At 31.9% G+C, this 72089-nt stretch overlaps 3 protein-coding genes and 1 long non-coding RNA gene across 4 annotated transcripts; 1 reads left to right on the top strand and 3 right to left on the bottom strand.

Moving 5' to 3' along the window:
• Nucleotides 1-10516: 10516 nt before the first annotated feature.
• Nucleotides 10517-10888, top strand: LOC139500340 (uncharacterized). The gene has a single exon (XM_071289081.1). It carries the CDS (start codon nucleotides 10517-10519, stop codon nucleotides 10886-10888), a length of 372 nt encoding a protein of 123 aa, XP_071145182.1.
• A 2614-nt stretch (nucleotides 10889-13502) lies between these two features.
• Nucleotides 13503-20445, bottom strand: LOC139502141 (uncharacterized). Its single transcript, XM_071291517.1, has 4 exons — nucleotides 20328-20445; nucleotides 16409-16511; nucleotides 15782-15874; nucleotides 13503-13924 (listed from the first exon to the last, which is right to left on the bottom strand). The coding sequence occupies exons 2-4, from the start codon at nucleotides 16497-16499 to the stop codon at nucleotides 13731-13733; spliced, it is 378 nt and encodes a 125-aa protein (XP_071147618.1). The 5' UTR covers nucleotides 16500-16511; nucleotides 20328-20445; the 3' UTR covers nucleotides 13503-13730.
• Nucleotides 20446-40176: 19731 nt separating this feature from the next.
• LOC139502056 (peroxisomal acyl-coenzyme A oxidase 1-like) lies at nucleotides 40177-58445 on the bottom strand. Its single transcript, XM_071291377.1, has 14 exons — nucleotides 58284-58445; nucleotides 56046-56208; nucleotides 54918-55078; nucleotides 54447-54554; nucleotides 52412-52531; nucleotides 50804-50919; nucleotides 48657-48826; nucleotides 47638-47800; nucleotides 46964-47154; nucleotides 46569-46721; nucleotides 45415-45520; nucleotides 44546-44692; nucleotides 43665-43871; nucleotides 40177-42858 (listed from the first exon to the last, which is right to left on the bottom strand). Exons 1-14 carry the CDS (start codon nucleotides 58402-58404, stop codon nucleotides 42778-42780), a joined length of 2007 nt encoding a protein of 668 aa, XP_071147478.1. The 5' UTR covers nucleotides 58405-58445; the 3' UTR covers nucleotides 40177-42777.
• Nucleotides 58446-66914: 8469 nt separating this feature from the next.
• Nucleotides 66915-69347, bottom strand: LOC139501602 (uncharacterized). The gene is made up of 2 exons (XR_011658614.1): nucleotides 69188-69347; nucleotides 66915-67815 (listed from the first exon to the last, which is right to left on the bottom strand). It is a non-coding gene; the product is annotated as an uncharacterized lncRNA (long non-coding RNA).
• Between the last annotated feature and the right edge of the window lie 2742 nt (nucleotides 69348-72089).

Here is a 72089-nt window from a genome sequence, read left to right as displayed (position 1 = left end):
GCCATTATTGAACTTGACCTTTGTATAGTTGTCAGTAATAACATATTAAAATTTTAAAAGCTTTGGGTGAACGGTTCATGAGTTAATGCACAGACAACATTAGATTGCCGCCCGCCCGCCCGCCCGCCCGCCCGCCGTACATCCCCAAATCAATAACCGACATTTTTGTCACAAAAATCCGGTTAAAAATCTAAAAAAAATACCGAACTCAAGAGGAAAATTCAAAACAGAAAATTCCTTATCGAAATGGCAAAATCAAAAGCTCGAACACATCAAACGAATGGATAACGACTGTCATATTCCTGACATGGTACAAGCATTTTATTATGTAGAAAATGGTGGATTAAACCTTGTTTTATAGCTAGCTTAACCACCTCTCATTAGTAAGACAGACGCATAAAATTCCATTATTATAGACAACGATATATGAACAAAACAAACAGACATAATAGGTCAAAGTGTCAAAATAGGGGTACAACAGTCAACATTGTGTTATAATCTTAAAGACTATAAAAACAAACAAACATGTTACAAAGAAACACTTAAGGGCATAAAAACAAAAGCACATAAGCAAAAATGAAAGACAAAAATTCAAAAATTTACCATAGCACAATGACGGGATGTACAAGTATCGACGAGTCACGTCAAAAGGATATTACATGTCAGAAATACACTAAACAGTAAAATAAATATTCAAAAGTACAAACAAAAAACTATAATTAAGACAATAAACAATGTCAGTACCCGGAATCTATATTTCAAGAAGATCGTGTATTATATTTGACGTAAAGGAGAGGTGCACAGTTCGTTCCAATAGGAATTGCCAACAATGTGTTGAAAAAGTGTACCTGAAAGATATTTCAAAGTTAGCACTTATATAATGTTCAAAGTCTCAGTTCAAAACCAGTTCAGTTCAGTTTCTTGTATATTCCTCCATTAAATGTGGAGCACTACCCAAAGGGTATAGTTTGAGCAACTATTTACACCTTAAAACATAGGGAAACAATTAATTAAATTATATACAGATGACTGAATTTGGTTATAATGATCACTAAATAATAGATATCATAATTAATTCATAGGATTGTCATCATAAAGTTTTTAAAAAATATATAATAATTTATATGTGCTAGGGTGTAGGAAAGTGTTAAAAAACAACAACTGCATATACATGTATTTACAAGAATTAAAATGGTCAAAAGTTAAAAATTACTTATAATCATAGCTGAGTGTGCTATACATATATCAGGAATAATAATGAAAATTTCCTGTAAGACTTATGTAAAGTGGTTGGGGTTTGGACAAAATGTAAGGTATAATATATACAAAAATTTTCTTTACAGTTTAATTTCTATATGGAGATCTTGTCATTACTCTTTTTAAATTATAACTGATATCTTACAATTTTAAAGTGAGGATTTATTTTTAAAAACTTATAAGCCGTAAAATAGTTGGATGGTATACTATTTGTAAGTAACAATTTTAAGAAGTTTACTTATACTGTACTTGTGATCAGGTTTTTTATCCTTTTTGTGCGCAGCAAGTGCATCTCATAACACATATTTCTAGCAAGAGTTTCAATGTTTTCATACACAGTTGGGTAACAGTTTATGTCCTTGCTAGTACAGTCTATTATGAGCTGCAGTAAATTCCCTTGTTGTTTGATCTTCTTGTATGTTGACGTATCAATTTCATCCATTGTCTGTTCGATTTTTGAGCAGTATTTAGATCTTATTTGCTCTAGTTCTTTGCAGTGTAGAATAAAATGTTCTAGATCTTCATTTTCCTGTTCGCAAATTGTACACATAGGGTTAACTTTTGGATCGAACTTAGCTCTTTTGGCTTGGAATATGTACGTTTGAGTACTTATTCTTGCTTTTATTTCTCCTGCCTTTACATCTTTACTATTGTTTTTTACACTTTTCCATATATTGTGAGCTTCATTTAATGGATTGTTCTGTATCTCTATGTATTTAAGTGATGTTTTTTCCATTTTTTCATTATGACATTCATTTTTCCAGTATTCCTTGATCTTTATTCCTACTAGTCTTTTCCATTCCTTTTTATTTAGTGGATTTTCTATGTAGTAGCTACTGGATTTCAAATTGTATTTTTCTACTCTGTTGATAAAGTCTTTTCCTCTTTGGTCTGAGAATACTATTTGTCGGCGCAGAATTTCACATTCTATGGTTCCTGGATTTCGAACAATATTCATGAAGAAGGTAAGTACATTTTTGTCTAATGTGATGGCAATAGGTTCTGCTCCTACCAGGGTATATACAGCCATATTTGCTGTATTATTTGGAAGTCCTTGAATTTGTCGGAGGATTTTTCTCTCTGCCAGTTCTAGCATATCCTTTTCTTTTGCAAGTAAGTTCATCACCTCAAGTCCGTATATGCTTCTTGGTACTGCATATGTTCTCCATAGCTTGTATGCAACCATGGGTGAGAATCCCCTTCTGACATGTAACCCAGCTCCAAGAAGGCTGTATATTGTTGCCCTTCCGGTTCTTATTCTTTCTGAGATATTTGCACGGTTTTGCTCGTTTCTTTTGATACCTAGATGTTTGGTTTCATTGGTTATATTGATTTCATTGTCTTCAAATTTCAACGTTGATATGTTTGAGCCTTTTGCATTGTATAGAACCGCTTCAGATTTAGTTAGATTGATTTTGACTAGATCTCTGCTCGTATGGTGTTGTACGATGTCTAATATTCCTTGTGCATCTGCAGTACTATTTGCCAGGACAGCAATGTCATCGGCACATGTTGGTGCAGGGACTTGTATATCACCAATACATGCTCCAAGTCTACTTTTTAATATGCTATCAAGTATGACGTTGTTGTAGCATTTATATAGCGTTGTAGATAGTTTAGCACCTTGTTGAATTCCTTGTAGAACCGTGACATCTTCTGTACATTGCCCTTCCCATTTAACCTTGATGCTCATTCCTTTATACAAGTTTCTCAGTAATATCCAGAGTTTTCCTTTTATTCCATAATGGTACAGTTTGTTGAATAGTATTTCATGGTTTAGCTTGTCAAATGCCTTTTCTGCGTCAAGAGTTACTAAGATCAGCAGTATCTTTAATTTCTTACTTTCTTCGATTGCTTCTGATGTGAGGAATGCTGCACATAGTGATGATACTCTTTCTGTAAAGCCTCTTTGCAGGGAGTTTTGTATGTTGTTAAATACAGAGTCAACTCTATCCTTCAATATACTTTGTAATATTTTTGCAAAGGTTTTAGTTACAGTTATTCCTCTATAGCTAGATGGTAATGTTTTGTCTTTTTCTTTCTTTAAGATTGGTGTTAGAATCCCTGTCTTTAGGAAGATTGGTACATCCAAATAGGTTAAGATTAAATTTAGCAAATGTACTATAAAGGGAGTTAACTCTTCCATCCCATGTTTGTAGTGTTCTACCGAAATTCCATCTTCATCGGGTGCTTTTCCTGCTTTAAGTTTTTCTATAGCTTTATTTACTTCCTTTACATTAACAAGATCTATGCCTTGACCTTTTTCCCTTTCTATGGATTCTATTATATTGTTTTGTATCTCTACTAGCTCTAGTTTTTCAGTGTCAAAATTTTCCTCTATTGTTGGAGTAGCTAGTTGTTGGAAATGTTCTTGCCAGATGTTCATTATGCTTGGTCCATCTTCTGCAGTCTTTTCGTTTAGTTTCAGTATCTTGGTATTAATAAGTGGTGTTTTTCTTTGCATGTTGATAAGCTTGTAAAAAAGTTTTGTATCTGAGTTTGAAGCTTTCATAATTTTTCCCGCTGTTGATTCTCTCTGCGAGGCATAAGCTTGTCTTTGTGCTTTTCGAAGTATTCTCTTTGCAGCTGTCATTTTGATTTTGAGCTCATTACTTCTTTCTTGAGGTGCTCCATGTTGCCTCCAAACTTTAAATGCATTTTTTGATTGCTTTGATGCCTTATCTATTTGTTCATTCCATATCGCCTTTCCCTTTGATTTGATTTTGATTTTTCTTCTATACTTTGGGATTGCTGCTTCTCCGGCTTTATGTAGCAGTTTTTCTAGATTTTTTATATCTTTCTCAATAATTCCTTTTGATTTTTGCATGAGTTTTGGAAGTTCTTTATTGATGACTTCCTTATAAATTTGATGGTCGCAGTCAGTCCATTTAGGTTTTGCTATGATAGTTGTTGCTTTTTCCCTGACTTTTTTCAGTTGGCTGTTCAGTGTCAAGATAACAGGTACATGGTCCGAGGTATTCTCTGGGTCAGTATCAAGGACATCAATTTGTCTGATTTTGTTAATGATTTCTGAGTTACTTTTGAAGAGGAAGTAATCAATTTGTCCTTTCGACATACCATTCTGGTGATAAAATGTCTCTTTTACTGGGCATTTCTCAGTATTTCCTATACATTTTTCCTTGCAGAAAGTCTTTAGGATTTTATCATGAGGTGTCGAGCTTCTATCCAGGGACCCGTTCATGTCTCCACATACTATAATTTCGTGTGTGTCTTTATATTTCTCTATCATTTCATCAATTTGAGCCAATGTGTCTTTGTATTCGATGTCTGCATTTTTGCTATCTGATGGCATATATACATTTATAAGACATATTGGTTTGTCTCCTTGTTGAATATGTATGGCTTGTATTCTATTTCCACCGTCTATCAGTTCCTTTATATTTTCATTAATTTCTTTTTTCCAGATTATGGCTACTCCACCATATCCCCTTTTCATTGATATGTTGAAATCAGGATCATCATTATCATCAACACTTTTAGCTATGTATCCGCTATTTTCAGTAATTTCAGCTATGATTTTCTTTTCCGCATTGAAAAGCCAGTGTTCTTGAATGCATAGCACATGTACATCCCTTAACAAGTTTTTGATATAGAGGGCATTTGATTTCACATTTTGTACATTGAGTGTACCTATAATGATATCCTCCCTTTTATCTTGTTTGATCGGCCACTGCCTAAAAAATGGTTTGGTTTCTTTCTATTCCCATCTTCTTTTGCTTCTAGATTGTCAGCCTGAACTTGTCCCTTTAGATGCTTAGGACCACCAACATTGGCCCCCCTTTGAGAGGGGAACTTCTGATGGCAGTCCGCTTCCAGCGGGGCGTCCCCGCTAGAAGCCGTTGTTATAAGACCAGTTCTGGGCATGACATCTACTTGATGGCTTACTTCTGTATGTGCTTTGGCTTCATTATTTTTGGCGGCAGCTGAATTTGTCAGATTGATGGTCATTCTAGCTTCTTTTGTTGGTTCTTTGTCTATTTGGTTAGTATTATCATCCTGATTTGTTAGTTGTTGCAATTGTTTTTGTCTTTCAAGTTCTTCTGCATGACTTTGTTTAGCTATTACTGGCATGCTTGTTCTTTGGTCATAAACTCTTTTATTGATGTTTCTTTGACTTTGTTCCTTTCTGTTTGTCTGTTGCTGACTATATCCTTGGTGTTGATCTATATTTTGTGGTATAGGTTGTGGAGTCATCCTATATTGCTGTCTGTATAAATGTGCATTTTGTATCATGTTAGTGTTGATACTGCCAGTTGGTACATGTATACTTCTATAGCCAGGATAATGGTGGCTACTTTGGCTATTTACAGGTATAGCCTGTATTCTGTTATTGTAGTACATTGGCGCTTGAATATGGCCAGGATTTATTCTGCTCTGCTCTGTTGGTATTTGGCTATAGTGTGGAGGTGCCATAGGTGTCATGAATAGTGGATTGGCTTGGTTAGGAATCCTGGATTGCTGATTTATAAGCTGCGCACCAGAGTGCTGATCACTCATTTGATGTTGGTTTGAGTTCCTAGTATTGTCAATATTCTGATTATAAGGATAATATTCATGACTTCCTGGTCTTTGCCACATTCCTACTTCTTTCTGTAATTCCATTATTTGCAGTTTGTTTCTTAATTCGTTCATCTCCATTTGATGTTTTATTCTTAGGTCTCTATTTTCCATTTCTAACCTGAAGTTGTTCAGCATCATATCGACTTTGTTTATAGTCTGTTCCTGCAAGTTGTTGCTACAGTCACACTTTGGCTGGTAGGTATTTAAGTTACTTTTGTCAATAGTGCTTTCTTCTGATTGCATCCTAAGTAGATTGATTGTGTTTCTATAGTCTCTATTGGTATCTTCCATTATGACTATTCTTGCTCTGCATTGTGCTAATTGATCTTCAAGCTGCTGGTTAGTTTCATTTACATTTTTGCACTTATATTGCCTTTTCGGTTTTGCCTTGATGTTTTTTGGCTCATCTACATTTTCTATTTGTTCATTCCTGCTGTGCTGAACCATTTGGCTTTGCTGTTTGTATGAAGCCGTTTTGTTCATTTCTACCATGTCTGGTACTTCTGTGTTAGAATTTCTTGTTTCTTCCTTCGTGATCTGCGTTCTAGTTGGACTGTCTTTAGATGTATATTCTGGCATATTTTTAACTATATGGCCTATTTCGCTATAATCCTCTGTCACGCTTTGTTCATCTAGAAGTAACTTTGGTATTGTTTCTTCTGTATCTATAATTGAGTTATTGCTTCTTGTTGATATATTTACCACGTCCATGTCCATGATAGAGCAACTCCTACATGAATATTGTTCTTCTTCAGTTTGGCTTATTCTTGCAGGATCAATGTTTTCACATGCATAGTGAAACAGTTGACTGCATGCAATACAATCTATGGATGTTTCTGGTTGTGCTGTCTGATTGCATATGGCACAGTAGTTATGTATAGTAGACATGTTGACTGTACTTGTGTCCTGACTGGGTGTTGTTTCATCTTCTGACCATTCAATGGCTCTATTCCAGTTACTTAATAATTCTGTGTCTGTATTTTGTATACATTCTGTCCCTTTGGATACTTGTATTCTATTTATGTGGTTGATTTTAGGTTGATTATTTGTTGTGAATGATTCGTTCACTGTTCCTCTTATTTCTATATCAACTTCATTTCTCTTGATTATGTTTATCTGTTCCTCTATCTGTTTGTTGTAAATCTTATAGTTCCCTCTTGATTTCATTCTTTCTTTTATATCTTCAATGTGTGTCAAGAAGAGTTCCATACCTTGGCCATTAACCTCTACCTTTGATGTAGTATGGAATAGATTGATGCGATAGAGTTGTCTGTTATTACTTCTATTTCTGACCGAATGTGAAGTTCTGATGCATAGCCCTTGATTATCATGCTGGTGTTTGGGCAAGAGCTTGTATGTAGAGTGTTGTTCGAAGTATATGTCTATTTCCCCCTTTAAGACTTCATAAGCAGCTGCTGATAGCTCTAGGATGTAGTTTTGATGTTTCTGCTCAATTTTTATGTCCATTGCTCTATTACATGCTTCTAGTTTTTTGTCCAGGGCCCTGGTTTTATTGATACTAAAGTTTTCATATTTAGCTGGTGTATAGGGCTGAGGTTTGCTCTTGGTTCTTGCTGATGTTCTAGTCTGGATACTCATTTTTCACTTTATATATATTGCTGTTTTCTTTTAACGAAGAAGTTCTATGTAAGTTAATGTGCAATCAGCGGGGCGTCCCCACTGAAAGCTAGCTTAGATTAGAATTTTCCAGTTAACTTTTATATCTTCCGATATCCGGGTTTAATGAGTATGTAGATATATATCTCTATATTTGCAGGTTATACAATATAGACTGGTGTTATATAAAAGCTGCTTATATTTCTATATATGAATGTTATTGTATATGGAATGGATAAATATGGTTGATATGAAGTTGATATATGTATAGTGTTCTATTCTACTCTATCTATAACATTGATGGAGAATTTTGGTTGCTATTCTTCTCATCCAAAGCTTTGCTAGTAATGAATTTGGATATACGCCGTCAGTTCTGTATAGATTAAAGTTGTAGTATTCGTCAGTACCGCCTTTTCTTTTAGATGTTTTTCGAATGTCAAGATCAAATTTAGGTGATTTTTCTGTAGATTGATTTATTTCTTGGATGAAGGTATTTAAGAGATATAACTGGTTTTGAAGTGTTTGGTCGTCGTCACTGAAAATGTCCGGGTTTTTGTGGCCTTGAGATCTGTTCCAACGTTGAATAGAGTATGGCGGAATTTCTAAGAAGATGATTTTTGAATTTGGTTTTATTTTGGTGATGAGTTCCTTAAGTTCGATGAATTTTCTTCTTAGATATCTGACGTTTGAATCGTTTTGGTTCACAAGAGAGATGTATCTGGTAGTTCTGTTAAGTTCGGTTAAATTACAAGTTCCTAGCCAAATATAAAAAGTGATGTTTTTGTGTTGATGGCAGATTGATGGTAATTCTTTTTCAGCCCAATCAATAGCTTGCTGTACTTTTTGTCCTTTTTTTGTGATGAATTTGATGTTTAGGAAATCTTCAGTTGTTATAGCTCTTTTTATGTAGTTTCCTTTACTATCCGATATAATAATGGGTTGGCTTTGGGCTGTTTTATCCTGAATATCTCTCTTATTTACTCTGAAGTATCTGCTTGACTTTATAATTTTATTCTCAGACATGTATCAATCTTTTGAGGAACAGAATACTAGGTTTTCTATCAGCTCAAAACAGGATATTAGTTGGAACACAAGTACAGTGTGTTTAAGAAAAATTTAATTTTAACTATTTTAAGTATTTATCTATGCAGTACAAAAAATTTAAAGATAAAAGGGGGAGGGGTCTAAAACAAAAGACTTTATTTGCGAAATTTAAGGTAGAGAATGGAAAGCAAAAAATTTATTTAAATAATCGAAATGATTATCCAAAAGTATGAGCAATTTATTTAGAAAATAAAAGGAGGAGGGGTCAAAGTTGTCAAATATGGAATGGAAAAGTTTATTTAAATAATCAAGATGATTGTACAAAAGTATGAATTTATTTAATCTATTTATTTATAAGTCACGGAAATAATTTGACTTGCTGTATGACAAAATAAAATTTATTTCTCAAAATTCAGAATTCAAAAATGGCGCTGAAAATTTTGATGGCCGTCCAGCAAGGCCAGCAAAATAAATTAGTTCAAAAACACCGTGCAATATACAAAAATGTCTGAAATAATTATCTAAACTAGGTATAGTGACCTATAAGATTTAAATGTGAGGAACCAAGTGCAAATAAAGACTTATAAACTCTCCGTATTTGGATCTGTGATCTGTGCAAAAACTTCGTGCTGCTATCGTTGCTGTATATTATCTTTGTGAACCAAAATCAAACATAAATATTGTTTATGCATATGTGCGAGTCTTAATTATACTAATATATTGTAGGGAACATTGCTGATAAGTAAATTTTCGAAAGATATTGTATAATTTAGAACTACAGATTAAATTTGTTGGTCCACCTGACTATTTGAAATTGGTAGTATCTCCAACAGTTGAAAAAGTACGAAGCAAAACCTAGTTTATCTGACCCTCTTTCGTTTTATTGCAGTATTTTAATATTTGTTTCTTTAATTTCGTTCCGAGTCGAGGGAGAACAAAAGGGAAATTGAAACATTAGTCTCCGGAACACATCAACGTAACAAGTTTCAAAAGTAGAAAACATTCAGAACTTTATATTCCTATTGATGTAATTATATAAGACCTTGGGCATAAAGGTGCTTTGAATTCCTATTTGCCCTAACTTTAAATGTTTTTCAATTTTCAGAATTATTAAGCATTGTCGTTTGTGGCTATATGGTGAAGCAAATGACAATAAATGAATTGATTTAAGAATTATATGACTCAATCGTAGCCATTTGACAAATACATGAGGAGATCCGCTTGCAACAATTCCTGGCAAAATATGATCCAAACAAGTTTACTGACGAACACACGGTAGTTCTAGGTACCCGCTAACTTGTGCAACAGGAAATTATACTGTCATATATTGGAAGTAAATATTAATCTAATGAAGTTTGCATTCACTATTTCAATGTCAACTGATGAAGAATATTTGCTTTTTACTTGACCCACAAGCTGAGTCTTAGTTTTGAAGCACTATGCAATGTAAAAAGTAAAATCACAAAAATACTGAACTTAGAGGAGAATCCAATCGGAAAGTCCATAATCACATGGCAAAGTCAAATGACAAAACACTCAAAACCTGATGGACAAGAACTGTCATATTCCTGACTTGGTACAGGCCTTTTTCAAATGTAGAAAATGGTGGATTAAACCTGGTTTCAAAGCACTAAACCTCTCACTTTGATGACAGTCTCATAAAATTCCGTTATATTGACAATGATGCGTGAACTAAACAGACATAATAAATAAAATAGTCAAAATACGGGTACAGCAGTCATCATCGTGTAACAATTTTAAAAGGAACAACTTAACAGAACACAAAACACATCTATCTACGAACACATTCATTAATTCGCGTGTCTGAGGCAGAAAATTGTATACGTCACATAAATTTGTCGTTCAATGTATATACAAACAATTTAAAAATTTCACATGTGCAATGTTAGCATACAGGGTTAAAAATTCAAAGTATGTAAGAATTAATTTCAGAAATAGACCGAGATTTAAAATAGTCCAAAAGTTATATAGAATTTATAAGATTCCACAAATCGAGATGGTACAACGAAGAGCTGCCCGATTTGTAACATCAACCTATTCTCGGGAACCAGGAACTGTAACCAACATCCTACAGACACTTGGCTGGCCAACATTAGCAACACGCAGACAAGGAGCCAGGCTCATACTCCTTTATAAGATCCTACATGGTGAAGCATCAGTCATTATTCCAGATTACATCAGAAGACCAACTGTAACAACCCGACAATACCACAGAGACAGGTTTTCCAGAGTCAGCACTTCAACGGATGCCTATAAATACAGTTTCATCCCAAGAACAATTGTTGACTGGAACCAACTACCTGAATGTGCCATCCAAGCTCCCACAACAGTCGCCTTCCGGGTCTGTGTGTGGCAGTTCCTGGCGTAAATATTGATACCTGATTTTAACCCTGTACAGTTGTTGCAAACATCACATAATTTTATCTGTTTTTGTTCCTGTAAATACACAAAGTTTGTTATTTTTAACTTGGCGTGTACTGGTTGACACACGCGCACAGTATATTTGCGTTATGGAATTTCCGACTGCAGATTAACCACATAGAAGTAGAAGTAGAAGTTCATTCCACTACGCGATTGAATAATTTTGACGTTTGTGGTTCAACGTATTTTCTAATTCATAATAGAAATATATCATAATGACATATAATAAAACAATATTATATTGACGGGATTTTTTAAAGTACAGAGTCACGTTATAAGAACCAAAGAAACACAAAAAGTCGCATATTTATACGCATTATGAAAGATAATACAAACACAATGACGGGATGTTTAAGTACCGAGCCACGTTGAATGGATATCACATAAAACAATCCAACAGTAAAAGCAATATTATAATAATAGAACAAAGAAATGTAGATCAATTTAGGTGAAACTTGTCTCAACATCATACTCTTACCACTTCCTTAATTTCCAATCCTATAGAAACTTAATTTCTGATATTTCAACAGTAAGGTCATTAATCATGTCAATGAAATTGATCAATGGAGAAATTGACTAGATAAATAGATGTTTTCTCAGGACTGTACACTTTGATCTTATATAGATACCTCTCTTAAATATATTTTAATTTTAATATCCTTCAATTGTATATTGGATCATGTCTCAAGAAAATCTAGAAGATATCTATCTTTTAAAATAAGAGTGAATCAATCATTCTGACATTTCAATAACTTAAGGGCATCTTTGAATCAAATAATCACCTACATTTTATGCTGAAATGTTCACAGGTTTTCCAATACACAGTGAATATAAAGACAGTCCCCAGGACCAAGCCACCAAATGATCACATACAATTTATGTAGAAATGCTCAATTCTCTATCGTCTTCCATTTACACTGTGACTTTGAAAATAGTCCTGAGGATAAAGCTACCAAACAATCACCTACATTTTATGCTAAAATCTTCACTTAGTCTTTCATGTAATATACCGTGACTTTGAAAATAGTCCTGAGGATAAAGCTACCAAACAATCACCTACATTTTATGCTAAAATCTTCACTTAGTCTTTCATGTAAATACCGTGACTTTCAAAATAGTCCTGAGGATAAAGCTACCAAACAATCACATACATTTTATGCTAAAATCTTCACTTAGTCTTTCGTGTAATATACCGTGACTTTGAAAATAGTCCTGAGGATAAAGCTACCAAACAATCACCTACATTTTATGCTAAAATCTTCACTTAGTCTTTCATGTAATATACTGTGACTATGAAAACAGTCCGCAGGATAAAGCTACCAAACAATCACCTACATTTTATGCTAAAATCTTCACTTAGTCTTTCATGTAATATACTGTGACTATGAAAACAGTCCGCAGGATAAAGCTACCAAACAATCACCTACATTTTATTCTAAAATCTTCACTAAGTCTTTCATGTAAATACCGTGACTTTGAAAATAGTCCTGAGGATAAAGCTACCAAACAATCACCTACATTTTATGCTAAAATCTTCACTTAGTCTTTCGTGTAATATACCGTGACTTTGAAAATAGTCCTGAGGATAAAGCTACCAAACAATCACCTACATTTTATGCTAAAATCTTCACTTAGTCTTTCATGTAATATACTGTGACTATGAAAACAGTCCGCAGGATAAAGCTACCAAACAATCACCTACATTTTATTCTAAAATCTTCACTAAGTCTTTCATGTAAATACCGTGACTTTGAAAATAGTCCTGAGGATAAAGCTACCAAACAATCACCTACATTTTATGCTAAAATCTTCACTTAGTCTTTCGTGTAATATACCGTGACTTTGAAAATAGTCCTGAGGATAAAGCTACCAAACAATCACCTAAATTTTATGCTAAAATCTTCACTTAGTCTTTCATGTAATATACCGTGACTTTGAAAATAGTCCTGATGATAAAGCTACCAAACAATCACCTACATTTTATGCTAAAATCTTCACTTAGTCTTTCATGTAATATACCGTGACTTTCAAAATAGTCCTGAGGATAAAGCTACCAAACAATCACCTACATTTTATGCTAAAATCTTCACTTAGTCTTTCATGTAATATACTGTGACTATGAAAACAGTCCGCAGGATAAAGCTACCAAACAATCACCTACATTTTATTCTAAAATCTTCACTAAGTCTTTCATGTAAATACCGTGACTTTGAAAATAGTCCTGAGGATAAAGCTACCAAACAATCACCTAAATTTTATGCTAAAATCTTCACTTAGTCTTTCATGTAATATACCGTGACTTTGAAAATAGTCCTGATGATAAAGCTACCAAACAATCACCTACATTTTATGCTAAAATCTTCACTTAGTCTTTCATGTAATATACAGTGACTTTGAAAATAGTCCTGAGGATAAAGCTACAAAACAATCACCTACATTTTATGCTAAAATCTTCACTTAGTCTTTCATGTAATATACTGTGACTTTGAAAATAGTCCTGAGGATAAAGCTACAAAATGATAAACAACATACAGTGATAGTATGCGTTAAATAATAATGTGTTTTTTTAATTTTTTTAGTTTTAATGATCTTTACAAGAATTGACAGGTTAATGGTCTACAATCAAGTTATAATGGGTCTTATAATAACCAATCAAGTTATAATGGGTCTTACAATAACCAATCATTATATTATGTATGGTTGCTTTTGATTCACCATCACCTCATTTATACAATGGGAACCTGCATTTATCTATATACATAAGATAAAAGAACACACTATCATAGTAGTCAAGGCTGTAGTGATTCTGCAACCTCCAGAAACCCTGTCTCTCTGAGAAGCTGTGCTAATTTGCATATTTGAGCAAGTCCATTTTCTTGTTGTCTTCTCCACTTCAGTAAACATGTGTAAAACACTTCTCCTTTTAATGCTCGATCTCTGTCTTCTAAATATTCTAATTTCTGTCTTCCATATATTGTTTCCACTGTAAAAATAAATTAATGATGTTAATATTGGTTTCACTATAAAAGATGGATAACTTTTAAAAAAAAAATTATGTTTACATCTAGATGTGTTTTATTGTTGTGCTTTTGGGATTCTGAACATATCTAATTAGTGCATATACATGTGCAGAACATCTCCATTATATTACCATGGCTCTCAATAAATTGACTAGGTTAATCACTGACTCACATAATATTACTGGCAAAGTTTAACATCAAATAGTAAGTCCACAATATACAATTCTCAAAAAGATAATAACTGCAGAGAAAAGGGAACAAATGTGTATAATCTATATAACTTGCAGCCATATTTGCTTGAAAGCATCAACAGATACAACTCTTATGAATGATTCAGACAAAATTTTATTCAAAAGGTCCCAGTGGTTTCAAACATATGGATTTAAAAAAAAGTTAATGGACAACTGATGTCAAGAGATTGTTATCTGGAAAAAGTTCAAATGAAATAATATTCCAATTTAATTAATTCCAAATTTCATTTTAGTTTTCTCAATACATTTAAAACATGGGTCATGCTAAAAGGCAAACAACTACTATGATTACAATCAATATGAGGCAAAGGGAGTGTAACTGCATTCATTTACTAAATACACAGTATTCTTAAAGCTATGAAACGTGGAACTTGATGAAGTAATATCATCACATAGCTTGATATTAAATTGATAGTAAAATATGAAGGCAAAAATGGCTTGAAATGCAAAAGAAGTATAGCAAATATTACTTTAATGGCCTTTTAAATAATTTACATTATTGCAGTATTAAACATATTTTTCTAAATGTTTTGGCCATTGGCCTTCTTCAGTTTCCTTATTTTTCTTCCCATGTCAGCTATGTAGTTGTGAAGAAATGTCAGCCATGTAGTTATAAAGAAAAATGAAGAAACTGAAGAAGGCCAATGGCCAAAACGTCTTAAAAAATTGGTTAAATACTACAATAATGTAAAGTATGTTCCCTATTGGAATTTTTAAAACAAGTAAATAATTCAAGTCAGTACTTCACCATGTGAACATATTTGGAAACTTTTGCATTAAGAATATATATAAAGAATTATTATATGACTATAAATTTTCTGTTCTCTCTTTGGCTACAAGCATAGGAGATCTATTTTAATTAAACGTTATATTCACCATGGCAAAAATTAAGAGAGGTTAATAAAAGATGTTGAACAGCGTTCATGTACCCAAATATAGATTTTTCAAGGCAACATCAATGACGTAGGTTAATGATGTCAAGTAATTTCCTGCTTTTTGTCTATTTTTCTTCTTGTTTTTTCGTGTATTTTTTCTGTTCTTCTTGTATTTGATATATTTAATTTGTTTTTAGTAAACTTTTTTGAACATTTTTAATTTAAGATCATGAGATATTTAGTATAAAACAGGCAGCAGTTTTAACAGTTTCTTAAGAAAAAACTTGAAAATTAAAGACGATAAAAAATCATATACATGTAATAAAACAATTGTTGATTTTTGATTTCAGTTGATACAATGAATATCAACACCAGAGGTTTGCTCAACCTTATCAAAAGTCAATAATTGTATAATGTCCCCTAAATACTTAAATTCAGCTTGAAAAAAGTTTGTACACATATTACGACTTGATATTGTATTCTCTAATTTTTAGTTTCATAGGGGACCGGTAAAATTAAAATAAATATGACATGTATAATGCACTATTATTCTCTGTTCAGTAAACTCCATCCAGATTCTCTTTTATGACTCTTGTGTAATGGTAGAACCTCTTCAGGGTTCTGATTTAAATTTATAAAAAAATATAAATTCTACCAACATATATTTTCAAATGAATGGTGATGTATGACTTACTCTGTTGTCTAATTCTCCATTGGTTTTTAGGTTGTTCTGCTATTTTTTCTGATACATAGGCTAATTCCCAATTCTGTACCTGTCTTGTAGATTCTGAAGAATAAAATTCAAATTTTGATGGGAGAATTCATCAGTTGTTTCCCATGATGAAATTATCAACTATCTTATCTACATGTACATGTATTTATAACAGGAACATTCTGAGGATTGCCTGCATGATAACCTCTTGATACTCATTATCATGATCATGAACATTGTTTGGTTACTGTGAAATTAAAATTTACAAAATATCTTCTTTGAATTATATTAAATGAATAGATGTCATGCTTAGGATTAGTAAATAAAAAAAAAACATTAATAGTATGAATTCAGAGATCTTGAAAAAACAATACTGGATTTTAAACGCTTTATCTGAGAGACCCAGAGTCAAACTTTGAATGCAAAGGATTGTTTGAATATTTTAGGAGTTTTATGAACAAATAGGGACATAAAACATGTAAAAGGAAAAGCTAAATCAATCTAATATTTGTCTACGGTCAATATTGTGTGATGGAGTTGACCCTCAGTTTCTCAATCATTCTAAATTCATCAATGAATAATAGCTTGTTTAATCATGTATATCCTTACCCCAAACAACTATATTAGGTACTTGGATATCTTGTGGTCTGAACGAATCTGCAGATCTCCCATCTCCCAATGTTGTTGTCTCTTTTACCATTTTTATTTCTTACTGAAATTATACAAAATACTATAAATCACTTTTTGCCAAAATTTTACCTACAAAACAACCAGTTGGTATATATATATTTGGCTGTTACATTTGATAGAAAGAAATGAACTAACTTAAACTAAAGTGAATCATCATACCAGAAGAAAAGACTACAGAACTTGTGTAAAAACAAATTGAGACGACTAAATTGTACAACATTGAAAAATCAGTTGTTTCTCAAAAATAATGGAACAAACCAATCACATTCAGTAATTTGAAGATATTCCAATCATAAAGAAGTAATCGGTTAGCGGTAAGGGCTTTGCTCATTGTTGAAGGCTGTACATTGACCTATAGTTGTTAATGTCTGTGTCATTTTGGTCTTTTGTGGATAGTTGTCTCATTGGCAATCATACCACATCTTCTTTAATATAGGTTGAATTAAGTAATCAAATAATGTATGCATGTTTTGAGCAGAAAGAAGTAATAGGTTAGGTTGAATTAAGAAATCTAATAATGTATGCATGTTTTGAGCAGTTTGCCAATTTTGTCTTCTTTTGTTATCTTTCTGAAAACATAGAAAATGACATGTTAATAAATTTTTACAACGTCCATCTTTCAAATTATTACATGTGATATCACTGAAAGAGGAGTAACTCCAAAGCAAATGTAATATCTATATTCATTCATAAATTGTCAAATAATTTTTGTTACAATTGACAGTGCTTATACATGATCTGCATTGTACTGCATTTAATAAAAAGAGTCGAGAAAAAAACTATTGAGTTTATGGCAAAACAATAAATATCTATAATTAAAATCGTCACAGATGAAAAGAAAAGTAAGACCTTTAATGTTTAAGATTGGCTTTTCAATTATGAATATATAAAAACTATGTAAATTAATTTCGATCTAATACTATTTTTAATGATCTTCTCTTGACTTGAAATTATTTTCTAACTACAGGTCTTATGAAAACCATGGTAATGCTTTAAATTATTCAAAGAGATTGATGTTGCATATTAAGAGGATTATGAAGGAGGTAGAGCATTATTTCATAAAAAAAAACTTATATTCATCATTATTCTGAAATCTGACTTGTTAAATGCACAAAAATCATCCAAATTTTTTTAAAACAGGTGTTTTCTCTCTTAACATGTTGGAAAACCACACAAAATGAGAGCCTTATATAAGAGACAATAACATACTTTTTTGTTCAAACTCTGTTATAGATTTGAATAAGATTGGGGAATGCTGAATTTTCTTTAAATTGAACATTAGAAAACACACCTATGGGGACATGAGGACATATTATGTTTAGTGAGTTTTGCAGATGGACTGGCAACAAATTGTCAGAAAGTATTGATTATAAAAACCAATTTTAGCTAGAGTTTCACTAGTCTTTTCATTGCTTGGTTGTTTCATAGGTTTCTACATGTAGATCAGCTCATTACTGAGAATTTTCATAATCCGACTGTGTAAATAATAAATGGTTAAAATAAACTGTAGCTTCTTCAGGTTCTTGAATAATTGTTGAAAAAAAACAAAATGAAAAACGTAATTGCTGAAAAAAATAATCATACAGTAATAAAATATTAAAAACATTTTGATAATTTATAGATAAAATTTAATGAATAATTGATATGGACAGTGATATTTCATAATTTTAAATCTCCTAGTGTCTACCCTGATTCTGTAAATAAAATATTATAGAGTCATAGATAAGTTATTATTCTTTTATTAAAGGCAGACAAGGCAAATACTGATAAGTACAAATACTAGAGGCTCTAAAGAGCCTGTGTCGCTCACCTTGGTCTATTTGCATATTAAACTGAAGGACACAGATGGTTTCATAACAAAATTTTGTTTTGGTGATGATGATGTATTTGTAGATCAAACTTTACTGAACAATCTTGCTGCTTGCCTCTTTTTAAAATGAACTTGGCCCAGTAGTTACAGTTGAAAATATTTTGTAAAAATTGCTAAAAAAATTACTGTAATTTGTAAAGGGCAATGACTCCTTAAGGAGTCAATTGACCATTTTAGTCATGTTGACTAATTTTTAGGTCTTAAATGTACCTAAAGTAATTTTTAGGTCTTACTTTGCTGTACATTATTGCTGTTTACATTTTATCTCTATCTATAATAATATTCAAGATAAACACCAAAAAGCTGCCAAATTTTCTTAAAATTACCAATTCGGGGGCAGCAACCCAACAACTGGTTGCCTGAATGGTCTGTACATTTCAGGGCAGATCTAATGAACATTTTACTCCATGTCAGATTTGCTCTAAATGCTTTGGTTTTAGAGATATGAGCCAAAAACTGCATTTTACCCTATGTACTATTTTTAGCTATGTATGCCATCTTGGTTTGCGGGCAGGGTCATCAGACACAATTTTAAAACTAGATACCCTAATGGTGATTATGGACAAGTTTGGTTAAATTTGTTTTAGTAGTTCATTTTGTAGTTTCAGAGGAGATGATTTTTGTAAAAGATTACAAAATTTCTGAAAAAATTGTTAAAAATTGACTATCAAGGGATATAACTGATCATTTTGGTCATGTTGACATCTTACATGTACTTTGCTAAACATTATTGCTGTTTACAAAAAAATGTACATGTATACATTTGTATTATCTCTTTCTATAATCATGATAATAATATTCAAGATAACAACCAAAAACGGCAAAATTTCCATAAAATTACAAATTCAGGGGCAGCAACCTAACAACAGGTCCAATTGATCTGAACATTTCAGGGCAAATAGATGTTGACCTGATTAACAATTTAACCCAATGTCAGATTTGCTCTAAATGCTTTGGTTTCTGAGATATAAGCCAAAATCTACATTTTACCCCTACATGTATGTTCTATTTTTAGCCATGGCAGCCATCTTGGTTGATTGGCCGGGTCATGGGACATATTTTTTTTAACTAGATACCCCAATGATGATTGTGGCCAAGTTGGGTTAAATTTGGCCCAGCAGTTTCAGAGGAGAAGATTTTTGTTAAAGTTAATGACGGCAGACGGCGGACGACAGGCCACAGATGATGGACGCCAAGTAGTGAGAAAATTAAAGCTCACTTGGCCCTTAAACTTTGAACTCCTCAACCTCAATTACATTTTGTAGGCAATCACGGGACCCTCTATTTTTGGCCTTGGTGAGTTCAAGAGTGTGAAGACGAAATGCCAAATGCCGTCTAATTTATTCTTTAAGTTACTATGACAGAATAGACATGATAGAGCAAGGCAATAAAATAAAATTTAGATTATTTTCTAAAAATTGCTATAAAAGGATGTTACATTTTGGCTAATTCGGTCCAACCTTTAATCATTGTTAATTGTCTTGATGTGTCTTTTGACTCACTGTATTGAAAATGACAAGGATTTGTATAGTAAGACATATTTTTATTAAGTCCAGGACTAGTGGACTCGCCTAAGGGAGAATTTAATTATGAGTGTCACTTGAAATCTACCCATTACACTTTGTATAACTTGAATATCAAAGGATAAATGTTAGTCCAAATAATTATGACGTCTGGCAAGGCTATTTTTTTTTTCTGGGATGCCTTTGTACGACGGAATGTGATTAATGTGTTTAATCTAACTATAACATGTATACATTGTATACACAAGTTCCGGGAAGTTTTACACTCATACCTAGGAGTCTACTCCTGTATTCGGAAGAAGAAAAAAAAATACTTGATTTGTTCAACATGTTCAAAACTGAAAATACAACTCATTTGCTACACCACAGGCAAAGGGAAACCAAACCCAAAACACAATTTTCAAAAGAAGTCTCCTTATCAATTCGTTGTTTTGTTCTTTCTTACCTGTTTATCGTTTGTAAAATATCAATATTTTTAACATTTATAACTGCTTTCTGATTTCTTTTTTATGGGTTTTTCCCTTTTCCCAAAATAATCTGAGTTATCTCCCTTTGAAATAAAGTAAAACAAGCACAAGTACCGAAATATTTCTAAATAAATTCCGGAATATACTGTACAGTATGAAATGATATATCAATTTTGGAAATTCGGCGTGATCATGCATTACATTTATTTGTAACAACTTATAAGAAATCCAATCTTGAATCAGTCACACAATTTATTGAAATTTGTTCATAGGTGGTGTAAAATATTTGTTTGAGCATTAAAGATTTATAAAAATTACGACCAGCACTGACCTTAAGACACCACATTATCATTATGTTAAGTTTTTATACGCCCGTCAAAATTTTGACGGGACGTATTATGTTATACAAATGTCCAGTGTCCGTCCGTCTGTCCGTCCGTCTGTCTGTCCGTCCGTCTGTCTGTCCAGCGTAAACATGTCGGACCGTAACTTGAGAACGACTAATCCAAATTTCATGAAACTTAACATAGTTGTTTCTTATGATGGTCAAATGATCTGTATACTTTTTGGTGAAAATAAGATTTAAACTTGAGTTACGACACTTTTTAACTAAAACAGGTGTGTGTTTTTTCACATGTCGCACTGTATCTCAAAAACGATTCTTGATTATGGCTTAAAACTTTAAACACTTTTTAGTTATATTAATCTCAATATCTGTATACTTTTTGTTGATGATTCAAAATTTCATTTTTGAGTTATTGAGTATTTTGTAAAAAAAAAAGGGGGAGGGGAGTTTTACATGTCGCGTCATATCTCAAAAACGATTTATGATTATTGCATAAAACTTTACACATGTCTTTGTTATATTAATCTAAAGATCTGTATACTTTTTGGTGATGATTCAAAATTTCATTTTTGAGTTATTAGTATTTTGTAAAAAAAAAGGGGAGGGATGGTTTTTTTTACTTGTTGTGCCGTATCTCAAATCGATTTATGATTATTGCTTAAAACTTTACACACTTCTTTGTTATATTAATCTAAAGATCTGTATACTTTTTGGTTTTGATTCAAAATTTTATTTTTGTGATATTTATTTTTTTGTAAATAAAAACAGGGTGGGGGGTTTCACATGTCCCGCCGTGTCTCAAAAACAATATATGGTTATAATTGCTTAAAACTTTCTCAGAAACTATTTATGATTATTGCATAAAACCTCCACACAAGACGTCGGGCGTATCATGCGCTCATGGCGCAGCTGTTTATTAACAATCTGTGCATAAGTTTAACGAAATATTAGACCACTGATATCTTAATTAGATTGAGTTTTTGTTCTCTCATTCTAACACCAAAATTAGGTTTTTCCCTCCTGTATTGCTTTACTTTGACATTTTGTTATTGGTACACCAAGAATGACTTGATGTTGGTGCAATAAAGCTGTAACGTGGAAACACAAAGAACTGTGTTGTGATACATGATGATATACATGTCAGGTATGAAATATAAATTGCCAAAGAATAAACTCTGGCATGTATTTTTATTGTATTTTTCGGATCTTGAAAACCACCTTCAATTTTTGATTGCTCTTATACAAAATGAGGAAAGAAAGATTGATAATTGATAATTATTCATAATTTAAATTACAGAAGTACTAGAATCTCCTGTCTACCCTGATTCTGTAAAAAATTTTATTATAGAGTCATGATAATAATCAAATGAGACAAACTCATACCACCAGACAGATTTTCAAGAAATACTTACGTTTATACTTTTCAAATACCATCATGCAAGACCACCATTAGGGATGAGTCCTTCTATTATAAGAGATTGCAACACCTTACTGGCCTCTATGACCGCTGAGGAAAGTCTTGACTCATTCAAGAGACTACTGCATGTACATTAGATTTCAAGTGCCATATTTTTATTGGCATATGTATAAAATTTATGTACAGCATAACATTTTCAATACTTATATAAATACATTTTTGAACTTGTTATATTTTGAAGTGCATACCAAACAGTATAAGCATAGTCACCGAAATGACGGGGGTCAGTTAGTGGTAGAAGTAGAAGTGGAAGTATGGACTCATAAACATTTCTTGGGATTGTATCCAATGTGGAATGAAAAATTTCTCATCATCTATATTTCATATGACTTTTTTGTCTTTGCGAATTTTCATTCATGAGCACTAAGGAACCAAAAGAACCACTAGCCCTAAAAGAAAAGCTATAAACAAGCTACAGCAACACCATCAGCACTGGCGTGCACCACTTAGTGTGAGTAACATAAATTTTCATTCCAAAAAAAAATCTCTTCTTAATGTTGTACTCTTTTACCCTTTATATTTGTTATTTTGATATTTGAAAATGAAACTTAGCTAGATAAAGAAACATCCTCCTATGATTTATTTTCAATATCAGAGAAATGAAAAGACATTTGATGAAATCTCACTAAATACAAACAAACTGTGAGAATGCTTGGTCTGAGGTGAACATAGCCAACTCCAGAACATTAATTATTGGTTGTTACTATCGATCATCTTTCATCACAAAAGTTCATCTTTTGAAGAATTAAATGCATCACCAAATTGCGCAAATGGGTATTTAAAAGCTAATATAATTGTAAATGGAAGATTTTAACCTTGGCAAATAATAAATCACTTGAATCCCAGATAATAGATAACAGACAGTACTTATTATATATAATAAATGACAGCTGTATAGATCAAATAGTATATATATAGACAAACCAACAAAAGTTTTAAGAATAATCAATCTCGAACTGTTGCATTAACTATAAACAATAAACTCGAGTTACTATGCTCACAGCCTAACAGACACTTATCTTTGAATTGTCCATCCTACATACTTTAATAACACGTTGTATTAAAGTATATATGATTTTTTTTATCATGAAGATAAAAAAAAATCGGGTCTGAGACCTTGATATGCCTGTGGTTACAACACCTATTGGGAATGCAGATTATGGCATTGTTTGCACTGCAAGTACAATGTCATTGAAAAGAGAGAAAAAGAAGCATCAGAAAACCTGCAATTCCATTAAGCAAACCGGAAAAATATGAAAGATGGCATAAATCTACAACAGAAAGGATAGAATAATTTATGACAAAAGAAAATTACATGAACTATTTTTTACCTTCAAAGATGCCTTTATAAAAACCTTCACTTCTAATAAACCACACAAAAAAATAACACACAAAATGAAATTGTCTAGAATCACTGAACCACCATAAAAAAAAAATCGCAAGAAAAACCAATAACTGCATTCTGGGGGTGATCTTATGTGCTCCGGAAGGGTAAGCAGTTCCTGCTCCACATATGCATACCCGTCGTGTTGCTCTTGCTGTAACATTTTGTGTTATAACGTCACTTTTAAGCACCGCTCTCGGGCTATTTCGTGGCAGAACATTTTGATTGTTGGAGAAAGCCGGATCGGAGTGCCCAGAGAAAATCACGACCTTCGATAGGAAAAATTACAATCCAAGTCAATTAAGATTAGAATCGATTGCACCCGCACGAGCGGGTTTTTAACTCAAAAACTCGGTGTTGACTGGCTAGTGAGCACAGTTAGAAACTACTTAGACCACTTGGTCACCAATGATTTCTGGTAAATATTCTAATTCGGTAGTTCACATTCGTGAAAAGGGAACGGGATAGTAGTTACGACATAAGGAACCACATCCCGTTTCATCGGTGAAACAGATATTCAGTAACGGTCAACCATCTCGTGATGACATCCGTGAAATTTACGAAGGGATGAATTCAACTACACCTCTGGGAACTCTTGTTTTAATAGCTTCCGTGAGCAACAACTCTCTATCAAGGAAATCATGATAGGAAATACAAGCCCGGGAATAACGTATAAATTGGGAGTTATATACTCCGTATGCAGGCGCTGCTGGAATGTTGTGAGTCGTATAAAACATAAATTCTCGTAAATTGATCTCTCCATGTTTTAGATTGACTTTTTGAAAATTGAGATTTTAAGTAAGTGATAATTAGGATAAAGAAAAATCATTAAAAAAAATGTTTAACCTGAATGACTAACTTTTACTATAAAACACGTATACATATACTTTCTTATAATCGAAAATTCTTCATTCAATCTCAAATCTCCAAAAATGTACTAACATAGAGATACTGTCTTCGCGTACTCTAATTCGGCGACATCTTTTCCTATGAAGGATACAGTTAACAAACGTTGAAAGAAGATACTATCAATCGATTATTAAATTTAAATATACCAAATTATTTAACAACTTGTATAACAAAGCTAAATTAACCAATCTGAACTCATGAGCAATATCAAAACAAAAAAATAAAATCGCTTACTCATCTCACTTATTTTTCACGTGCTCCGTGATTATGTGACTTTACCAAAGTCAAAATTAATAAACTTCGACTAAAATAAAAAGATATGAAATATGAAGTCATTGTTTTCGATCAACAACCAATAAAAAATATATTTTTAGTCGTTTATAGATAATACGTTACGAATTCGTTATAATTAAAAAAAAAACGTACTTAAAATTCGTTCAGTGTGAGTTCACTTGTGTTAATATGTCTTTTGATTGAATTAAGCCATTTCAATGGATATTTTTATAGTGTGTATTTCTATGTTGTGATGTTACACTATTGTTTCAGATAAGGTTGAAGGGTTGGAACCATTAAAAAGTTTAAACCCGCTGCAATTGTTTGCACATGTCTTAGGTCAGGAATCTAATGTTCAGTAGTTGTCGTTTGTTGGTGTATCATATGATTCATAAGTGTTTCTCATTTCTCGTTCTTTATATAGATTAGACCGTTGGTTTTCCCGTTTAAGCCAAGGCTGCGTGTTGAAGACCGTACTTTGACCTATAACCATATGGTTTATTTTTATTAATTATGATTTGGATGATGAGTTGTCTCATTTGCATTCATGCCACATCTTCTTATATCTAATCAGTCTTGCATTTTGCATGCATTGGTTGGATCCTTGCCTTTACACTGAACAAAGGAAACTCGTTCCGTGTGTCGTTATGGTCAATTTGCATCGTACTAATCTGTGTTCAGAGAATTAAAGTCGAACGAAAATAGGGACAGACCACAATAATTGACGAATAATGCTTGTAATGCATATACCAAAATAATGCTGCTGGTGCCGTCGTTATCATGTCGTATGTTTATTTTATTGTACTATTTGAATTGACACTCAACTATGCATAAATTCACAACAGACAATGATAAAACAATACACAACATAACTAAAATCAAATGAATATTGTTATTGTTATGCAACTTGTCAATGGCCACGAACTATTGAATTAGTCCTCTAGTAAGTTATTTAGCGAAATTGAATATAATCGTTGCTTGTTCAACTCACAAATGACATCATTTTGGTTGTAAACCATCATTCGGCTAGAAATCAAGATATTGCAAACGAGTTCAACCGTCCTCGGTTATGTTATAAGTGCAATATTTATCTTAGTTGTTTGGTTCAACTTTTAAGACACTTGTACTTCATGTTGCTAAACCGTTCTTTTTCAAGAAACCAGATAATAAATGCGATATAGGAAATCACAGATTAAACGCCCCTCTTCGTTTTGTAAATATCACTTTCTTCAGAGCAACTTTGAATTTTGAATTACAAAAGGAATAGATGAACGGATTAATAATGCAGTAAATAAAATATAAATGAAATACAAAATCATTAAAAGGTATAAATCTGTACTTCATTAACCAGGCTGGCAAGAAGGACGCTGTAAACACAAAAGCAACTGATGCAAGCATAATTGCCGTTCTGATATTTTGTCTTCTCATTTTCTCCCTCTTTGAAACAAACGTCATCCGTATAACATTTTCTGAGCCTGCGCTTCCCTGATAGGATTTCATTTCGATGTCTTCACGACTCGGACCTTTTGATACACTTGATGGCTGAGATCTAAGGAGGACATTCGGATGGTATCGGTTAACACTTTGCCTTCGGTGACTGGCAACGAAATAATAGATTTTGCCATAGATGCATATTGTTAACAGACAGCAAAATGCATACACTGAGGAGTATATTTTACCATATGCGTCAATAAAGTCTGCACTGAAGTAATCATAACTTTGTTGGCAGATTGCCACATCGAAATCATTTAAAAAGTCTTCCAAGCTTGATAACACGTCGGAACTTACTTCTTTGGCATCTTCTATGCTTATGCTAAGATTGAATTTCTGAATTCCTGTATCAAATGATTCATATTCGGTACTGAATGGAAAATTATTGCAAGCATTGAAAAACTGGTTCGTTACTGAAAAGTTGCCATCAACTTTTGGAAATGTTGGATGTATTTTTTCGACACCATATCCAAAAGCACACAAACAACCTAGTAAAAGAGCAAAAAGTACAATGACACAAACTGTTACTATGATTGCACGTGTTGAAACAAATAAGGAATTGTTATAACAAATATGGACATAGCGATCAATTGCTATGACAACCATTAAAATGGCTGAAAGCGGAACAGTCGTTGTTACTAGCAAATGGTAGCTTCTGCATAGTATATTGCTGTCGGTTTCAAACTCTAAAATCTCCATGACAATACATAGAGGTATTGTAACAGCACAAGTGCATATATCGACGGAGGACAAAACTAGTATGTATGTCGTTGAGGAATGATTATTTCTAAATCTGGAGAAAACAGCAAGGACAAAACCATTGAATAGCGTTCCCAGGCAACTAAAGACGATTAAAATACAAACTGTAGCGGTGACAGTTGGTTCCATGGCTTCTGAAGAAAAAAAGTAAAATACAATATAAATTGCTGGAGTTTTATTACAAATCCCATTACTATAGTATCAAAGTTATAATTCGTTCATGTATTACATGGATGTCTTTTCACATTTCGGATTGCAAAAAAACGCTCCCACTTTAGTAAACATTTTTTTTTGTACAAATATGCAGTTTATACCTAAATGAAGAAATTTTAAAATTGTTTTTAAACGATATAGAAAAATATTTAGTTCTATCAAATTTCTATACATTTTTATGTTTAAGTGTAATCTCATTTTTGCTCAAACTATAATATTACCAGACAATTTTTCCTGTTGTGTATTGTTGACAGTTGTTTGTGTTTTCGTCGCTGATCTCTTTTTTTGCTATGGTGTTGGCAGTTCGTATTTGGCTTATGAATATGCATATCCCTATGGTATCTGCCGCCTTTCTTTGTAAACCTAAGTGGACTACATCAGTTCGTCTTGTTGTCCTTAACTTTGATATTTATTAACTTATTTTAACGTTTTTACCACATCTGCAGCACTAGTTATAAAATCGTGATTAGAAAATAAACAATTGATTTACATGTTTAGTTTTTAACGTGATTAGGATTTTGTTTGATATCTAAACACATTTTTAATTTAACACATTCGATGTTCATATGTCTTGAATATAAAAAAAAATAATATGTGTACGAATTTATTTAATATGATCAAAACACTGTTTCTAAGTTGAACACGATCTGAAATACATAATCAAACTAAACATATTTAGAACTGAGACATGTTTTATGTACAAAAAAAGTGTACAAAAACTGTATTTATGATTTAGACACCATTTTAACAGCGTGAGAATAATATTATGTCAAGTATGGATGTCTAATGTTTTAAAGTGTCTGTTTTCTGTAAGTCTACATGTATCATTATTTATAACATCATTTTTAATTTGTTAAATACTAAGTAGTCATTGCAGTTTTCTAGCAGTTATTTGTGATCATTGATTCCAACTCGCTCTGGAAACTATTCAAAGTAGCTTAGCATTTACACTGACTTTCCATTTGTCAAGTTTAAATCGAAGGTCAAATATGTCACGGCAACTGTCACATTTTCGGCGAACTGACGTCATGTGCCGTAACATAAATTTCAAATATAAACATGTCAAGATGTCAAATGCAGGAAAATGTTATTCTAAATTGTCTTACTTAATTGTACTGAAGTTTAATGCATTTAGGTTAATGATAGAGTTTATATTTAGAGTGAATAACAATCTGATTAAAGTACTGTTAACAGATCCTGAACCTGACCACGGCCGTGCTTATCATACTACGTTTTTCTTTTTTGTTTTGGTGATTGCACAAACCAATGAAAATACATCCTTAAAATTTTGCAGGTGTGTTTTAATCCGACAAAACCAGAGGATCCCGAAAGGTCTAAAAACAGAAAGCAATGTATCCTTGTTGAGGGTGGTAATGGAGGTACCACCATGACGAATAACGATAAAAGTTGTTGCAATTTTTGTTGCATGTGACGATAAAATGTACGTTTTCTTTTAGACGATAAAAAAAATTGACTGATTTTGACGAGTCACGTTAACTTTTTTCCAAAAATGACGGTAACGATAATTATTTGAGACCTCTGACGAATCACGAAATGGATGTTTTGACGAATCACGTTAAAATTTTAACCAATTTGACGCTAACGGTAGCTGAAAATGACGGTTTGACGCCTGACGGTAAAGGACATTACCAACCTCCTTGCTCACTGCTCACAAACTTGATTACGTCTTATTGACAGGATTCCAGGCTTACAAAATAAACAGAAAGTAGAATTAAACGCTTTATATCATTGTAAGCAAGGCTAGAACACAGAATCTGTATTCATTATCAGACTGGTTTGAAAAGGTGACCAGTTTCGATGTTTGAATCGTGTGCTCCATCTATTAAAGTTTTCCAAAAAATACATTTAGGCAGAGACGTTATATAGTTATTTAAAAACAAACTATTGTGTTATTGCAATTAACTTAACGAGGAGTAGTCTGATATTTCAAGTTAAATACAAGGGGGGAAAAGAAAATTGTTTAACAGCTGCTGTTCGTCTACCGTTGAAGGGCAACAAAGAAGTCATCTGATAAATAATGTAGTTAAAATAAAAGGTATTAACCCAAGTCAAGTGCACTGTTGCATTAAAGAAATGCATGACAGTTTGGGGATATTTGCTTATGTTGCGACTGCATTTTAATTTATATATAATTATAATTATGGTCATGAATTAAATGATGGTCGATAACAGGACACTGCCAACAAATCTATTAATATCAACTATGAAAAATTTCATATGAATGTACATTTTCATTTTGTTTTAGGCAACGATATCGTAATTTTTATTCGGTTATTGCATTGTTAGACAGACTAGAATTACGTAATTTTAATTCGGTCAATGCATTGTTAGACAGACTGGAATAACTTATTACCAATAAGTTTATTCAATTATTTCATTGCTAAACTTGCTTAAAAAGTTACAGTATACGAATGCAATGCGGTATGGTTTTTTCTCCATTTCTAAGCAATATTCCACCCCATAACTATCCACTGACATTAACCTACGCCGTACGGTGTTTGCTACAGCTCCCACTGTGACCAACTTAAAAAGATTCCGCTCTTAAAACTTATCAATAATGACCACGATAATTATATAATAGTTAAGCTGGAATCACACATTCACGATTTTTACTTCCGTCCTTGACAGGACCATTCACGATTAAAATTTGTCAAAAGTCTGATCAAGATCCTGTGAATCGTGGATGGAAATTCAAACTTAAATTAAAATTTGTAAAACAAATAATTTAATCACGACAACAATCAGATATTGTTCAGGAAGCGTCGGTATTCAACCGTTTCCAAGCAAATTTATCCCGATAATCCCGTTCTCAATCCGCTTCTAATCCAATTTGTATCTTTCGCCTGGTAAAATTCGACCGAGTCTGTCACGACTGCGTCCCGATTCTAACAAATGTAATCCAACAGAGATCAGACAGTGACCAGACAGTGAACCGATGCTGACGGAAGTTATCCGTTCGAAAACGTCCGAAAACTGTCGGCATACTCGGGATGATCAGGTACTGTCGGAACGTAATCCTATCACGGTCCGCTCTATCGCATTGCAAACGGCTTTGTCTGGTCTCAGTCGTATTGTATTCTGTAATTGTCGGGACTCTGACGTGGGTATCATTGACGAATTTTGTATTAATATTTTAAACGTCAGATATTGCTACCATTTAGTGTAACAGACAAATGACGTTAAATTGGAAACGAGCACTATCTAATTCTTCCTGCTTTCCTTTTTGGGTAAATGCAAAGTATAACACACAAGTATAAATGCCGTGAGAATCCAATCCAATATGATTTTATAATTAACACAGGATATTCAATTTAACTGCTACTTGTATAGTAATTTTGTGTTTTTGGAGGAATAGTGCTGCATTATATATTCAACCTGAGTATGATTTTATTCAACCAGTGACATACAATAGCTTATAGTTATGATACTGAGGTTTTCTTACTTTTTGATCATGTTATAGATGTGTATTTTTGTAAATTAATGTGTGCATCATTTCGTTTTGTTGAAAGCAGGACATTTATATTTAGTGGAGGAAGAAACACGCGAATGCGCTTGTGACGACGTCAAATTATGATAACGGACAAACTTGCAAGACATTTTCATTAATCCGTATTTTTTATAGATAACCCAGTAATCTTAATGCTATTTGGTGTAATAACTTCAACTTTAAAAGTACTTTTTATTGGTATAGTTATCAAAGCCGAAAAATAATCTCCACGAAATCAAATCTCTTTTTTTTTTGGCCGTAAAAGTTTTGTGAAAGCATGAAAGTTTAACTCGGACATCTCCGCAAGACATTGCAAATCTATTGTTTTGAATTGAATATGTAGCTCAATTTATTTTTCAATTCGAATTTTGGGAGCTTACACTTAGAACAAAACGGTCGTGCTTGCAATTTAATGAATTATCTGTCAAAATTTTATTTTTGAACTGAAATGTTTCAAGTTTCCAATTTAAATTTCCGACGGGACATTTCCGTACATCATATTCTTTTGAAAATATGTATGCTAATTTTAAATGGAGATGGCCATGTTAACCAATACTGAAATATATCACGTCATAGAATGTTCATGCACAATTTCGAAGAGTTGCATGACCATTTCGCGAATTAATTTTTATTGTTCGAGTTTCATCTTTCGAGTTTGTTACATGGGACAACGCTAAATAAACGTTTTTTTCTGATAATCTGTGTCTTCCTAAGCCTATTAATTAATAATAATATTATACCTTTATTCTTTCTCTATCATAATGTGAAAATTTAAGAATCAATCTTTATTTTCATGTATAATTTGAAATATTTATTTCAGCATTTCTATAAAAAATTTCCGTCAAATATTTACTTAATGCTATTTTTTGTGGTAGTAGCACCTAACACTACAGGGAGAAAACTCTGTAAAGTCAGCTTAACGTTTTTTACGTTGTGTTGTAAAGGGAATATAATAATATTAAGCTGCTCAATGATCAAAATTGGTGTTTGTCAAACTGCTATATAACCAGTGTAATTTTTCTGACAAAACGGTTGGTTCAAAATTTTTGAAATTTTTATATTTTTGTTAATTTACTTTGACAAAATTTTATGAAAATTAAACGAGCCAAATTAATTATTATAGTGAAAGTGTTGGGTACCTTGTTGGGTACCTTAATTAATATCGGGACTGTTCCGGAACGGTTTCGGCAAAAAAATCGTAATCGACAAGATCTGGATGCAATCTGGACTAAATCGGCAGAAAAGCAGCAATGAAAAATTTCTCCAGATCATTCCCGTTCCACGGGTAATCGTTCAGAATACACAGAATATTGTTAGGATTTTGATCCGATACAGCAGAATCTGTCACGACATAGGCACGATTGTAATCCGACTAAATAAAATCGGCTGAGTGTCCACGAATGTTACGGGACGCACCTAACTGTCGGGATGCTTCGCCGATCTATTCCGACCCTTCCCGACCCTTAGGAATCTGTTACGAACTTAAACGACTGCGTTAAGACAATTATATGACATTCCAGATAATTGAGGATAGTAATCCGACTTTTTCACTTTTCGTGTCATATCGCTGTCTGATCTCAACAGGAGCAATAATCGGCAATGTGTTAACCCCGCATTACTAGATTAATTATGTGAAATTGCACCTTGATAAACTATTTATATGTTTTAAAGTCAAAATCATAGATTTTTTAAAATCATTAATCAGTTCAATGATTATACCAAAAACTATGAAATTTCATAAAAACCCTGATTTCGCAAATTCCCTGTAACATATATACCTTCATATGATTCGAGACAAGTGCTTAGCGGTGTCTTTGATGTAGCCTTCGGTTAATGTTGCTACAATGCATATTACACTTTGAATTCATATTTTTATTAATATTGAATTAAAATGAAATATTTTCCAAAGAAATTTAGATAATGGGAAAAAAATAACCAAGAAATCCCACAAATATTTCAAAATATATTATACCAATATGAGAATATATAATTCAAAACTTACCAAATGGCATGAAGCTAACTTCCTTAAAGTATCCGGTAGATGATGATATATATTACAAATCTGGGATGACAGTAGATCATCGACTCTATTTAATTATACCTATTATTCTATAGTATACTTTATTGCGAATTTAGATTACATTGATTAGAAGTCATAGGAAATGTACATATCAGATCGTCCTCTGATATTAATGAAACCTTACATATAGCATTGGTATGGAATGGACAAGAAAAACATATTAATCATTCATTTCTGTCAGTATCAATATTTGTCTTCTGATAAATTAACGTCTTCTCGTTTGATATACATGGTGGTCATAAGGTTTTACTTTTTCCTACTGCAATGTTGATATGTGTCCAGAAATGAGAATAGCCAACTTGATGTTATTCGATCAAAAGAAATAAAGCAAGGATCGTATTTGGATTTTTTAAAATGGAAAAAAAAGGTTGTTTCCAGTTTTGGAGAAAAAATAGTTTGTTTTGAATTCTGAAAAAAAAAATTGTTTGTTACATCCTCAGCTGCCACTATATGTAATGCTAAAATTGAAAGAAAAAAAAATTGTTTTCGACTTGTCGCGAAAAAAATAGTTTGTACAGAAAAAAAAAACATAGCACACCCCCCTCCCCACCCCACCCCCCAGAAAATCAAATGGTTGCTGTTTAATGTTTTAATTTTTAGAGTTGTATTGTTATGTCCAGAAATGAGATCAACTTAGTTATTCGATCGAAAGAGGTGGATCATACTAGGAAACTTTTAAACAGTGTTTTCTCAGTGGCACTCATACCACATCTTCTTACCGTGACTCTTGTTTCAGATAAGGCTGAAGGTTTGGTACCATTAAAACGCTAAAACCCGCTGCAATTGTCTAATGAAAAGAAAAAACAATGTTTCACCGTCATAATCAGGAAATCGACTGTTCGTATTATATTTTTTCCCGTCTTTTTAACGAGGCAACGTTGTTCTTGATATTTCAGTATCATTTTAATATATGGATTTGACTATTCCCATAATAGACCAGAGTTTACAGTCCCTATCTCATTTTTTTTCAGAATTGCTTATGTAAATTATCTGGATGTCTACCCGTGCACACCCCACCCCCCAAAAAAAATCAACATTAGAAAATTCATAGGAGGTGCGGCAGATATGCGCAAATCTTAAAATTGAAAAAAAATATATGAATATTTTCCATATTTTTTTTTAGTACAGACATTAATTAAAACGATTCGACTATGCTTTGCCCATATACAATGAAATTAGATACACGCATCTAGCAAAAAAAATAAAATGGCAAATTGTTAAATATTAACCGAGTGTTCTTTCATTACCAAAGCATCTGACAAACGCAGTTACCGTGTACTCGGCTCTAGCGCAGGAGGTCGTGTGTTCGATTCTCGGCTAATCAAAGACATAGGAACTATTAATATTCGCAGCTTTTCTGCCTTTTCTGTTCGTAATGAGGCATTTAAGAGTAAGCGCAAATACTTGTCGGCTTGGAGTCATAATAACTCGGAGTGTGAAATATATTTTCCTGTGGAATGTTCTGTTTTTGAAACGAAATTGAAATCCAACCCAGCATCTCGCTCTATTGCAAAGATGCAATTATTCATGTCTCATTAACTTATTTTTTTATTTCCCTGCCTATGTTCGTGTTATACTTCCCATTGAGGTTAAGGCCTGAATTTAAGTAGTATATCGGTAAAACAGTTGAAAGGTGATTTTCAAATACAAATATATATATATATAGAAAACAAGAGTGGACACGCTAAAATGTCTCGCCTGTTTGCTGACCATTGATTTTATGTTGACAGTTAAAGGTTTTGCTATAAGTATTACATAAGTAACATTTCTACAGACCCAGAACACTATATGGTAAAGGTAAAAAAAATCCTGTAAGACATACATGCATATGTTGATCTTATAATATCTCAAAGAAAATTGACCTCATTGAAAAAAAAGCCCACATAACAGTTACACAATACGTTATGCTGATTGGCTACGCTGTAATCTCGCGTTATTCCTTAATTTATCGTCCATGATGACACGTGGTCTCACAATAAAGTGCACAGGTAAATTAAATAAAAATGTGAAAAAATCGTGTTTTCATGATCCTAGCTAAGAAATGTAATTATAAGTATTGAATGCTTCTTTTTGTAACTTCATATGGTTGTAAAAGCGTTGACCGTGCGCACATCAAATGTACTTCGGTCAACGCTTTTACACCCCATTGAAGTTACAAAAAGAAGCATTCAATTCTCAAATGGAACGTACCAGACAGACCTTACAATCATGCCCTACAGCGAATATAGGTGATCTACTGCTGAAAGTACTAGTATTTGAAAAAAACTGACCATAACACAAACACTTTGCATTGACTAATCAACCATGAAAATGAGGTCAAAGTTAGATGAAACCGCCTAGACTGTTATGCACCCCTTACAATCATTCCATACGCCACACTTATAGTATCTGAGAAAGGAATTTAACCTTGATCACTGATCCAAATAATGCGGTCAAGGTCAGGTGAAATCTTTCTGTCAAACTGGTAGATGTTAAAAGGAACCTGATACCAAATATTGTTATCCTATTCATCATAATAAGTGAAATATTCACATGACAAAAAAAAAATCTTAAGTTTAGTATTTATTTTCCTTTTATGTTAAAAGATGGTTTATTGGATCGCAACGTATGAAATTCTTGTATGATTGATCATATCAAATACAAATCCTACTTTTGTTCTTCCTCTTGTCGTACGGTGCATTGGTCGTATTACAGCCGATTTAACTGAGTGGGTAGGCAAAGGTAATTTCGTTGGTTAGCTTGCGTGCTAGCTGAACCGTGAAGTCATTATTCGGTCAGGGAAACTTCCCTCCTTCAAGAGTAGACTAGTCTGTAAGACTCTAGGCTACTTCGAAAGGCGGGTAGTATACCTTACCTAATAATGACTTCACGGTTCAGCTAGCAAGCAAGCTAACCATATAAGTTACCTTTGCCTACAAACTCAATGAAATCGGCTGTAAACATATTTTAACATCAACATGATCAAGGCCAATGCTGTATTATTGTATATACACTAGGTCCTGTGACAAATATTTGCTTTCCTTTACATTCATTCGTACGTGAATGACATTACTGTTTGAAGAATAACAAATATAAGCTGAAGGACATTGGTAATATAATTTATACGAAGCGCTAACAATTTTTAATCATTTATGAACTAGATAACACTATTATACAGTATGGTTTTGGTAAATATTAAAGCCCGTGCGGCGACATATATTGGCTTATTGACATAAATTCGTCTCTGGTGGATAGTTGTATAATGTTTAGTAATCAGTCCACATCTCCCTACAAAGACATATAATTCAATATTTGTATTATATATATGATGTTTTCAAGTAACTTATAAATTTTAAATATTTATACAATTTTATCGACCTTAAGGTGAGTAATATTGTCAAGCATATAAACACAACCTACAAATGAACTAGAAAAGTAATCGTAATATTCTGACTATAAATCTTGATTTATTCAAGAAAACAGAGAACAGTGGGGGGGGGGGGGGGGGGGGGGGGGGGGGGGGGGGGGGGAGGATACCTTCTTTGAACCCCTATTGACGGAATAAGCAAAAGGCAAAATTTATTTTCCAGTACGGCAGATGCAATAGGTCACGCAGATCAAAACATGTTATACACTAAATTGATGTAAATTGCACTGTCTTAAGCAAAAAACAGACAAAATTTGTTATACACGACCGTCAAACTGTTGACTTAATGGTAATCGGTAATACAGATCTATAGGGATTTTTAGTCTGCTTCCAGCAACTATTTAGAATTAAATTTTTCTGTTCTCTTCAAAATTGCACTTCAGACATATAGTGGGATCAGTGCCTCCGTTCTCTAGAAGACGTAAGTCAAGACAGTTCAGTTTCAAAATTTGTGTTTATGCTCTTGTTTGGCAGCAACCATTTGATTTTCGGGGGGGGGGGGGGGGGGGTGGGGGGCTATGGTTTTTTTTTTCTGGACAAATTTTTTTTTTCGCCTGCGGCAAAATACAAATTATTTTTTCTCTAAAAACTTGAAACAAACTTTTTTTTCCAAAAAAAACCATAGCCCCCCCCCCCCCCCCCCAGAAAATCAAATGGTTGCTGCCTTAGTGAAGAGAATTCGTTATGAAAATTTAAATACGTTGTTGTTTCACATTTGGCTTCTTGAAGTCCTCGATACTATTTGTTGAAATTGTCCTAGAATTTCTTTTTTGCTATTTAGTTTTATTGATAACTGCAAATTAATATAAGCTTAAACTCAAACAATATCTAAAGGCTGCCATATCTAAATGTGAATGTCGAAATGTCAATTATAGAAAACTACAGAAGCATGAAAACAAATGCATGAAGACTGCGAAGAACATGTCAAAAATTTAGTTTTTGTACAAAAGTTTAAGCATCACTGAACCATGCAAATAAGGTCAAGGACAATGGACAGACGGTAGCTTCGTAACATGTGGTATCAGCACATATTTGTTAAGCATCCAGTTCTTCAACCTTCTACCAAAGGCAAAACAAAAATAAACAACAATCGCCCAGGATTTCTAAGTTTTTTTTTTTTATTATTTAATACTACGTACAGGAGCAATGATAAAAGCGAACATCAAATAAAAAAAACAACAACCAAAAAACACGAGCATGCCAACATCTATCTAGACTACACTGAAATTAACAATCTGTTGAAGATCTTCACGAGAAAGCAATGCTAAGTAGAACATTTAGTTATATATATATATATATTCACAATGTAGTTTCAAAAGTGTCCAAGATTTTTTTCGTAACAAACTGTTAACAGAGAGATATGGCTTGCGTTTTTGTTCTTTCTATAGAAAAATGCAAATGATACCATTAGCAATACCTTTAAAACATATAAGTTAGGCAGACTGATATTCAAAGGTAAATGTACCATGACAGAAGGTACAGGGCGAAACAATCTCCTCAGAAAAGAGATGTGCCAATACTGAGGCGAAACAATCTCCTCAGAAAAGAGATGTGCCAATACTTGTATGTAATTATTCAACTGCATACCAAATAGCATTGACCTACCACTAGTAGTTCGTAATAAACTGAACTAAAAAAAATAATTATAAACTAACACATTGTTGATGCCGCCGGTCAGTTAAATATATAGGTCAGTATTTCGGTGTGAGGAAGACCACAATTACCAAAGAGTAAGTTATATCTTGAAAATGATAAAAGAGTCATCTTGGCTGCCTACACTGACTAAAGTTGAACTGTCAGCTACATGTATGATAAATTGCACACTTATAATAATTGTCATAAGTATTCAGTTAACAGGAAGTTGTAAAAACAAATCACAAAGTAAGACATACTAACATGAATCTTTCACTAAATTTGAGGAAGATCTGATTCATATATAGTTACAGGGGAAAAAATGCTTCGTCTTGTCCTTTGATCTCTGTTTAATAGATGTCTCATTGATATTATACCATATCTCCTCATTTCTTTATGAAGAAAGTTTCCAGCATGACCATTATGAGTAAAATAAATTAGTATTAGTTTGAAATTGCATCTCAGTAAAGCATTCTCAAAATGCTCACATGAAGTTTAATGCAAAATATCACACAGTATAGCATGCTTACAGGAAGATTTCTCCCAAAGAGTAAGCTTCAATGTTTGCAAGATATGGCCTTGAATTTCAATTTTATCATGCAATATTATAAAGGCCAAACTTTGGTTTTCATACAGATCTATTTCAAAAACCTTAAGCTAAGTTAAACAAATCTCTTCATACGAGTTTATCATATACACAAAGTCATGCTGGTCATATTGTCAGACCTTGATGATTTGTGCATTTTTTTACATAAAAGCTTCACGAATGCCTTGCCCTGTATCGACTAACAAAACAGTTCTGGTATAAACAAGAATGTGTCTATAGTACACGGATGTCCCACTTGCACTATCATTTTCCATGTTCCATGGACCGTGAAATTGGGTAAAAAATCTAAATTGGCATTAAAATTAGAAAGATCTTACCATAGGAAACATGTGTACTAAGTTTCTAGTTGATTTGACTTCACAACTTCATCAAACACTACCTTGTCCAAAAAATTTAACCTGACAATCACACTTTCATCTTCTATGAAATTGGGGTCAAAAGTCTAATTTGGCTTTAAAATTAGAAGGATCATAGCATAGGAAACATGTGTACTTAGTTTCAAGTTGATTGGCTTCATCAAAACATACTTTGATCAAAAACTTTAACTTGAAGCGGGACAGACGGCACGACGGACGAATGAATGGACAGACGGATGCACAGATCAGAAAACATAATGACCTTCTTACTATTGTAGGTAGGGCATTAAAAGTTTAAGGTTCATAATTGAATCCCTATAAACAAAAATATTCTTGATGAGTGGTTAGGGCTAAAATTATCTATGGTTACGTAATAAATTCAGAAAATTTGGATCAAATTGAATGTTTTAACATGATTAAAGCTTAGTAAAGGGGTCATTAATTCATAGTTTATAATGTCTTTTTTTTTTTAACTTACTAGTGTTATCAAATTATATCTATGTAAAGTTTTAGCAATTTGACCAGATAGAAAGAATCTCAAATATTAGAAACAATTTAAACCTCTCAGAAAGCTGATTTGCAGTGACTTAAAAATGTGACAAAACATCGTTTAAGAGACAGAGGGACTATAAAAATAAGAAGATGTTGTATGATTGCCAATTCAATAAAATAACTCTCCACTAGAGACCTAATAACAATTTTTACAATTTTAAGTTACTGTAAAGCCTTCAACAATGAGCAAAACTCATACTGCATAGTTAGTAATAAATGGTATCAAACTGACAAATGTAAAACAATTCAAACAAGAAAACTCACAGCCTGATTTATGTACAAAATAATGAACGAAAATCAAATATGATATACAGAAACAAAAAAACAACCAATTTATTACAGGCTCCTGGGTTGATTTGCATAAAACCACCTATTTTTTTGTGGAGAGTTGTCTCATTGGCAATCATACCAAATCTTCTTTTTTATAAGTTAAGATATCCAATCATTGTACTTATTTATTGTAGGACACGTAGAAAAAAATCTGGCTGCTCAGAAAAATCTTAACTCAAGTAGTTATATGAATATCAGCCCTGACTTGGGACAGGGACACAGAATGTGGTTGGGTTAAACTAGTTTGAAGGCACCTAACCCTCCCCTAATCTTGGACAGTGGAGTAACAGTACAACTTAAAAGTCTATTTTGCTACATGTACGTATTGAAAATACAAATTGATAAAGGCATACTGACACTCAGAGACACAAATTAATAAATGCACAAAATGACCACTATAAACATTTAGCACCCCAACATGAGAACAAATGACCACAATGATCATTATCAATGGTCCCACAACATGGCTGAATGTAAAAAAAGTTATAAACAAAAACACTAGACTTCTTAATAATTTAAAGTATAATTATTTCATAATATTTAAACATCTGTAAATATCAACAGCAATAAAAAAAATAAAAAAAATAATTAATATACCGGTAATGATATAAATTCTTTAAAAAAGTATATTTCTTGCCATTGAATACTTCTTTCTGTATGTAAAAATTGTGAAATGTGTACAGAAATATTCAATAAACATTATGAAAATTAAAGAATCAGATTATGCCATTATCTTTGGACCTGTACACTTACATAGAGTAAAATGTTGAGTCATAAAGTTACAATATTGGGACCACTCAGATAGAAAGAACTTCGAGGTAAAAATACATCTATAATTTATAAGAATAAGCTTGTTCTTTTCTTTAGGTCTTAAATGCTTTATCTTTTAGTATATTGTCAGTAGGATTAAATAAAAAGTTTTCGTACTCTCCTTTTTCTAAATAAAAATTCCTTTCATGGTTCTTTATAATATAGAAATTTGAAAATAATAAAGTTGGTAAATCATGTTGGATTAAGAATCTGAATTTGCCTTGCACATTTATATCAACCTCTCATATTTACTTTTAAACAATACACAATCAGGGGCGGATCCAGCCATTTTAAAAAGGGGGGTTCTCAACCCAGGATATAGGGGAGGGGTTCCACCTATATGTCCCCATTCAAATGCATTGTTCATCCAAAAAAGTGGGGATTCCACCCCAGAACCCCACTCTGGATCCGTTAATGTGCAATTGTTTCATGTCTTAACTAGGAAAAACAAGGGAATATCATCTCTTATTAATTACAATATATACTATTGATAAAATATTATTTATATTTATACCATGGTCTCATTTTTTTTGAATTTATAAACTAACAAAGCATAAATCTCATTACAGGTGCATAAAATCAGTTTTTACTTCATGAAAAAACATAATCAAAACAAATTTATATAAAATATTTCAAGAATAAAATTATATTATTTTATACTGAGTGCCAATAGACAAAGCAATCCATACATTTATTTTCAATTCAATGAAAATATAAATCGATAGATTTCTTTGAAATCCATCAATACTTTTTTTTTAGTTTGAAAACTTCTTATAATGTGGTAAAAGAACATTTCCAGTGTTTTTAAAAATTAAATATTTAAAAAAATGAATTTCACACTATTGGGACAAATTTCCACAAAATAACCCCTGTAGCAAAAGTTATAAAAAATGCAGATTAGTAATTTTCCTTTACTTTTTGTCAACTCTCATTGCCTTTAGATAAAAATTTGTGAGTTTTGATTTGGTCCCTTAAAGGACAAAGCACCAGAAAAAGTTGAAGCAAGACAAAACTATCAAAAGTAACTAATGTACCAAAATATTTAAGGAATGCATTGAACGATCCTGTTTTCATGTACATTCAAAAGGGACTAATTAGAGCTTGGAATTTATTGTGTTGCGTTTTTTATAGGCACTCAGTATAGATACAGAAAATAAAAATACTTGCAATAAAAAAGTATCACAAGTGTTATTCAATAACATTTTTATTTAATCATATTATTTTAAGCAATAAATAAATATATAGACAGTTTTCAAAAGTAATAAGTATACATTAAAAGTAATAAATACAAAGATTTAATAATAAGCAAAGTTTTGTATATCTGATATTGATAGAAATGCATTACCAATACTAAAATCATCACAACTTAAAAGGTCTCTATGGCACTACTATTATCACACACATTAATGTGTGTCAACTCTCTATAGATAAAAGTGAGAACCTCAAAATATTTTTACTTTTTTCAAATTTGATATTATTTCATTGGAGACCAGTTCTTGACAAGGAAGGTTATATCTCACACTTAGGTTAAAACTCAAAATTTCTTTTTATTTTAATTAATCATAACTTATACTATCTGTCATTTGAAAGTTAAAATCTATACAACAATTGAATGTTTAATAACTTTTCATAGGGTACATGGATATCTTGCTTTCATCATTTGCTAAAAAAATAGCTGCAATTTGTATTAAGTAGAACATTTATTTTCTTATTCAACTGAAAACTACTATCTCAAAAATTGCAATGAACCAACAGTTTTTTTAAGAATATGATTTTTATCACATTTCATATTCATAAAGTGTTGTCTAGTGTAGACTGATATTTGCAACAGTAAATCAAGTTTGTAGGCCAAGCTTAAAGTAGAATTTGGTCATCTCTATTTTAATGCAGAATATATAAAACATTGCATTTCAGTGATCACCTTGCATAACAAAACATTGAATTCAATTGAATTCAAAATCTCATATTTCATTTCAAAAACATTGTTCAAAATGTCCATGTCCATAGCTTTGGATAGGAAGATAAAAATCATTCACTAAGGTTTATCAAATCTGATCTCTCAATACCCAAAATATTGAATTACAATCAATGCAGATTATTGTTTTACTAAATTTGAACAATATTATGTCTTCATTTTTTTTAAATCTACCGGTACACTTGTATTTATGATGTATTTAACCTAGCTTGTTCATCAGATTTCTAAAATAATAAATTACTGGCCATGTTTTCATATTTGACACTTAAATAAAACTTGTAACTAAATCTCCTGATTGTTATGTTCTATTTGTCATCTCATTACAATTTTGCACTGATGTCCTTAGAATTTGACCTCTTCTGCATCATAGGTCGGATGTAATTATAGTAGGAACTATGGATCTACAAAAACAAAATAGAATATATAAACCAAAAACTACAGATTTTCTCGCTGCGTTGAAGACCCATTGCTGGTCATCTCTGTTATTTGCTCTTTGGTCGATTGTTGTTTCTGTGACATATTCCCCATTTCCGTTTTCCGTTTTCCATTTTCAATTAAAATAATAAACTGTTTTTAAAACTTTTTTTTTTACACTTAGGATTTTTAATGCAAAAATATATTAGATGACCTTAGCTGCACTTGGAAAAAACTTTCCAAATTTTGGGTCCTCAATGCGTTTCAACTTTATTTCTTTTTAAACATCTTAGATGGATCTTTTGTTTACTTAACAGATGTCTGACATCAAAATTTTATACCTGGTATGTATGATGAATTTAAAAAAAAAATGCAAGCACTGATAATATATACAAAAAAATGTTTAAGTGTATATAGCTTGTTACAATAATTTGAGATTATTACAGAATGAAGATATTCTGTGTATAGCTGTGATACTTGCATTGTATAATTTGAGTTTTTTCAAGATGCTTGTAATTTTGCTGTAATGTGTGTCACATTAATCTTCTATTTGTATATTTTGAGGATTGTAACATGTTTATGATGTTTTTATTTACCTGTGTGTCATGTCATGGCTGTTTGTTTACCAATTATTCATAATATTAATGGAAACTATTAGTTTGAAGCTGCTAAATTATCAATCGTGAGTTGGTAAGAAATTCTTAAATGTATTTATGGCTTTTAATTAAGCTTAGCAGAAGTTCTAAATATTTGAGAAAGTAAATATTTTTTTTATTTTTTGATAAAATCTTACATCAGTATTGTTCAGAGGAGATGATTTGGAATACTCATACAGAGCCTCATACACCTGACCGTCATATCTACCCAAGCAGCTTTGTAGCAAATGGTCTGGATAATCAAATGCATCTACCAGGGCCACAGCATTTGGTCTTATATCCTCTAACAGGGCCAGCACCTTCCTGTTTAAGATGCTAACTTGATCTTGATTAAAGTAACCATCCTGAAAAGGAAAAAGTGAATTGTTTTTGCAGATTTTATGTTTATTCTTTGAAGCTTAACATTTTAACTCGATCATTGATAACAGCAACAATAGATGTCGTAGGGTTTTTTGGTATTGTCATGTGGGGTTGCTGCTTTTCAATGCATGCCATTTTATTCATATCTGAGGGGGAGGACAGGGGTAAGGGAGACAGGGAGACAGGGAGAAAGGGGGTAGGAGAAAGGAGAAAGGGGGTGGGAGAAAGGAGAAAGGGGGTAGGAGAAAGGAGAGGAAGGCTGGGAGAAAGGAGAAAAAATAAAATATCTCTCCTTTTAAAAAAATTTCTAATATTTCAAGAAAAAATATCTCAAAAGGAGATGTTTTCTTCTAATGGGAGAAAGGAGAACGGGGGTAGGAGAAAGGAGAAGAGGGGTGGGAGAAGGGAGAAGGGTACCCCCCTGTCCTCCCCCTCATATCTTAAATTTGAAAGGGAAATATCTGTAAATAACTTTTTCTTTAGTAAATTAATTTTTCACAAAGGACAACAAATAAAATGTTGATTGACAACTGATTATGAAGCTGTAAAGTAAAAAATTTGGAATAAATCTATTTCATTGTCAGATTATTCAAAATTTTAAGCACAGAAAATATGCATAGTTGTAAACATTTGGTGATTTGCATCAAAAACAATTTACCTGCATAAATTCTCCCATATTTTCCACAATACCATACACAGCATACAGTCTACACAGTTGTGACAAAACGTTGTGTGTGGCAGGATCTACCTTCCTCTGGGATAAAATGTTCACAAAATTCCTTACTATAAACAGATGGCAGTGAGCCTGAAAATTAAAACAAATATGTATTAAATTGCTTCAAAATTATTCAAACAAATTTTGGTGATATACTGAATTAGTTGTGTTTTTTTTTTTTTAAAGTTTCTTGCTAGTTGTACTAAAGTGTCCCGCCTACAGGTGCTGATTTTCTTTCTGATTTGAAGACGCATAAATGGCCTTTATCTGGTTCTGTTTTTTGGTCATGTTATTGTTCCTTTGACACATTCCTCATTTCAATTCTATCTGACAAGGACAAATGTCAATGCATAGAGTACCTATCTCAATTCATCTATAAAGACAATATTATTTTTTTTTCACTATCTGAACTCATATTGTGCTAATGGTCATGGAGTAATCAAGGTCTTTTTTAAAATGCAAAACAATCATTTATTGTCTGTGACAAAAAATATTTTATTTTGGACTAAAATTAATACACAAAAACATTTATTTTCTTTATTTAGAACAAAATTTTAGTTGATGTTATATTTCTAAAAAGAAATCATGTAAAGATAAATTTAAAAACATTACTATCATCTATAGCAGATTATTTTAGTTTGGAATTATGAGTCTTTTTAATGAAAATATTGGACAGATGAAATCCAATTATGAAATCAATACTTATTTTTTTTTCATTATTTTTTGTTTTAGTAGTGAAATATATAGCATTAATCAATCTTGCTTTTTCAGCATAAAATGTACATAAATAAAGCACGATACTGGATATTTACCTTGGTAGCAGCAATAAATGGCACAGTAGATTTATTCCACGCATCATGACTAGGCATCCCTTTCTGTTTGTTTGCATTTTGCAATTTACAGGCTGTTGCCACCATCCTGAAATTTAAGATTTCATCAATCAGAAAAACAAAAAAACCAATTCATTATATAAGGAGCATTATTTCAGATTATTGAAGCTGCCAGCCACAATAGTGTATCTTAAAAATTTGATTGACATATAGTTTGTTATCCACTTCCCCTCTTTTGAAATAAATTAGCAGAATTAATAGATTCATAGATTCATAGACCTCATCCAATAGCTCTTCAAACATCTTTTTCTGTACTGGCTAAAAACCAAAAAAATCTATCAAATAACTTAATACTAAACGAAAAGAAAGAATGTAGTAAACTCGGATCAAATTTCATTTACCAGTATATTTTAATGTTAACTATGAAGTGAAAAAATTTTAGAAGGGGTTGGCAAAGTTCTTATTTATTTGATGCATATCACTTATATCATCAGATATACTTTCCCATTAGCACTAAATAACACATAAGGGGCTGAGGGCTGTTCTATTGAAACATTTATGGGACCTAGGGAAATATACTGCACATGATTAAAATGTATGCAGGGACCCATAGTTGCCTTTATGTGCAAGTAATTTACTTTCGAAGTGCCTTCCCTGGGTATTGTGCATGTTTGAATTGTACAGCCCTGAAGGATATTAAACTTTTACCAGTAGACACTCTTTTGAAAAGAGGCCTTTGCAACTAAGATAAAATAGTGAATACATTCCTTAGTGTAAATTTTATATTTGAAGTAAACCAGAACAAAAAAAAAGACAAATTCCAAATTAAGGTGGTACCTAACACTGCAGGGAGATAACTCTGTAAAATTAAGCTGAACATATTAATCATGTTATGTTGTTAAAGATATATTAAGATTCTCAACAATCAAATTAAGTGTTTGTCAAACTGCTATATTTCCAATGAACCCTTTTGAAAATGTGTGTATTTCAAGTTTTAAATTTTTATTTTTTATTATTGTCAAAGGGTCAGAGTAAATATTGTTTAGATTGTTCAAAATTTTATGAAAATTAAACGAGCCAAATTTATTTTAGACTAGGTATTTGGTACCACCTTAAAATCTCAAAAGAAGTGTTACCTTGCTGCTCTGTGGGAATAAGCTGCTACTAAACTTTCAAATGAACAGTCTTCACCAAGTGTTGATTTGACATTTAGATCTATAGTCAGATATTGTATAAGTTCTGGTAAAGATTCCCCTCTCTGGCCTCTGAAGTAGCTCTTTGATAGATATCTATTCAAAATATAATTAATTCATATTTATTTATACATTAATTTTTTTTGATAATTCTATATAAAATTCAAATAAGACAACAAGGATAAATAAAACAAGCCTTTCCTAAATGATTTTTATACTCATTAACACATAAATATTTCAATTGTTAATTAGTATTCATGTTGCAGCAGAACCATAAGTCATTGAAAATTGACAAGTGTCAATCAAAGGTAATTACTTTGGTTTAAATGCTAACCTACCTGGCAGTCTGAAGCATCATTACTGTATTTTCTCCTTCATACGTACAAGCTCCAACAATATTAGCATAAATCTTAGGAATACCACTAGCATGTGAGTAACCATGACCACCACAACTCATTCTGCACACCTCTATTCCTTCACAGCCAACCCATGTACAGAATGCTTTCAGTCCACATGCAAGAGCATGGAGCTGAAAAATTTAAAAGGGGATTATCAAATTATGCCTGGTAATCAACAATGTTTAGTTCAATACATGTAATCTTCACAATGGTCAATAATAGACCAACAGTATGGGCTTTGCTCCTTGTTAAACCATAAGGTGACCTATATTTGTTAATTTCTGTGTCATTGAGTTTTCTCATTTGAAATCATACCATATCTTTTACTTTTACATATACGTTGACTTTTATCAATCCATAGTAAACATTTAGAAAAAGAAAATGATCTATGTTTTTAAAAAAAAGGTCAAAGGGAGATAATTCTAAAGGAGTATATAGAAATTAGACATCTACAGGTTCTGATAAGTTGTCAAAAGTTCTGGTGTAAATCAAAGATTTATATGCATGAAACTGACATCATTTTCTCATTGATATTTACTTTTTTTTTCATTTCAATTGAGGGCAAAGGTTAAAAATATTACCAAAATAGGTCTTTTTTTAATATTCATACATACCTGTGGCATATCCTCAAGATTTCCTCTTTCAATGTCACTACTAATTTTAGCATAAATTTGACTCATCCCTTCAGCAGCCAATAGGAAAGCATAGGAAGTAGCTAACAAGGGGAATAACTTATACTGCTGTGTTTGGTAATCCATCACTTGTGCTTCCTCTCCTCTTAAAAACAAAATTAGGAAAAGTAAATCACAAAAATACTGAACTCCAAGGAAAATTCAAAACAAAAAAGTCTGTGATCAAATTACAAAATCAAAAGCTCAAACACATTAAACCAATGGATAACAACGTAAACTGTCATATTCCTGATTTTGTACAGGCATTTTCTTATGTAGAAAATGGTGGATTAAACCTGGTTCAATAACTAGCTAAACTTCTTACTTGTATGACAGTCACAACAATTTCCATTATATTGACAACAATGTGTGAACAAAACAAACAGTCGTAAAAGGTAAAAATTCAAACATAGGCCTACAGCAGTGACCAGCTATGTACTGTGTTCATAGGATACCATTGTTTGTGGATTTTAAATATATTTGTTCCCAAGAAAATGAATGAATCCACAGTATATGATTAACAATGATCAATATTTTAATATCACTTAAGTAGACAATAGATATACATATTTATTGAGTCATCAGTAAAGTCAGGGCATTGGAATATTCTTAAAATTTGACTTGAAATAATAAACGGTATTGAATATATCAAAGAGTACTATTCCAAGTAAATTTGTCAAAGATATATATTATATTATGATTTAAAAAAAATAATAAATCAATTACAACTTTATCAGATCTAGTACTGTGGATTCATAATCATTGTTGGATACCTATTTTCGTGGAATTCGTGATTATCTGAAATAACAAATTGTAATGGAATTACAAATTTTCAATAAGAATGAATGCAGACTTTGGCAAAACTACGAAATCAATTATCTAAGAAAATGCAAGTTTTCTTCATTTCACGAAAATTGGAACCCACAAAATTAATGAATCCCTAGCATTGAATATTTAAATACCCAGGTCTTAGTTCACTTTGTCGTCTGACTGCACTATATCTAACAGCAATAACCGTGGCCCTTGACAAAGCTTTAAAGGCATCCATTACTATCCAAACTCTAACCATCACCATAGCACCATAGGTGAGCTTAGCATTCTTTGGTTTTATATAGTCACCATTTTCTAGAACCTTTAATAAAATAAAATATACTAACCACATATTGGAGAAAAGATGTTAACTGTTTTAACTTTTAATAATATTTTGTAATAATTTAATTTTGGATGTAACACGTCTTCTGATTGGCTAACGTTATTTTGTTATCAGCCCATAGACATAATTTAGTCATGTGACCGTGACGTCATTAACGTTTATTCATGGTTTTCTACAGTTAAAATGGAATTTAGAATTAAATTATAAGAAATGACTGTAATATTTTTTCTGTCTATTCAAAATAACATAAAAAATGTGGTGCACACTGTTAAATAACCCACTATGCGCCTTATTCAGTGTGCACCAAATTTTTTATGTTATTTCTTCATAGACAGAAACAAGAATGTGTCCTCAGTACACGAATGCCCCACTCGCACTATCATTTTCCATGTTCAGTGGACCGTGAAATTGGGGTAAAAACTCTAATTTGGCATTAAAATTAGAAAGATCATATCATAGGGAACATGTGTACTAAGTTTGAAGTCGATTGGACTTCAACTTCATCAAAAACTACCTTGACCAAAAACTTTAACCTGGAGCGGGACAGACGGACGGACGGACGAACGGACGCACAGACCAGAAAACATAATGCCCCTCTACTATAGTAGGTGGGGCATAAAAATATTACAGTCATTCCTTAAATAAATTAATTTTGATATTTGATAATTAACCCTCTTCTATATCATGGGGGAGGCGTTACATTTTAAAAAAGGATAAGAAAAAAAGCAATGGATATTTTGTGAATGATTACAAAGTAATATATGTAATAATTAATTGCTATGTCAATTTGTTAAACAATACAATTTGGATTATTTAAATATAGTAAAAGAGGACATATATAAACATAAGAAAATTTCCTGTTTTTTCCTATCTTAAAGTAAATGGGTCAAGATGTGCAGTTCATTTCCTCTGTCCATATCTTAAACTTTGATGTGTATGATTGAAACTTTTGCAGCTGAGACATATAATATTCAAACATGTGGTTAAATTTTTGGAATGCAAAGTGCATTTAAATTTTTAACAAATGTGGCAACCCCTTGATGCTGGTTTAGCTGAGAAACCTAGAGTGCCTGGTAGTCAGTGCACCCCCCCCCCCCCCCCCCTCCCTTATAAAAATTTCGGGACCTGCCACTAACCCCAAAAGACCCATGTGATACTGCTTCAGCATTTGAAAAGTCCTTATTTTCCCACAGTTAAATTCTTTGGAAATTATGTTCAAACATTTGATAATTCCCCAGTTTTTACATCTTTATTGTATAGTCTTCTGGTCTCCAAAAAAGTACAAATAGTAAAGTTCAGATAATTACTTAATCATATTAATTCAAGGTATTAACCCAAATGTTAGTGTTTACTTTCTCAGTATTTCAATCAAATTGTAATTTTTCAAAATGAAGTGGCATATAAGCCAAATAGTGGTGGAAAATCACAAATAGAACATTTTAAACAAGAATGTGTCCTCAGTACATGAATGGCCCACTCGCACTATCATTTTCCATGTTCAGTGGACCGTGAAATTGGGATAAAAACTCTAATTTGGCATTAAAATTAGAAAGATCATATCATAGAGAACATGTGTACTAAGTTTGAAGTCGATTGGACTTCAACTTCATCAAAAACTACCTTGACCAAAAACTTTAACCTGAAGCGGGACAGACGAACGAACGAACGGACGAACGAACAGATGCACAGACCAGAAAACATAATGCCCCTCTACTATCATAGGTGGGGCATAAAAAATCTTTGCTTCAATGGAAAATTCTATTATTTTGAAATGCATCTATAACTTTTTTGTAAGAGTTTATGGAAGAAAAACTCCATAACTCTTGCACTCACATAACATTAAATTTTTCTAATCTAATTCAGTCTGTGAGTGAGAAAATGTCAGAAATACTCAATAAATAGTCTTTAATCATAAGTTCAAACATATGCTTGTTTTAATGTTTACTTCTTGATTACCTTAGCATATCTCATTAACATATTCATTCTGGGAATTCTGTATTTATTAAACTTCATAAAACCATTGTCTACACCATCAAAACCAAGCTTTGGTCCAATATCCCCTATTTCTAGACCTATTAAAAAAACATTGAAATCAATAAAATTATCTAAAAAAAAAAGGTGTTGACTTAAAATCAGATATTATTTCCAGCAATTGCTTGAATTACAGTTCTATATATCTGATACTAGAACAGGAGTTCTAATAAATGCGCCATTCACTCATTTGCATATATAAAAACCTCGAAATAATTTCTGAATTTACAGTATATCATGTAAATGTTTATATGACTTATACCTATTTGATCATCTAAATGTCTAAATGATCCTAATCACCTAGTTTGTTCGTTATTGAACAATATGTAAGGTGCCACTTCTGGAGCACCTGAGATATGTGGGGTTCCTATTGCTCAGTCTTTGATTTTGTGTACTGTTAGTCTATTCCTCATTTCCTCATTTTCAACTTTTAGCCAAGGCATTATCAGATTGTTTTCGATTTATGAGATGAGGATAAAAGTTTTGTTTTCTGATAGATAAATATATGAATCAGAATGGTTCAGATCTTGAGTAAAAATGCTAGTGTTGAATGATGCTGGTGAATGTTAAAATATCCATGGTAACCAAAAATGTTTTACATCTGTGGTACTAAACGTCCGAAAACATCTGTTTAAGGTGGCATGGGTGTGTTCCGCCATCTTGGATTGTAAAAAAACAGAGAATCATGAGAATCTAAGGTCCAGATTTTCTATAAATTTAGCAAAATTTGATTCAGGAATGAAGATATTTAATGTGAATTTTCATTTAAAAGAACACATTTATTAGAATAAAACTTATAAGTATTAATATTTTGACAAGTGTTGATTATTTTTGGTTGTTTTTCAATGTTTTCAAATTGGAATTTTAAGGGGGCGCAACTGTAAAACAGTCCATTTTCTGAAGGATTCTACATGGAATTTTTCTATTTTGTATTTTAGCAGGAAAAAACGTACGGTGACCCTATGTTTTCTTTTGATTTTCTCAAAGCCTTGTATGAAAGCTATCTTTTCCAAATTTATTTCACAATTCTATCATTTTGTTTAGTTTTTAATCACAAAATGGTGTTTTTTCCTGTATAATCTATACAAAATGTGTCATTTTGTTACAACCTGTAGCTTGAGAAAATGCATGGTGACCCATCATTTTTATTACATTTTTGATCATGTATCAATAAATACTACGTTTTGGCAAAGTATGAAAAAATTCTATCATTTTTATTTTAGACTCCCATACCACCTTAATATGGAAATTTTACGTAGGTAGCTATTTTACTTTTTCTTCTGGTGTAACAGTCTTTAGTTTTTTATGTTGTTTTTGGTGTAACACTTGACCATCAATTTTTTCCAATTAGCTTCGTGCAGAATTTATCCTTGTTTCAAATAAAGATATACTTGACATGAGCAAAGTTTTATCCTAGACAAAATTTCAAGGTTGTTCTTGGCTAAGTTGGCTGTTCATCAAATGATTTTGTTTGATCTATAATGAAGTATTTATTTTGTGTCTTAATACCTCTGAAGTAACTTTGTGACAAACCTGGCATTATTGAATGGTCCTCCATACTTCTAACTTGCACTAGAAACAAATGAGTTCCATGACATTTCCCCTGTGTATATAGCTGTGCCATTACTAAACAATGGTTAACTGTTTTTGCCACTAAAACATATAGAAATGCATTAAATATATGTTAATAATTCACCCATTCTACGTTCATTTAAAGAAAATAACAGATTACTCCAGTCTCTGTTAAATAATAAACAGATCCAGGTAACATCATTCAATTACAAGCAGCCTTCATGTAACCCTTCAAATTTTTACCATTACTGTATATGTTTTTCTATAGGTTGATTTATACATTCTTGATAAAGTGAAGACACTTTTTAAATCTTTTTTTTTGATATTGGGAAATGAAGATAGCATAAAATTGAGAGTAAAAATGTGGAATGTGTCAAAAAGGCAACTACATGTACCCAACCATAAAGCAGACAACAGCTGAAGTCCACCAATGGGTCTTCAATGCAGGGAAACTTGTGTTTGGCAGTTCATTTCTCAAGTTTGTTCTGTGGTATATATGGTCTATGCAGTATTTGTTTTGCACATTGTTGAAAGCTGTACAGTGACCTATAGTTTATTTCTGTGTGATTTGTTATCTTGTGAAGAGTCATCTCATTGGCAATCATCTTCTTTTTTATATTGTCTTTTGATAGTTTTCTCACATTATTTCTTTCCTACCTCAAAATATGAATGAGAATTAATTCTCCTTTGCAATATTTGTATTTTATCATTATATATCGACTATTTGTTTTAACTGACTTTGTTTTGTCTCCTTTTCGAATTTCAAATAGATTAAAAAGAGTCCAAAATCTTAGGATAAAGTGTATTAAACATGTTTTCAATCAGTTATTTGGTGAACTATTGCAAATGTGTAATACGTAATATCCCAGTTTTAATTGCTGTTTGTCAATGAGTAGATCAGTTTTTAGTTTTTATTATTGGCTTTTGAAAACGGTTATTTGTCCTTTGATTGTTTTTCTTTTCCATCCATGGCATTGGCAGAGTTTGATTGTGCCTCTCTTTAACATTGTACTATCGAAAGGATGAGAAGACATATAGACTCTACCATAGCAAATTAAATAATTAAAATTTAACTGTTGAGAGTGGAGGAATATTGTAATAGACATATAAAGTCATAGTTATAGAATCTGTTTCTCTTATGATATTTATCCTTCCTTTTTCAAAGATTTGCAGAAAGGAGTAAGTTCGGTAAGTGCCATATTTGGCCCCAATTATAAAGTTCATGGTTACAAGACAATAATTGTTTTAAGTTGCCTTAGAGACATGTGAGAAAGTTAAACAGAGCTGTTTTTGTCAAAGTTTAGTTCTAACATGTTGATTTTTACATCCCAAAAAGGTCAAGATAAGAGATTTTGGTGAAATTTGACAAAATCAGCTGGATTTCAACCAAATAAAGGACCAGGAAACATAGAGCGCAGGCGTCGACAAGCTTAACATTCAAATAAGACATGTTAAATGTCTTCACAAACATTATTTTAAAAGATCTTTGTTGTCGACGTATGCGCTCTATGTTTCCTGTCAAATAATCTTTGGAAATTTACCCATTTTCATTGATTTTTTCATGAAAAATCAATATAAGTACAACTTGTGACGTCATAATGAAACGCAGAATTGTAAAATTTTCAACAAAATGGCTTATATCCTATCTAGTCAATGTATTAGCTATAATCTATTTTGATATTGGTCAATAAATCCGAATTTGAAATTAACGCTTAAAAAGGGGGCCATTTTAGGACCTTATCGAACATACTCCTTTGTGCTCAGTATTTATGTGACGTCTGTCTCAGGCATGGTTGCATTTTTTTCATGAATTCAAAAAAGGAAATTCAGAAAAATTGTGAATATTTACTATCATGATTTAATCTAGACCAATCATTTTGCTGAGAACAGATATTTCACTAGTGAGAAATAAGACTTTTCTCACACGGCTCAAGAAATGTGCAAATAGTACAAAAGTTAGAGAAGACATATTTTATCCATTTGTTAACATACTTACCATTTCCTGGCCAATACTTGATAGAGCTAAGTGTAGGACTGTCTAGTATGAACTCTTGTGTTTCAGGATCAAATGTTGCTGTCGTCTCTAAACCTCTGATGAATGTTCCTGAAAAAAGTAAAAACATTTTTTCAATAAATTCACTTCATGACTTGTTTAAAAGTGTAAAATAAATTTGCATATTTTTAATTCGTTTAATAGAAATCAATATTGCACTTATAATTTGAAATGTTTATGAAAATTTGAATTTATATCTTATAATGTGAAGCAAAGCCTATTTCATTGTGTATATGTACAATATCATTATACAAAATAACATAATTAAACAGTTAAAATTCTAATTTTGCTTTTTTGGACATTATCTGTGGAATGTTTTCATGTCTTTAATTTATTGACATCAAACTCCCATGATCAAAATTTATCATGATTCTGCTTATGGATTGCTATACAATAAAAATATGATCTATTTACCATGACCTAGTTCTGTCTGGGCGTAAGTACCAATCATCTTGAAACTTTTCCCTAATGGAACCCATTTCCTACTCTGTTCTGGTGTCCCCTGTCTTTCCAGTGTTGGAACAAACATACCAGAATGTAAACCAAATGGACTCAATTCAACCGGTGCTGCAGCCCTGTAACAAAAAACATATATAAACATGAGTTTGAGACTTTTGCAACAACTGCAAGTAAATTTATCAAATTATATATATGTGAAAATTTCACTGCATGATGTCATGAATGATAATAAGTTTGAGACAAATTGAATGCATATCTTGAATTTAGTGTCAGACATATGATACAGATAGATTGTGTATTGTGAAGGTATTATGTTAAATTTTTTCACTTTTCTTAAGTTAATTACCATAAAAGTATATTATAAAGATGACAAAAGAGATGGATCCTTTTCATGACTTAATTACACGCACTATAAATTTACCAAAAAGATATGATACCATATTTGCTCAAATGATATATTATTTCAATAGTGTCTTAATAATAAAACATACTGTGGGTTCAATTATTTTAATGGGTACAAATTTCCCAGAAATTTTGAAAATCGAGAAAAATTGTATGTTCATGGGTATTTGAATTTAGATATTTTATTCCAAAGCCTGCATATAGATGTATATACAAAATGAACAAGACTATAGCAAATTTGTTTTTGTAACATTTAAATTCATGGAATATCCCTATGAACCTATACATGTAGGTAAATTAATTTCTTAGATTTTTAGCATCTTATCAAACAGATGAAATTTTGGTCGATTTTATGTTTTGAGCCATTATATTTCCAAATGGATTAGCATAGAACATGTATTTGTACATTTAGTCATTTATTCATTTGTGTTGTTGAGTCTTTAGTTTACTGTGTGGTATTTTGTGTACTAATGTTTTTCTATAGGTCTTTTTCCTTTAACGATGGTGTTGTCAGTTTATATTCGAGTTATGATCATGAGTGTAAATGCCCCTTTGGCACCTTCTCATCTCTTTTATTGTGAAACATAAAAGTGTGACAGAACTCCGAAACCTTATCCTTGTATATCCCTTACTGATGTGCAGGGGATAGGAAAATGATTTACATTTTGTTTACAATCTTACTCTCTAAAGTTAAGTCTGTCAGTTTCTGATTTAATTCCCAGTTCTTCCAATCTATCCATAATATAGATCTGACGTCGTACAGCATTGTTATATTGACCATCTCTATCGTAAAACTCTGTTGGCTTAAAACTTTGTAAGAACTTGTCTTGGAGGACTATGTTTTCTAAAATAAAAAAAAACAAATAAATATTCATAAACAGTCTTCCTAGCTTATTGGTGCTTATCATATTTATATATATATAGGTCATTTAAATAGCTCTGGTCATGTGATTACTGAGCTTTCTGTATGCAACCAGAGTTATTTAAAAAATAAAGTCACATGGTACAATAAAACTGTATAGCCAGTCAAGGTCGTTAAAAACTTCCATTTGTTGTACAATAAAACAGGTTTAAAGCACATGTCTTATGTTGTTTTTTTTTTAATGGAAGGCTGTTACACTGTCAACGTATATTTGTTCCTAAGGGAAACAATATTATAATAATAGTTCTGCAGAAATTTTGCCATGGAATACTCTATCCATCTGTATTATATTTGTTCCACGGATATTAGGAACTTATCTTATATGTTGATGAGTATAACAAATGTTCCTATTATGCTGAAGTTTAGTTTACACAAGCATGACAAGAAATTGTATATTTAAATCATTTGGAATACATCAGAACTGTGTAGTTTGATAATTCTCTAGCATAATTTCTGCATACCATTATACGAGTAACAAATAACATTGTTTGTAGCAAATCATATACTTGTATGACATCTGAGTTTATTACTTGTACTTTCATTAATAAAAGGTTATCTAAATACTCTAATTACGGTCATCTTTCAAAGTTACAACCATCTCGTGTCGGTAACAACCTCATCCAAAATACTACAGTTGAAGTTACGACCATCACACATATGAAGTTACGACCATCATGCTCGAATTTTTGAATGACTATTTTACGAAAATTAGAATAATTTTAACTATCAAATTTGGTTTCAATATCAACGCACTTACGATATGTTTATACGAAACAAGCTCAAATGAACCTTTAACTGCATGAAAATTGGAAAAGAAAAAAGGGTTGGGATCCCGCTAACATGTTAAACCCCGCCATATTATTTATGTATGTGCCTGTCCTAAGTCAGGAGCCTGTAATATAGTGGTTATCGTTTGTTTTATGTGTTACACATTTGCTTTTTCGTTCATTTATTTACATAAATAAGGTTGTTAGTTTTCTCCTTTGAGTTGTTTTACATTGTCTTATCTGGGCCTTTAATAGCTGACTATGCGGTATGGGCTTTGCTCATTGTTAAAGGCCGTATGATGACATATAGTTGTTAATGTCCGTTTCATTTTGGTTTTTTGTGGATAGTTGTCTCATTGGCAATCATACCACATCTTCTTATTTATATTGTTCGGTCTAAAGCATTTGAAAAATTTGGAATATTAAATCAAACTTTAATCAAAATTCCCACAAAACTAATATTTTTAAACTTTTTGAAAATTTTTGAATTGATAAGTGTTAAACGGATTCAAATTGCTTTATTTTACATTATATGTAAAAATTCAAAATAATTATATAAAATATTCAGAAATACATCATATTATATATGCATATAACATGTATAATCAAAGACACGTTTAAAACTCTGACTTGCCTTATTCGATCTTATTTAAAACAGAGATACGACCATCGATCTTCAACATTTTTGTTTTTTTAGTTACGACCATCCTGCTCGAATTTTTGAATGACTATTTTACGAAAATTGGAATGTTTTAATGCATCAAATTTGGTTTCAATATCACTGAACTGCCGAATTATATGTATGAGACATGCGGTTTGACTCAAATGAACCTTAAACTGCACGAAAATCAGAAAAGAAAAACTTATCCCTAGAGTTGTCTCCCATGTCCGGATGGTCGTAACTTTTAGTTACGACCATCCGCTTACCACCAGTGTATATATAATACATTAACATACATGAAGAAAAAAATATTTAGTAAAAAATAATTTTTAAGAATTATTTTCTGAAGATTTATAGATCATTAGATTTCAAACAGACTATAAATAGGGGAATAATACATGAACTTGGGTATAATCCACCAATAAATTATCATGAAATTTGTGTACCTCAGTTTAAATATAAATGTACATTACAAAAAAAAAAAAAACATCTGAGATCGAAGTGCAAGCTGCAAGTGTCCTATATTTTGACCTCTAATGCATTACAACATTGTAACTATATTTACGTACGTATATGACGTTTTCGCTTTACTTTTTCTGGTCCTTTATAAATGAATTCTGTTAACCTTTCAGCATCAAACTTAGCTGTAGATCTTTCTTTCAAGAGATCGGTGTTGACTTCATTTGACATTTTGCTTGTCCTAGTTAAATGATAAACACCGGAAACTTGTCGGACATAACTGTTTCCGGAATGTTACAACATAATGAAAAAAAAACCATCTTTCTCATTTTGACGTTACATATAAAACATGTATCTGTCTTATACCTACTAAATTAGACTTAATTACTAGGTTCACAGTGTATTTGCATTTGCAACACTGTAACTGTTACAATTAATTCCCTTTGCCATGACTGTCAGAGACATAATATACAAGTGTGCCCGTGACTAATTGTCCGTCTCACGGGGCATGGCATATCCAGGGGCGGATGCAGGAATTTTCGAAAGGGGGGGTGCTAACCCAGGGCAAACAGGGCAAAAGGGGGGGGTGCAAAACATATGTCCCGATACAAATGCATTGATCGTCAAAAATAAAGGGGGGGTGCGCACCCCCGGAACCCCCCCCCCCCCCTGGATCCGCCACTGATATCGGTGTACCGAGAAAAAAATCCAAAAACATTAGAAAAACGGCAAGCAAGAGCCCTTAGATTTGTGTACGAAGACCATTCATGCTTGAAAAGGTTAAGATGCCTTCACTGCATAATAACAGACAAAGATCAGCAATATCAATTAAACTTTTAATAAAGTTAACTTATTAACATAACTGACTAGCACGTCTGTGTACATGATCTTTTAAATGTAAAAGATTGGAAATATTCTTTCAGATTTAGTTATATCCTGGATATACCACATAAAAACAACACAGTTTGGTAAGAACAGTTTCAAAATTGCAGCCCGCTACCGGTGACCATTTAAGGCCTGATTGAAAACAGTTTCTCTGAATTTAAGAGCCTTAATTATAATACAGTTAATTGTGCTTTACAGTTTAGTTTCAGCATGATAGATATATGTATTTTAGTAATGCTTTGTATGTATTTCAAATATACATGTGCTCTATAGCTATGCATTTAAAAAAATGCTGCTTATATATCTTGTCTGCATGTTGTGTGTTTTAATGTTTTGATTATTTTATTTTATATTCAGTAAATTCAAGAGCGTTTGCTTGTATTGTTATATATGAACCGATTCTAAACAAAACAAAACTTTCGTATTCGTATCCGTATACACCAGAGACTTATGCAGGGGTGTAGTCAGCCATTTTAAAGGGGAGATCCCTACCCAAGATCCAATTATACGTTCCCATTCAAATACATTGGTCGTCTTCAAAAGGGGGTTCCAACATCAAGAACTCCTCTGCTCAAATCTGCCGCTAGTAAAAAAAAAAGTTGACGATGGCTTACTCAGATCTTTACAAAGTACAAACAAAACTAACAGAAACACAAACGACACAAAGTATAAATATGTTACTAAAAGATGGTTCAAATCCAATAACAACCGATAAAACCACGCACCTAAGACTAAAATATCAATCTGTTAACATCCAACAACAGAGAAAAAATGACCTTGTGCATTGCTAAAATATAAATACCAACAGACGGTATACATGGTATATATGACCGTCAATGTACATTAACGTATCAAAATGATATTTAGTTGATAACAAAATCAACATTTATGCTGATGAAAGTAATTAATATTCAAAGATCTAATTACATAGATAATTTGGTAAACTTTAAGAATAAACGATTGATACGTTTGTCCGAATCGTTTCTAAATATACGGGATCGTTAAACAAGTCATCACCGTAAACTTTAGACGTGCTATCTTGTTTGCAATAGTTTTTCTACAGATACTCCCAAACTGCAAAACACAATCTGTGTATCTATGGAAGACTTTAGTAAAGGTATCAAAACCTGTCTATTTTGACCTATAAGTTACTTTACACATTTAAATACATATTAAAAAAGCTTAATCATATGATGGGGGTCAACATAGGAATTTAAGTTTATTTTTTTTCTTTTCAAACAGTTCTCTCTCTTATTATACGCATACCTGTCTTCTCTTGAATATCATATTTTTGTAAATGTTTAATATTTCAATAGAGTTGGATCAAAAAGTGTCATTTAACATATATTCAGCAGGTGTTTTTCTTAATAGAACTTCATTAGTATGACGGTATCTGTCAATTCCATGTTCCCCTTGATTGGGATTTAATTTTTAAACGGATTTATGTAAAAGAAGGGCAGAAGATACCACATTAAACTCATTTGTCGAAAAAAAAACCCCACCAGACAACAACATGGCTAAAAAAGAGAAAAAGACCACTAGACAAACAATAGTTCACAAAGCACAACACAGTAAACTAAAGAATGAGCAACAAAGAGTAAGTACACTTTTTGATTGTTTAAAAATATCCTACGTTAAAGATATAACTCACTTTACGCAGGATATGTATTTATCAGTTTGGCATATTGCATTTCTCATGCATTATTTTATTGTTTACTAAACGATTCATATTGTGTTGCATTTTTATATGGCTTTCTGAGAAATGTTGTCATACTATATTTCTCATTTGTTATGTCGGTCAAATCAAATTTGAATTAAGATGCAATTTTAATATCACTATGCATTGCATATTTTCCCTCAGGTCACATATACACATGTATTATACATGCTATATTCATTGTACTGATTCATGATCATAGATTAATTCATTTCATTTTGTCATTACTTTCCTTAAAAAATTTCTCATGTGACATGTTTTCATGATAGATATCTGCCCAAAGTTTCAAATGTTGATTCAGGATGCTCTTTATATTTCACTCTAGCAGTCTAACTTAAAGGTTTAACATCTATATTTGTCAAAATAATCTTAATACATGTATGTTGTTATTGTTAACAATTACAAATTGCAATCAGCATGAGGTGATTTAAAGTTTTCCTTCGTCAATGTTTGAGGAGATAAATCAAAATCACTTGCTCCGAAATTCTCCGAATTCATTCTACAAATTGTTGTTGCTATTTTTGTTGAATCTAAAAGCAATATAGCTATGCTATTTTGACGTGTCTGCAAGAATACAGTTATATTTTGTAAACACTGGATTTGGATCTAGTTTAAAAAACGATCTAGAAATATAATAGTAATATACGAGTTGTTTTGGAACAGTATTCAACATTTCACAAAACAAACACTGAATTCGTGCAGTGGTTTGTCAGATTCAAAGAACATATTAACTGTTTACATTGTAATTGGATGGTTCGAAATACTTATAATTATAAGCTTTTCATGAAATTGAAACCGAGTACCTACACCTTTTAGAAAATAAAACGAAATGCAAACATTGCAAGAGAGAAATTCTGATTGCACTTGTCGAATAAACTTAATCCTTATGGTCATATTTATCAAAGGTACCAGGATTATAACCTCTTGATATTGGTAACTTTAGAATAGGTAATGACAAAGATGTAGGCAGAAGAACGCTGAATTGGTAGACTATCTTGTCTTAATCTTCATTGTTCTTAATTAAATTATGTCAAGTTGATTAGATACATCATGGATTAAATTCAATTCTCTGGATGTACACAGTAAAATAAGTTTCAATATATTACATGATATATACAAAGAACAAATCACAAACGAAACACATATTGAGCTGCTTCAACAACAAACTGAGTGATGCAGCCCAAAGGGCAACGATGATGTCGATTATGTCAAGTAAACCAGTCTGAAGTTAAAAGAAAAAGAAAACAATAACGCGTTTGATTACGTTACCCAAGCTGATATTGAAAATTTTGCAAGTAATATTTGTAAAAGTTTTATAAAGTTTCATCAAACATTTTTTTCGAGGCTAAACGAACAGGTTTGCTCTATAAAAACAAAAGTGAGAGACCACGGTTTCACCAAGCTAAAAAATAAATGAATAAAAAATGACTTTATTATGATAAATATAATGAATAAAAAGCAGTAAACGGAAGAATCGCAAGTATATCATATAAAAAAGCAATGCATTGCCTGAATCAGTCTTTCCTCAAGAATCTTGTTAATGACTTCAACACAAAGTCTAAATCTCACCCTTATATAAGAAATATTGAAAACATGGAACAATTTGTTAAATATTTTGAAAAGATAAATCATTCTAAAGAGGAGGGAGACTATGCAGATATAGGTTTTAATAAAGTCGCACCATCAAATTCTGAATTCTTTTATCACAGAAAAATAAGTTTTAAAAGTGATTAAAATCTTAAAAATAAAATTCAGTTGATGTTGCCTATTTACCAATAGCTTGTGCTTAAGACTGAAAAGGTTCATTTAGTTTGTTCATTATGCTCTTTTTATCCATCAAAAAGTGTTTTCAATTAAACTCGTTAGTCGCATTTGGTCTTGGTATAGATACCGGTATAAGAGATGATAGGTACAGACATATTTTCAAAGTAGGAAGAGTTTTTCGATTGAACAAAGTTGATGGCATCGATGTCAAAGGATTGTTTCAAAAAGTATCATTTTTCCATTTCATAATTTGCCATGTGAACCGATATTAAAAGACTATGTGTATGACTAATAATATTCGACTTTAAAGCAGCATGTATTGGTTTGAATGTGGATTTGTAATATTGGTTTCCGAACACACGTTAATAAATAAAACTTTGTACGGATGAAATGAATTTCTAACAGCTTCTGTTTAAATATAAGAGGTATACATGGTATAAGAAGGTAATGAATATTGACATTTCTGAGAGAAGGTGGTGCATAATGACGAAGACCATTTTTCCTCGAGGACCAGAGTGGAACATCTGCATCACATTTACTAAGCTTCAGGAAGAACTAGCTATCATCAATTTCGTCATTGTAACCATTTGTTGTCGCAGTTTCTAATTAATGGTGATAGTTGGTCCTGTGGTATATGTTTAAGTTGATACGAATCGCATAGAAATCCACGAAATGACCAGACCGATTAAATTGTCGATAAACAATCATGACTTCTTTATTGTATGCATTTTTATCGATGGCTGCATATATGTTTGCTAAGACTTCCTTTCGTTTTATAAACTGATATTCATGTTGCTATCGTACATGTTTTACTTATAATTTATAGTGATATTGATACTGTAAATTCTGAAATTATAGCGAGGCTTTTATAATTGCGAAAAATGCGACAAATATTTTTTATGAATTAAACAAGGACTTTTCTCAAAATCGTAAACATTTTAAATGGCAATGAAGTCTAAAATGACAAAATCGCAATAATAAATGCATGCAATAATTTCTGAATTTCATTTATTTTTCAAACTTCGCCGAATTAGTAGCAACTACTGCAAACGATGTAGTCAATTGTAATTGATCTATAGAAAAAAGGCGATATATACTTAAGGGACATGTGTACTTCAGTCGAAAACAAACACCATGGCTAAAAGTCAAAAGGGCAAATAGATAAACAACAGTTCATAAAACACAACATAAAAAACAAAATACTGAGCAACACGAACACCTCAAAACACGGGAGAGTAATCGTATGTGCTCCGGAAGGATAATCATATCTTGCACAACACGTGACAACCGCAGTGTTTATCAATGACATGTTAGTACACATTCGGGTAAATAAATAAAGGCAACATTAGTATACCACTATTCATAAATCGATAGAAAAAACAAATCCGGGTTACAAACTAAAACTGAGGGAAACGCATTAAATATAAGAGGAGAACAACGACACAACATAAAAATGTAATACACACAGAAGCGAACTAAGTATTAGACACAATCCGATGAGAATTACAAATATAACATCAAAACTTAATACGTGAATTTGGGATAGAAAAGTACCGTGACACGTCTTATTATATGAATTCACACTCAAATATAAGAGGAAACAAACGACACAAAAGAAACACAACGTTAAAATATAACGCACACAGAAACGAACTATAATACTAGTATAACAACGGCCATATTCCTGACTTGGTACAGGACGTTTTGTTAAAAAAAAAATGGTGGGTTGAACCTGGTTTTGTGGCCTGCCAAACCTCCCGCTTTAATGACAATGTTTAATTTAACATTAAAATGAAAACACAACATTACAGGACTACAATACAAATAAATAGGAGAACATATTGGACACAGAAACAAACGAATATTAGCTAACAAAAGGCACCAAAAAAACAAAAGGTAAAACGGATAGATATTGAAGTTACGATATTTGAAACATACCCGATATCATCTTTGAAACAGATATTTCATGATGGCCAACCAACTCTCAATGGTGTTCGTAAATTAACAACGGATAATTTCAACTCCACCACTTAGAACACTTGGTTTTATAACTTTTTTGTTAATCTTTACACATTTAACTACCAAAAGTGGTGTTGAGAGTCTTTTTCGAATTGTTTAATTGCACCATGTCCAACTTTCAAGACTTGGATTTAACTTGAAATTTAGACAATGCTGTAACGTTCTTTCTCATCAGTCCACAAAGATAAGCAACATGAAAAGGATTCATGCTATATTTTATGAAATTTACACAATTACAAATCGGTCCTTCTTTCTTTTGGTATTAACACCAAATAAAACGAAGAAATTAAAATTTACTGTTATTGTACTGGATACCAACACTCCTTATAAAAAACTTTACGTAGCTGAATCATCAAGATGTTCGACTACACATCTTTCTTAAGTGCTGACTACTATTCTTTCCACAGTAAAATATGGCCTTCAAAAATATTGTGATGATATATATTCAACCAATGGTGTAAGTAAGATTTGGGTTAATATGATCATTCTTATTTTGTGAAGAACCAACACTGATTCTATCAGAAAATACACTGACGATGACATTTTCAAAATGCTGGACTTTTCAATCAACAATATATTTGTTGAGCTTGCAGGGTGAATATTTCAACTGACAGTCAGCATTCCAATGCGAAATTCCTTAATTTTACTTTCAGATATATATGTCCCATCACTGAATAATCCGTATTTCAGTCAATACCTGCATTTCGTACATCTCAGCGAGCTTAAAATAAGAATACTACTAATATTAGAAAGACTGCTTGATCATGTGTTGATACCTTGATCTGTTCCGCAATATTTATACAGATGCACTACTTTATACTAAAATTTATGACACACGGGCTGATTTCAAATTCTCAATTATCAATTACCCATTTTCAACAGTAAAAACATTTATTCGAGTGTCACTGGTGAGTCCTTTGTAGACGAAACGCGTGTTTGGCGCAAATACAAAATTTATTCCTGGTGTCTTTGACGAGTTTATTTTTTATGCGGTTCGCTTCGTCGTTAGGTGCTAACAAATCTCAATTAGTACGTTACACTGTACGGATCCATATACAGGAGCATATACAAAAACTGTACTAAACAGAGTTATGATGAGGAGATATTAAAAATGACACTCCATAGAGTTTATTGACACCATCACGAAATGGTTGATATATACGATGTGTCTGTGTCTAAACTAAATAGGGACATTTTTACCACATCTGAGGTTGTGGTTTACCATCTATGTCGTATGTCTCCTAATTAGGGAACATTATGACGGTTTTGCCAAGTGTGAATTTGCATTGCTATACGACGTCTCTCGATATTTATACATCCAACATTAATGTATTAAATTATGATGTTTTGATTGTTTTTTAGTACGGTTGTATATTGTGCTATGTCTTAGCGTTTGACGTTTGAACTCTGTACTGCATTTTCGGTACATTTCATATATATATGTTAGCGGCAATAAGTGAAATTAGGCATTAAGCTTAAATCATGGTCAGTAAGCTTGTACCTTAAATACTGTACAGTAATTTAAAAATATGTATGATAACTTTTAAATTTGCAGTATTTTTTGGCCAAATAAGGGCCTTATTGTCCCTACTACTTTGTGTTAAAATCATTTTGTTATCACTGTTCTACTGTTAACAAAGAAATTAAATTTATTTGTGTAAGCAAAAGTCATATCATAATTTTGTCTTCTTTTACCATTTCCACTAGTGAAGAATACAAATTTTCAAATAGATATTATAATTATTCTATAGAATCTCCCGCCTTTTTTATTTGGATACAATCACTTCTTTTTAAATATTTTTAATATTTTGTTATCCCACAAAAACATGAAAAAAGGATGAGTTAATTTTTTTTTACTTCTACTTTTACTAAATAAACGTACTAAATTCAAAGAACTGTCAAATGAATGTATATTTATACATGTAATTTATTAGAAATATAATTAAGAAACGACTTTATTTCAAGAATAAATGACTAAATATGCAAAAGTTCCAGAGTTTACATACTGCCTAAAATTATGTTCGGCAATAGAATGAATAATCATCATCAGATTTCAGGAAATAGGAATAATGCCTGAAAATTTCAGGCAATAACTTATTGCCTAGGTATTAGCTTGTTCCTAGGATTTAAGCTTAATGCCTAATTTCACTTATTGCCGCCATATACAGGATATATATGTCTTATTTTTCAATATAGTCGAGTTAATTTCAATTTTTTATATCTAAATCGTTATGACTGAGGTATACCTCTGTTGCCTTTATTGACATGTTGACATTGATCACTTTTCATGCTATTGTACTGAGGACCAAATAGTAAGACCCAATTTTAAGGGAGAACGCATAATTATTTGTAACTATTTATGGAGTTTCTAGTTTAATATATAATAATACAGTTTTATCGACATATATATACTATAACAGCTAGTCATGAAATCAAGCACTTGACTCAAACTAAATAACTAAGAAACAGTTAGACGAACAATCTGATCCAGAATGGGTGGTATAATGTTGAATCGAAATTTTACTTTGTGAAATTTACTTTCCATATCTTGTAATAGCTTCTCGTCATATTTTTGCTCAGTTTCCAAAGCACATAACTTGCCAAATACCTGATAAGAATCTCCATACTTAATGAATTTGTGAAGCACTTCTTTTCTCTGGGGTATTTTGGCTACTAATGCCTCACAATATTGGATTTTCTGTTTCAATTTCGAAGTTTCATCTGCAAGTTGTTTTTCTATTTTGGAGCGATATTTGTGAAAATACGATTGCACATTGTTTACTATGGACTGAATATTAGTCATAGCGAAGTCCGTTGCTGTTCTTAGATCTTTTATATTGGACTTGTTTGAAATGATAAGCCTCTCTGCCTTTTTCTGGTTAAATTCGAGCTTTTTAAAGAACGATTCAACGTTTTTCTCTGCATTTAGTGATTTGATTTTATGAACGTCTTGGCAAAGTTTGTGCTTATCTTTCAAGCATAGAAAGCAGACACAACAGTTGTGACCAACACATAAAAACTCGAATGTTTCGTCTTCATGATCAGAGCATGTCTGCTTAAAACTGCGAATTTCTGGCAGAAACTTTGAATATTCTTCAATTGCAAGAACTTTATGTTCGTTCAATAAGCGAAACTTCCCATGCTGTTGATAACATCCTTCACATAGTGGCTGTCTACAATCTAAACAGTACTTTATTGATGTTTTCAGTTCTCCTCCAAGAAAACAAATTTCACACTGGTTGATAATCTCGCTCATTCTGTAAAAATATATTGATATTTCAAGTATTTTAATATAACTTACTCGTGGGAACCGTTTATCAAAGATCATGGTACTGAGATGACCGCTTATGTGAATTCAAGGTATAAGTTTAAAACGAGACGAAGGGAGCACTGTTTGTTGTTTCTTTAACTTATTGTTCTGGAGGATATATTTGTGAAACCAAATCAGAAAGTTTGGATTGTTAGTCATGTTAATGGAAAGAACATTATCAGTACATGTGAATGAGAAATTTAATGACCTGGCTTCTTTTATCGTCTTTTTTTTGACAAGTGTCTGAAAGAACTCGTTTAGAGTCATCACATACTATTTACACAGAAGTAAAATAAATTATCAGCAAAAAGTTTAGACTTTGGCTACAAAACAAGAAAAAGACAAGATACACAGCAATTGATATTAGCATACAAACGCAGTAATAAGCTATCAATGTGATGACAGAATAGTAGAAACCAACAACGATAAAGCATTTTATGAACGTTTAACGACATCTATTAGATGAAACGTTACAACCTTTTTTACTATTTCATAGAAAAATAATGCTCGTATTTTGGATTATGGAAAATATAAAATAATTATCGATTTCTTCTATGTCAGTTAGATATTGAAATGTGTCTGTGTTAGAAATTGAATTTTATAATTCCTACCGTACCATAAAGCACCATTCATTGAATCATTCATTAAAACATTGATATTTAAAGTTTTATGAATCTGCTAATCAAAACTTGCTTTAAATCTGATTCATATCTACAGCGGACATGGGCCGTCGATGTTTTTATTTATGATTTGTAAAAATACAAAACGAATCCGGCTGTAATATTGTCAATTGAAAAAAAATGAGTGATGATGATGAGCCCTTATGACAGTTTCTATTAAATAAAACTTCTTCTGAAAATCCAGGAAATTAAAACATTGAGCAAGAAATGTATTTTGTATAAATACAAAATATGACACTTTACTTCAGGAGCACCTGAGATCACCCCTAGATTTTGGAGGGGTTCGTGTTGTTTATTCTTTAGTTTTCTATGTTGTGTCGTGTGTACTATTGTTTTTCTGTTTGTCTTTTTCATTTTTAGCCATGACGTTGTCAGTTTGTTTTAGATTTATGAGTTTGACTGTCCCTTTGGTATCTTTCGTCTCTCTTTTACTTTCTTATACCAACAACCTTAGTCCCATGCAACGATGCAAAGCGAACTTATCTTATAAACTCATGAAACTCTTAAGCTTGATCATTAAGATTAAAAAAAAAATCAATTGATATTTGATTATGCTACTGATCGTACATGTTTGAAAATCTGTAGTAAATAAAGTCTGAAATACAATATTCTCGATATATCTGTTTCCACGTGTCTTACCTTTGTGTTCAGGTTTATATCATTAAAACTCATACAAAATTATGATTTAAATAGCAGCTACAGTGTAGTTTATCACACAGATCATTTACACTAATACACACCTGCTGTATTCTTTGCACACAATTATACACATTTTAAATTGAAAAATCGAAGGTAAGCAGGTGGTTCCGCTTCAGATTGTAATTTACTGTAATGAATCAATATATAGGTTTTGTACACAATTATACACATCATTAATTGTAAAATCTAAGGTAAGCTGTTATTTAGATTTTATTATTTAACTACATGTTGTTACATAGCAATGCAGGTAATACACATTTAATCTTTTTGCAAAAAAAAATATGTGTTAAGTGGATAAAAGTTGATACAGTGGTAGTACAAATTTTTGTCTATTTTCCCTGTGTACTTAAATTACTGTACATTGCATATTTGTCAGAGACATTTACAAGATAGAAAAAAAAGATTGATTATCAGTCATACATACATGTATGCTTTTTCTCAACAATACATATTATCAATTAAGTAATTACTTTCTCTTGTACTTGTTATAAAATCGAGAATGGAAATGGGGAATGTGCCAAAGAGACAAGAACCCGACCATAGAAAAAAAACCAGCAGAAGGTCACCAACAGGTCTTCAATGTAGCGAAAAATTCTCTCACCCGGAGGCGTCCTTCAGCTGGCCCCTAAACAAATGTATACTAGTTCAGTAATAATGAACGCCATACTAATTTCCAAATTGTACACAAGAAACTAAAATTAAAATAATACAAGACTAACAAAGGCCAGAGGCTCCTGACTTGGGACAGGCCCAAAAAAGCGGCGGGGTTAAACATGTTTGTGAGATCTCAACCTTCCCCCTATACCTCTAGCCAATGTAGAAAAGTAAACGCATAACAATACGCTTATTATACTTGTTTTATTATGTCTTCCCCATTGAAGAATTCAATATAATGCTTTTGTAGTGTTTACTATTTTTGTTCATACACCATTGACGTCAAAGAACAATGGAACCAGTTCAGTATTTCAATGTTTTAAGTTGAAAATGAATTGGAATACTAGTAACGAATACTGAAACCCGACATAATTTGGAACATCTGAATGATGTAAAACTATATTAGGTGGGAACAAATGTAAAACTATGGAACTCCCTGTCTATTTTCGGAAGTATTTTTCTGCGAATTTTGTTTTTGTTTTCTTTATTGTGGCTTCTTTGATATGATATGTTTTACCTACTTATATTAGCTGGGTAATTTATTATTTTAATATGTGAATATTGTCATAATATAGGAAGTAAATACAGATACGGTTTTATATAATATGTGAATACCTTTTATAATGTTATAATGATGTCATGTGCTTACGTTATTTAACTATGATATTTCATTTTTGTTTGGAAACATATTATAGTAGATATTGTATACTATGTATATCTCAAAGAAACAATATTGTATGCAGTTGATGCTTTGCTATGTTCCTTTTGTATTATATTTACTTAGTTTATAATGGTAATAAACGTTTTCTCGAAATTTTACCGTATGTCTGGCCCTCTTATTTGGGATGTGCATGATCCCTATACACATTTTAAATTCAATTCATATTTTTGCTTTTTTAAAATGTTATATCAAAGAATACCATTATTAAAGAAATTTATGGCGTTTCATGGTTTCGATTTCTATTTGAAAATCCACTGAATTGCTATATTTAACATATACATGTATTCTATTTTACTCACATAGTTAGAAATTTTGGTGTTTTTCAGTATGGCGTTCTTGAAGAGTTGTTCCTGTTTTTGCACCAATTCCCTGGGAGATATAGATTCACCAAACATGGTCTACTTTTGCCTAGATTGTGATTCAACAATGTGTAGTACTTGTAAGACAGCACATGAAAGAATAACAACACTAACAACACATAGTCTTTTTAGCTACGAAGAAGTGAATTTTTTTCCAACTACATTACTGATGCAGGCCATTAAATGCCACCAGCACCATAGGGAAAATAGAGAGTTTTATTGTTTTGATCATTGTATCTCTTTTTGTTTTACATGTTTTCTACAAGACCACAGAAAATGTGAGCATTCAGAAAAGATAGACAAAATAGCTATGACCTAAACACGTCAGTGAGACTTGAGGAAATAAAAAATAAAATAGAAAAACAACAGATAACATTAAAAACCATGCATGATCATAAACATTTTAATCTCCAAACGTTAAAAGAAGAAAGACCCAAACTAGGAGAAGAAATGTCAGCTTTTATCGAAAAAAATAACAGCCATGTTTTATCAGTTATTGATGAGACGGGCAAATTACTTAATATAGAAATAAACGCGCTTGAAGAAGACATGCAAGACATTAAAAGAAATATAGAAAATCTTGAAAGACAAAAGATCGACATTAATAAAGTTTTTAATGCATGCTCGCATTCCAAAACATTCCTATTTTTGCATGAAACAGAGAACATCTTGAGCCAAACGGAAGAAAAGTTCAACAAAATGAAGTCGGACTGTAATCTAGTGAAACTAATTGTGTCTGTGTCTGATAATATGGAAACGTTTCTTAAAAAGATCACAAACGTCTCTATAAACCGCACTTCTATGAAAATTCCAAGTTCTTCAAATGCAATGATTCAATCTGCAGCTAAATAATATTGAATTGAACATTTTTTTTTATATTTAGCATAAAGATGGCATTATGATTGTTCTTTTGGTAACATAAAGATGGCATTATGATTGTTCTTTTGATAACATAAAGATGGTATTATGATTGTTCTTTTGATAACATAAAGATGGCATTATGATTGTTCTTTTGATAACATAAAGATGGCATTATGATTGTCCTTTTGATAACATAAAGATGGCATTATGATTGTTCTTTTGATAACATAAAGATGGCATTATTATT

The sequence above is a fragment of the Mytilus edulis genome, chromosome 13 (genome assembly GCF_963676685.1).
Source record: "Mytilus edulis chromosome 13, xbMytEdul2.2, whole genome shotgun sequence".
In the NCBI taxonomy this organism is placed as follows: domain Eukaryota; kingdom Metazoa; phylum Mollusca; class Bivalvia; order Mytilida; family Mytilidae; genus Mytilus; species Mytilus edulis.
The sequence above is the reverse complement of the archived record's forward strand: the minus strand, read 5'-3'. Positions and strand labels throughout refer to the sequence as shown.

Excerpts from the sequence above, each read along its gene's own strand:
- LOC139500340 (XM_071289081.1), top strand. The coding sequence starts at position 10,517 with ATGGTACAACGAAGAGCTGCCCGATTTGTAACATCAACCTATTCTCGG.
- LOC139502141 (XM_071291517.1), bottom strand. The coding sequence starts at position 16,499 with ATGGTAAAAGAGACAACAACATTGGGAGATGGGAGATCTGCAGATTCG. Across the intron at positions 15,875-16,408 it reads ACCTAATATAGTTGTTTGGG|AATCTACAAGACAGGTACAG; the intron begins GTAAGGATATAC and ends TTTATTCTTCAG. Across the intron at positions 13,925-15,781 it reads ATGGAGAATTAGACAACAGA|TGGAAACAATATATGGAAGA; the intron begins GTAAGTCATACA and ends TTATTTTTACAG.
- LOC139502056 (XM_071291377.1), bottom strand. The coding sequence starts at position 58,404 with ATGTCAAATGAAGTCAACACCGATCTCTTGAAAGAAAGATCTACAGCT. Across the intron at positions 50,920-52,411 it reads GGACCATTCAATAATGCCAG|GTCTAGAAATAGGGGATATT; the intron begins GTTTGTCACAAA and ends TTTTTTTAATAG. Across the intron at positions 43,872-44,545 it reads ATATGGGAGAATTTATGCAG|GATGGTTACTTTAATCAAGA; the intron begins GTAAATTGTTTT and ends TTTCCTTTTCAG.